Genomic DNA, 72,089 nt, shown 5'->3' with positions numbered 1-72,089 from the left:
AATCATGCAAATATGTTATACATCCTATTTCTTAATCCATGTAATGGAAAGAAAATGGAAATGAATGTATCCAGAAGATACCGTGACTGATCAAGTCTTTTTCCAATTGCTACAGTCTTCTGAAGATAGACCTCTAGACCACAGCAATGTCATTACCTCAGGTCCCGACATTCCGGCTACATTAACTTGTGCCGTAGTTTGCTCAGCTGACATCTGGGCCGCCAGGGCAACAAGCTGCAGGCTGCACCTGGCCCCACATTCCCCGCCTGATGAAAGCCTGCTGGTGCCAACACTGAGCTCTGGTTTGTCCTGCAACTTGCCCTACCCAGCAGGTATAAACTTAACAGAGGGATCTGCCCAGCCCTGAAAGGCTAGTGATAGAAGGTAAAGAAACTCCATGCCCCCTGGGCTGCTGGCAAATATGAATCCTGGAGGGAACCACCGTTGTTCAGGGACAAGTAAACCTGGGGGTGGGGAGGAATTCTGTAGCACAAAGAGAGAGAAACCCTACTATGATGACTTAGAAGAGTGAAAGACTCCTAAATGTATCCTCATGCAGGAAAATATTTCTGAGAACGGGCAATCTACATGGGCAGGGCTTTTTTTTGGTCTGTTTTGTAGGCTGGTATGTCCCTGGTGCCCAAAATAGGACATGGCACACAGTAGGTGCTCAGTAAATATTTGTGAAATGAATGAATGAATGAATGGATCAAGGTTAGTTCCTTAGAAACCTGTGGAATTATGAAGTTGAAGAGGGTCCAGGCCAGCCAAGCTGCCCAAGGAGGTTAATGCCAAGGCCAGCTGGCCCACTAAGCAAGGGCATGCTTCTCCCTAGAGGCGATGGGAGGACCAGAGGAGGCACGAGGACCTCCACTCAGCCTTTGCCAGCTCAGAAGCCTGGTTTTTCTTACTATACAAAACTGATAAACTCCAAGGCCAAGGTAATCCCTAGAAAAAAGAGAAAGACTTCTGTCCCAGGGGCCACTAGCATGGCCCGCTGGCATACTTTCCTGGATCTGCCCTCTCCTCTCTGATCTTCTGAGGTCTGCAGGCCCCTCTGACATTCCTGATTCCTCTCTCCTCCTAGGCTGTCTCTAGGACACACGTGGAGTTTACATTAGGGCTGGTAAGTGTGGAATCAGGACAAGGCACACTAACAGGGGCACTTGGGCAAGACTTACATTATCATATATGGCTTCTTGGAGTGCAAGCTGGTGCAGACTCTCTAGAAAAGACAAAAGCAACAATTATATATACCAACAACCTTTGCCCCCATGATCCCATTTTCAGTAATCTATCCTTAGAAATGATAAGAGAAGGCAATCACAAGACACCTGTTTGAAAAAAGGATGTTTTTCAAAGCATTAATTATAACAATGAAAACTGGGAAGCCACATAAACATCCCAGGATAGGAGAATGATTAGATAAATAAAAGTACATCCCTCAGGAAACCCATCCATGTCCTCAGCAACACTACGGGACCAAGAGATGGCAGGAACCTCAGATTCAACGAAATCAAGCCTATAAGGGATTTTGTAAATTTGCAGGAAGTGTAGGGGTTTGTAGAGATGACTTACATTGAAAAGTGCACAGCATCTTATTCAAAGAATAAGAAAATTCCTGTACTGGTGAATTTTCCAAAGAAAAATTCCTGTACTCAGCTTTTGTCCCTGTGTCTCTCTGGGCTCATCTCCAGGCTCCCGAGCACCCAGCTGTCAGTCATCTAAACCCTCTGCATTCAGCATCCCCCATGGCCTCTCTCCTCTTCCCTATTACATATTTATAAAAAGAGAGACCTAAATCCCATGCATCCCATGCCAAATAAGGAGTCATTGGCACAGGTACCTGTGAGACATGGCAGAAGCAGGCCATAGATCAGAAGGCACAGCTGACCAAAGCTGACCACGATAACATATGTATATATATGTAAATATATGAAAAAAGAATTGGAGCGAATTTGCAGAAATATAAATGTAATTTGATTTCCACTTGGGCCTCTTTTTCTGTAACATCGTCTAAGTTCAGAAAAAAACAGAATAGCCCACCTAAAGGCTTCGGTGGAGGTCCCCTAGAAATATGTCTGTGCTTTATATCTGCAGGGAATCTAATCCCTCTTCTCTGGTCCTCTGAGGTCTGCAAGCCCCTCCAGCACTCCTGACTCCTCCTCTCTCCTTCTGAGCTATCCCTGTCTCCAAAGCCCCTTAGAGAAATATGGACTTGGCAGCCGGTGAATACGGATGGAGTTCTGGAGGCTGCCTTGGGTGGCCCAGATGCTGGACCCTCCAAACCCTCCTGGGAAGGTGGGCGTGTCTCTGAATTGAGGCTGCACCTCTGAGCTCTTCCAGCCTCCTCTCCCGCCCCAGGGCCCAGCCAGCCTGCCTCTGCCCATTCCCCTGTGCTCTGCTGGACTCCATTTCCCACAGCGGGCGTCTCTGAAGCTAGCGAGAAGCCCCAGGCAATGAGGCACCAAGAGAAGTAACCAAGACTTCTGCTTCTGGAAATAGCCTACCAGGCCAAACAGTTAATTTTTTTTTAAGAGTGAGATATTATGAAACAAACAACCTTCTTAAAGGCATCGAAAAGATAACAAGATAGTAAGGAATTACTGAGCAAAGTCATAGAAAACCCAGAACAGTAAACCCCGCTCTCAAAGCTGCTTTTGCCTTGAGGGCACTGGGGGTTCCAGATGAATCTGCTTAGAAACTGAGCCGTGCTCCCAGTGGGCTCGTAGACAAAAGTCACAGCCCAGCACCCACCAAAGCTGGGGGCCCTAATGAGGCCTCCCCCACCTCCTCTACATTAACCCTGAAGGATTACGCTCTCAGAGTACAGGTGAGCCAGCATTAGGCCAATGCTCCGTGGACTTGCAGTTCAGCTTCACGGCATCTGGTTGACTCAGGAGACCTCAAGCTGTGAACTTGGGTTATGGTGGTCCCAGTCTGGTTCTGTCAGCAGGCATTTGTCAGAAGCACAGAAAATTCTTCTTCGGAAGACAATAACATCATCCTAGGCCTCAAATCATTCCTACAAAGAAGGAGCCATCCTATAAGTCCTCCCTCACCAGGAACTCCTGGCAGGTCACCTCCCTAAAAGGAATCGCGGAAATCACCTTGCAAGAATGCTGACATGGCTGACCCCTGGGCAGAAACAAACCTGATCCCTCCCCACACTGCAATGAGCCCTCAGTGTGCCCTTTTCTGGGATGAACCTGGACCCAGGTGCAGATTCTCTACGAAATCAGCTGTGTCCATCCGGGAGGCCTCTTCTTGCTGAGAGAAATCAAAAACCCAAATCAGAACCATTAAAACCCATCACCCTCTTCTCCCACACTTTTCTTTGCAAGGAGCCATGAGGACTTCTAGGCATCAGGTAGCCATGCCCCGCAGATGGTGTCTGATCCCGGGAAATCAGCGCCAGGCTCCTTGACAGGAAATTATCTCCCACAACAGATGCAGGACACATCCCATCCCTTGGCCATTTCCCCTGAGCCTCACTCCTGGTCCTCGCTTGTCCCACCCACATACCTTCCTGTCCCTTCAAGTTAGATTCGGGGCTGACCACCGCCTGACTTGTGGTTGACACTGGACAGGAGGCCACCACTCCATCATCCCTTAGATGAGCTCTCAGCACAATGCCAGGATTTTTACTTGCTTGCTGTGTGTCCTGTGGTTAGTATACATTCCACAGAAACTGAAGCCAAGTCCGTTTTGTCCACGAGGGTGGACAGTGCCTCGCACAGAGTAGGGCTCAGCCACTTTGTGTCCTGAGTGAACGAATGAAATCACAGCATTTCCAGTGAGGCCCAGAGACTCGGGACAGCCAGCTTCAAGGCTTCTCCTCTGCTTTTGCTGCAGAGATGAATTTCCTCTTCCTTCTGGGAGCCCCTCTCCCTACCTCACTTCATTTTCCTCTTCTTTTGTCTCCTCCATTCGTAGAAGATTTTTAAGGTGCCTGGATCATCGGGTGTTTTTAGAGGACCTTTTATAGGAAAGGGCTGGTCGACTCTCTTCTCCGTTCTAAAAACACTCCCAAAGTTACTTACCGGCAGGTCCTCAAACTACCGTCATTGTCACTATCAAAAGTGATCAGTGCCCCACTGCCCAAGCACAAGACCCCAGACTCAGCACAAAAAGAATTAACAGTCCATGCCTGCCTGGAAGCTGGACCAGTGAGCACTCTGATGATGTTACGGATACGTAAACAAATTTGAACAGCTGCACCTTCTGAGGGAAAGAATGCTATTTGCCTGGGGTGGGTAGGAGAGAGTTTGTTCTGTGCCTATGGCAGCAGGTGAGGTCCCGAGAGCCTGAGGTGGACCATTCCAAGGCTTGGAGAAGAGGGTGAAGTAACTGCACACAACAAGCAGGGGGATTTGGATTTTTTCATTGGGGGAAAGGGATGAGGGGGGTGAGCAGAGTGAGGCACGAGAGGGTGGGCAAAACAAATAGAGTCAGCAAGAGTATGAGGCTGGCCGCTAATCTGGGGCCCAGGGAACATTCCAGTGGCAAACGGCCAGAGAGAATGTGTCAAAGCAGGGATGTCTCGGGCATCCTGGAGAAAGTGGGTGGACATGTTAGCCATCCCCAGAACATTCCCAGTTCCTCCAGAAAGTCAAAATACCACCCCCGAATATTTTATGTGATTGAGTTTTGATTTCGTCTTATGCCCAGGGTGATCTGGTAAACAGAGAGAGCAGATGTACAGAAGGCAGAAATCAGGAGGCCAAGATAACCCCGCGGTCACAAGCCCCCCGGCCTCCAAAGAAAACAGGCAAAGTGGGGGTGCCTCGGAGCTCCCTAGACCTGAGATCTCAGCGGGGCTGGCAACCTCAGAAAATAAATGCCTCTGGGGACCATCACCACAGCGCTGGGGGTGACGTCACCACGCAAAAGTGGAGCTTGAATTGCGTCTTGACTGGAAAGGGAGGGTGTGTGGCGTGTCCAGGAGCAACTGAGGAGCTTGGCTGAGCACAAACAAGGGGATTGTGCAGACAACTAGTGGAGGAAGGTGCAGGAGGAGCAGGGGCGGGCTGCGGAGTCTCTGAAGCGAAGTTAAAGAGTTTGGACTTTTAATCTGTTGGCAATAGGGAGCCACTGCACGTTTATTGAGCAAAGGAGCACCCAGGTCAAAGAGCGCTCGAGACAACCCCCCCCCCGAGGATGGTGTTTGAGAGGCCCTCGGGAGCACATAGAGGCCGAGGGACCAGTTAGGAAACTGCAGGAGTTCAGGCTCGCGGGAGGAGGACCTGGACAGGAGCAGGGACTGTGGGTGCGAAGGAAGGACTGAAACTTACAATGGCTGGAGAACTGACAAGAACCAGTGAGCAGCTGGCTGGGGGCGGGGACGGGAGAGGAGAAGGACAGACATGGAATCAGACAGGACATGGATGACGTTGGTGCCAGGGAAAAGGGGGGGGAGCACCAAGGGACCCCAGAGAGAGGCCGGTGGGGCTCAGAGCGCCCCAGCTGGGAAACGCGCCGGATGAGCTCATTTTGGAGGGATAGAGTGTGAGGCAGGAGAACTTCTTGACTTTCAACCGCTTTTGTCAAATACAAACTTCCGCACAGTCTCTTCCTCTGTCTTCTCAAGCGTATGGAGGCTTCGCGTCTGCCGTGTGCTAAGAGAGGGATCTGTGTCTCATGGGACAGACACATGCCACCCCAAAATGCCCACTTGGCAGCCACTCACACCCCCCAGTTTACAGCACCTAGACATGGGCCTGAGCAAGGCAGCTCTGACCTGCCGCGGGTCCTCTCGCTCGCCTCCCCTGGGAGTCAGGCCAGGGCACCACCATCCTGCCGTCCTCTTGACCCTGCTCAGAATCTACTCAGCTGCCCAACCACCCGTTTACTCTTTCTCTTATACTATCTAGAACCCCACGTACAAAAGAAGCCCCTAACACATTTGAAGTATCCCATAGCCAAATGTGTGAAATTCTTTGAGACACTTAGAATACCCCACCTACCTGTTTACCATCCTCTTCACTAGTTTCATGATTCTTTACCTTTACTTGCAAAGTTTGAACTTGTAACTTTTTACGTATTGTAATTGAAGGTTTTGGGGTACTTTTTCTCTACATCTATTCCTTCCTCACGCCAGTTTGCGCCACTGCTTGGCTAGTTTCCAAATACTTTGCTGCATTCATCCTCTCCAAGGCCATCGTTCCCCTGGATAGAGTGATTATTTGGCCTAAAACCCTATACACCATATCCCGTCTTTCTCTAACCCCAAAGTGAACTCTGCACCACGAATGCTAGAGTCTTGCAACATCTTTTTTTTATTTTAACTCTCCTCTCCTCCCCCTGAGCTCTGATCTGGCCACGCTGCGATGATTACTGGCAATCTCGTTTTCCCTGGGACCTGCCCCTGTCACACTTGGAGGATTCGAGCTGGGACACCAGGGCATGATTTCCTCTTCTCCAATCCAGACTGCAGTAGCAGGTGAGCCCTGCAGGGGATGCCTGGTTTTCCTCCAGGGCTAGACTCTGTCTTCCTGAATCGGAGTTTTTTCTACCTGTAGCTTGCTGAGAAGGAAAGGAAACTCTGTAGTACTTTTGGAAGTCTTCTCTGCTCACCAGAAAGAGCCAGATATCCACGCGGGTTGCCAATCAACCCTCCTATGGGGCTAGTTGACCCTCGAACATCAGGACCATCTTCTGCCATCCTGGAAACCCCGTTCCTCCCAACAGGGTGGCTCTCTTGAGCATGGGAACAAACTGTCACCCCACCCAAGTCCCCACTCCCTGCTCTCCTCCAGGGCGTGAGTGACACCCTCATCCTAGCCTCCTGGCGTCCTGCATCTCGGACAGTCTGTGGAGCAGGCACGTGTGACCCTTTGGTCAGGACATCCATATTTGATTGCTGTGATTTTAACACAGGGGGCATCATGGCAGCTGAGGGCTGTCACAGAAGAGGGGGCAGGTCAGGGCGATCGCGGGGCTGTGGCCTAAACCTCCAGGGCTAGAATTCAGAAAGCCAAGGAGTGGAGATGAAGCAAGGTATAGGAAAAAGCAACCTAAAATCTTGCTCTCCACAATGCAGCTCCCAGGACTGGTAGCCCCGGTCTCTCCCGAGATCTTGTTGGAAATGCAGAGGCTTACATCACAGGCCTACTGAATCTTACCTGTGCTCCTGCGATGAGTTCTCGTGCATCTTCTGCACACTGTGTGCTCTTGGCTTCAGTGGACCTCACGGTGGCCCCCAACTGGGCCTCCTGTGGGGCCAGCTTGACTGGCTGCTATCATTCCAGGGCCTGGCTCCTCCCTCCGGGACCCCAGCGCCCCTCACAGAACACCCAACTGTAGCACCTCCTATCTGCAGCTTGGGCGTGCTCTGGCGGGGCCTCCAGACTGAGAAACATGCGGCCGCAACCCAAGCAGCAGAAGCCGCAGTGACGAGTTGGGGTCACCACTCTCCACTGTGCTTCCCGGTCCCCCTTGGTGAAGTTCGAGACTTTCAGACTCCCGGGTCCCTCGATCACTGAGCCTACTACTTTTGGGAAACACCTTACAGTGCTCTCCTTTGGTAGCACCACGTTATGAATCTGAGGTTTTTTTATGGATGGGTCCAAATCCCTTCTCCACCCCACATGCAGTGGCCACACCCTTCCCAGTCTGGACGCGAGTGAGAGGTGCCCATCTGGACGCACCCCTCCATATCCTCCCCTGAGCGGGGCGGGAAAGCAATGAGGCACAGGTGTAGAAGGAAGAACTGGAGGAAGAGGAAGCCAGCAGCCTCCAGCTGAGTCTTGCTTAGAGTTCAGGGTAGAGATGGTCCAGCCTCAGAGAGCACTACCCTCCTGTGGAGAAAACAGTTGGAATTCCCACAAACTCTGTGAGCCCGAGTTTCCTCAAGTGTAGAATAAGGATGCTGGACTCCATGATCCCCAAATGCCCCTCCAGCCTGAATACCTACACTACAAATCCCCAGTGTCATCTTGCTCAGCAGCACTCAATCCGGGTACAGACTTGGGTTGGATCTTTCCAGGCCTTAGGACCTAGTCTCAAGGATAAGTAGAGATAAGATGCAAAAGCTTTAAACATAAAACTCTGATCTAGAACTTAGTATATGACAGAGGTGGCATCTCAAATCAGTGGTGCTGGGACAACTGGATAGACATCTGAGAACAAACAAAATTGAATCCCAACCTCACACAACAGCTGCTTCAGGGACAGGGCTCAGGGAGACCTGTGGTCCTGAGCCCTCTCTACACATCAGGACCACCGGGGGCTCTCAGTGCCACGATGCCTGAAGGGGTTGGGTGCAAGTTGGTGGGGCTTTGATGGGTCTGTCACAGGTGAGGAGCTTCAGCTCACTCTGCCCACTGAGCCCTCACTGCACAGGCTCCACAGGGGCAGCAGCTGCCCACTGTGGGCTCCACTCAGTGACATGTGGACAATCACTGAGCTGCTCTGCCCAGGGAGGGACAGCCGAGGGTCAGAACGGCACACAGCCCGGTCATGAGGGTTGCACGTGGCAGCGAGCAGAAGCTCCCTGGTCACACAGAGATAATAATGGACCATGGTGAGCTGAGTTCTGCACTCATGCAGGCTTCATCCTTCTCCACATTTCAGGCTGGAACATTGAAAGGGGTGTGAAGGGGAGGGAGGAGGAGGAGGAAAGGAAACTAATGGTTATCAGATCTCTTCTTGGGGGCCAGTTCAGACCCCAGCAGCCCCACGCCTGCACTTCACCATGGGGCCTTTTGTGTCCATAGCTTTTGCCAATATAGGTTAGAGACGGGGTCGCTCGGTGGCGCAGTCCCACAAAATACAATTCTAAGGTTTGCTCTTTAAAAATTGTTTTAAATATTTATAGATACTGAGAAATATTTATAATATTAAATGAAAAAATCAGGTTATATGACCAAATTTTGTAGAGAAAAACATGGAAAGTCACCCACACAGAAGTCCAGAGCTCACTCACCATCCAAGCAGAGCTGGCCCCTCCCTTGTCAGGGCTTCTGGGGCCCTCGCCTCCACCTTACAGCCCTTCTTTATTCTCTGCCATCCCTGGACATCATGTGTCTGGTCCTCCCCCAGACTCAGCTTCCACAGCCTTCCAATTAACACAGCATTGGCACAAGTGGGCATTCAATAAATGTTTGCAAATGATGAGTGGATAAATGATGGAAGGAAGGAAGGGAGGCAAGGAAAGGAAGGAAGGAAACAAGGAAGGGGTGAGTTCAGAGGGAAATACACCAAAATGTTGTTAAGGGTTATTATTATTCAGATAACTTATTTTATCTTCTTTATAATTATCTGTCTTCCAAAATGTCACCAATGAAAAAATCGCTTTTGTAATAAATCGACTTTTTATCAAAATTCTGCTGCTTAAATCCATCTGAAATGTTTTCTCATAACTTAAAGTCCTGTTTTTAACTAGTGAATCCAAAAGACACTGAACTAGATCGTGTCCACTACAGCGGTCACATCTTCTACAGCCAATATTGGGACACAATCTAACAGGTTCCCAAATGCTCATAAAAGAAACGGAACCGAATATTTGGAATTGGGGTGCTCCACAAATCTGAGCAACAACCCCACATCTAAGGGACAGGCACCCCACAGCTAAGGAAAAGAAGGCAGCATCACTGGGGTTGTGGGATCCTTTCAGACAATGGGCCCATTTCACCTCAAAGCTGGCCCCTCTGAAGTGCCCTAATAAGGATGGAAAGAGGGAGATGTCAAAGGAGAAACACACCCTACCCAGGTCCGATATTCCTTCCAGCCCAACTTTGCTTCCCCGAGGCTGAACTCATTCTGCTTCTAAGAAATGGACCTTGTCTTCCCAGAAGAGGAGCTGGATTATCCAGGTAAAGGAAGGCCCCTCGGCAGTGTCCTCTCCCCGCCCCATCCTCCCTTCTCCCCTCTGCCCAGGGGCAACATCCGTGGACCCCACTCTCCTTAAGCACCAGTCACCACTAACACCTTGCCCCAGGGAAAGAAAATTGCCTCAGGGGATCCCTACCCACCCCCAGCACTCTCCGCCTCTAGAATCCCACAGAACTGTATCTCTGGCAGAGCCTCGAGGCAGAGGGGCCTGGTTAGGATCTGGTCCCCCAAGCTTGGACCCAGCCCCAGCACTGGGTGGAGATGCAGCACTGTGCATAGCACCCAGGGCTTCAGACGTGGGCAAGTCTATTACCAAAGCCTTGGTCTCCTCGCTTGTAAAGCAGAAATGATAAGAGAAGCTACTTTGGAGTGTTGCCATGCACATTAACACGTTAGTGCCGTGCCCTGGTGGTGGCATAAGAGCTAGAGATATTGACGCATCCAGTCCACAATGCCGGATGTGGGGGGTGCTGTTATTATCCCCCTTTTACCGGTGAGCAGAGGGGTTCGCAGAGGTGAAGAGCTGTGCCCGAGGTCCCACAGTGGTAAATGTAGAACCAGGATTTGAGTCTGGCTTCAGAGCCTGAGCTCCTAACACAGTACCTGGAACCTGGAAGTATTAAAAGCACAACAAATAGTAGCGGATGCTCTACTGTCACAGAAGCCTTAGTAAACCAGAGGATGGCCATGATGGGGCTCCCTGTGCAAACCTCTTCTCCCTCCTACTCTAACAGGTTTAAAAGATGGAAGCGTACCTGTCACCTCTGTCACTCAACAGGCCCTGGCATCGTGCCTGTGGCTCCCTGAACACCTGCTGGATGTGCCAGACAATGACATCCCATTTATCGAGCACCCACTGTGTGTACGTTATCTCCTCGGATTCTCCCACACACACCCCGCCTGTGGGCAGCTGAGAATTTGTGTCTGAGCCAAACGGACCCAGCCAGGAAGTGGCCTAGGTGGGCGTCTCCACGCCAGCCTGCCTCACCTCGCCGCCTCCCCACTAGCGAGGGGTGAACGGTGGACAAAGGGAGACTGATTCTCGAGGCTGGGTAACGTGCCCCTGGGGCAGCTTTCAAACGAAAAGGAGATTATTCCATTTCATTAGTTACTTTATGTGGTGCTGATACAACTCTTTTCTTCCCTTTCTATTCCAGAACGTTTCCAGTAATTATCCATGGATAGTGATTCCAAGTAAAGAGAGAAAAGTACACCAACGCTCACTGAGAGCTTGAGGGAACTGGGCGGGTGAGCGGGAGCATCAGAAAACGGCGGTTGATGCCCAGGCCAGTTGAATCAACAATGGTCTCAAAATCTTACAACGTGAGAAACAGAATCATTACAGAGAAAAACAACGCGATCTCAGAACAGTGGCAATCTCAAAGCACGTGCCTACTTCGTCTTTTATAAGAAAAAAGCGGAGACGTGGAAAATTCCCCCAGATTGGCAAACGGTCCGTCCTCACCTCACAGGCACCCAGAGCGGGCTCTTCATCGCGTGTGTTTGTTTACCCGCCCACCCTTGGTTCTAATGTTGTACAATGCTGCTGATGAGATCAGATCTAAAATTGAGACCAAATGCACTATTTTCCTCAAATAAAAAAAAAATAAAAATAAAGCCAGAGTAGGGTCCCAGTTGAGCTGACCTGCTCCCGATGTTTGCTGGGCCTGGGTCGGGATTTTAGTGGAGGCCCCGCTCTTGCCATCCTCATCTTGTCCACATTACGAGAGGCCTCAAACACGCCTGTGGACACCACAGCCTGCACACCCCCATCCTAGTCACACCTGGCCACTCTTCAGCCGAGGTGCAGACACATGAGTGGCCCTAGGGAGGACGCTCTAGAAGCCAGCTCCGGGACATGTGGGCAGAGAATTCTAGGGTGAGACCCGGAAAGGGAAGGGCACGGGCCCCAGGGGGCATGTCCCTTTTGCCCCACCAATTCCTTTCCCCATCTGGAGGCCACAGCTGGAGCGGGGCCCTCTAGAGCGCAGGGCGCCAGTTGGGACATGTGACCTTCAGTGTCTTTGACCTAGAGCTCAGACCTCTTTTGCCATCCCATGAGCTGCTATGGTCTCAGAAGGAAAGCCTCCCACCTCCTCCCTTCAAGGGAAAGTTCTGCAACTGGCAGGAGACTCGTGGGCCAAGACCTGCCCCTTATAACTAGGTGACGCGCACAGCGACAGAACCTTCCTGGTCCCATTCCTCCAAGTACAAAATGAAGACAATCCCCAGCCTCACCACATTGTTGGCTGGATTCAGAGGGTGTTAAAGTGCTAGGCCAATGTGAGATTTGTTTTCTTACGGGGAGCCAGGGAGGGAGATGGGGTTCCCAGTGGAAACAGCCCTGGGCCTGTAGAAATGACAGCAGAACTCCGAGTCAGTTCCAGGAATGACGCCTACCTACGGACTCCCCAAAGACTGAATAAGAAAGCGGATGCAAAAGCACCTGCCACACAGGAGGGGCTCAAACATTACTAGCAGTGGAGGTGGTGGCAGTGACCATTTCCTGAGTGACCCTGTGCCTGGCACACGCAGCATGCACTTTGCTGGATTATTCCTTTTAATGTTCACAATAACCACAGAAGTAAGCTTACCCCATATTACAGATGAGAAAAGTGAGACCAAGCTCACTTAGCTGGTGAGCAGCGGGCCAGGAGTCGCACGCAGGTCTGGACACAAGAGCTCACTGTGTTCCCATCCACATCAACTTGGCTCATCAAAAACCCATCCCTGGAAAGATGGACCTTGCTGATAAACCAACCAACCAACCCTGGAGGAGACCTGACATGAATTACCAGCACATTTTGAGGCGCTTTACAAGGAGCGTCACATCCAGGTACTTCATGGACCAGAGACTCAGGTAGCAATGCATGGTGTGGCTCAAAACAACCATCCAGAACGCTCGTGTCTATTTGGTTCCCAACAAAAATGCAAAATGAATCGTGTTTCCACAAGCTGTGTGCCACCTACACTGAGTCCATATCAAGCATTCTTGAATCCACTGGTAAATAAAACCAAAAGAATGTTTCAAGATGCTGGCACTGCCAGGCCCAAGGTGAGCAACCCTGGGCAGATCCTTTTTCTGTATTGCTGGGCTGCAGTAGACACCTCCAGGCCCCCACAGCTCACTAGTCCCTCACCCTCAAAGTACAAAAACATTTAATTGCATCAGACAAGACCTAACCCCAACATCCTCAGAAGACCCAGGAAGCTGTCAGTGGTGAGAACTGTAAGCAATACCGGGACCTGCAGATTCATGACGCTGCCCCGGGAAGAGGCGTGCAGGGAGGGCGGGCCGCTGAGGAAGGCTCAGTGAAGGGAGGCAGCGGGGAATCTGCGCAGAGCCCTCTACTACCCTTCTCTCCTACGCCCAGTCATCTTCCTCTTTACTGATGCTCCCTTCCCCCTCCCTCTCCTCCTCCTTCCCCCCTTTCCTTCCCCTTTCCTCCCCTCTCCCCTTCCCCTCCTTCTCCAGGAAATGACAACACCAATGTCTCAATCTCTTGAAATGGCTTTGGTTGCTGAAGTTCCAAGAGCAAGTTTGGGGCGCTGCTGCAGCCTGTCCCCCAGATCCTGCTCTTCTGGGTCATCTCACCCTTATTGCCTCGAAATGGTATCCAAACACATGAATCCCACTGAAGGGGGCAGAGAAGGGACACAAATTAAACACAAGACCTCGTCAGGGGCCTTTGGGGATAACGTGCCAATGTCCTTATAAAACATCATTTTGCGACAACACCCCAACCTCTCCCCTATCCCCACACAGTGTGAGAATAGCCACATAATTAATACTTTTATGATTGAAAACGCAGGCAGTAGAGGGAAAGGCTTCGATATTATGAACTGTCTTTAGTAGCAGGCTTTCTGTAGGTCCTACATGGCACACTGGGGAGACAGGTTTTCTTTGTGTAGAAGGGGCATGGTGGGAACTGACCCCCAACTGAATCCTCAAAAATAAAAGGTAAGCTGCATATCAGCCAACCCTTGGGGGACCCCCGCTGACTCTAGAATATGCTTCAGCAGCAGCTATGGTTGTGGAGAAGGCCAAGAACAGGAGCAGCTACTCAGAGAGTGAGGTGGACCACACCGGCCAGCCTCTCGATAACGTCCGAGGACCCCATGTTAGAATGGAAGCAAAGAGCTTTCCTTTCTGCCGTTTACTCACTCACACCTTTTAACCCAGCCTGGACTGACCCCGTTCCCCTTCCAGAAAGCTTAAGCCAAGCCATGCAAAAGGCAGTAATAAGCCAGCAGTTTCTGACTCAACTGGTTCTCTATTCTTTGGAGACACTCCAAGATTCCCCCAAAACAGTGATGGCTCAATATTTCCCAACCAAACAGGCAGCTTCCAGGAAATGATCAGATGCGCCTACAAATGTACATGGAAAAATACCATGTTCCCCTCTCCCCAGCACCATTTCATCTCTAAGTTTTTTCTAAACCACCAGGCCGGGCACCTCTCCCTGGCCCACCTCCACCCTCCTTCGAGTCTCATGCACGCACCCCCAAGTAATGAAAGGGCACCTTGCTGGCCTCCATCCCAGAAAACATCCCAACTGATGCACACATGATTCACACCGAAAGTGTTTTTTATTTAAGAGCCTGTAGTGCTGAAGCTCCGGAATTTGGAAGGTCGTTGTCGGCAGCCGCTTCTTCCAGGCCCAGCGGTGAGCCCCTGGCAGCCGGAGCCCTGGAGCCTCGTGTTTATGCATAAGGCAGAAAATTCCAGCATTTCCGTCGATGATCCAGCTGCGGTCATCAGAAAGGCAAGCGCCAGCGGCAGTTCCAGTTCAAAGGTTCAGAGGGTGCACAGCTGCTGGGTGGCCGGTCCGTTCAGCCACCGCTCTGGCCCTCGAGTATGCTGTGGAGGGGAGAGATAAGGCAGGCCACCCCTCCGACAACCAGGGCGGAGAAACCGAGAAGGAAAGTCAATAAAGTAAGTGAAATCAAGGGAGCGAGGGGCGACATGTGCGCTCCACACTGTGCTCTTCTCAGAGTGGTCTGGCCAAGCATCCTCTCCTTCCTGCAGAGGCCAGCGTGCCTTCCTAACAGGCCAGGGCCGCAGAGCACTCGTGCCAGCGGGGCCTCGGGAACCAGGGGACCCTGCAGCACGGGCAGCCCCTTCTCAGGAAACTGAAGAATCTGAAACCAGGGCTGAGTGGGGAAAGGCTAGGGTTTTCATTCAAAGCAATGGAGCAGACAGTAAACAGGCAAACACACAAACCCTGCAGAATGCTAGAAAAGAAAAGAGGGAATAAAAAAAAACAAAACACCTTTCCAGAGAGAGCAGGCCCAGGACCCCAAGGGCACTGCTAGTAGACTTTAGCAGAAGCATTTTAGTTGCAGCAAATAACCGCAAACCCCAGGGAAACAGAAAAATGAGGCCTCGATCAACCTGAGAAGTCAGCCCAAGGCCCTGCTCCCGGGAGCCACCAGATGTCCTGCACACAAGCTCTGAGATCAGCCACCGCCCACCCCCTCTCCTACCCCTGTGGGAGGGGCCTCCTGCAGTAACCTCCTGCGTCCAGGTGGGCTTCTAGTCCAGCCCGGCCTAGACCAACATCAAATACAGTTCCTGACGGCGTGCTGTTACAGCCAACCAAATTGCCATCCATTTAAATTACCACAGTGATGGTTTCAAATTACATTTCTAAGACCAACAACGTAGAACTGTGACAGGGCAGAGAAACACACAAAGGACGTTACTAAGCAAAGCCTGCCTCGTGCTTTCTTTTCCCTTCAGAGGAGAAATTATTTCAGATGTACATACACACACACACATGCACACACTCGTCCACGCACACACACATGCACACACACACACAGGTATACGTTTTTCCCTGATATTCAAAATTCTTTGTGAACTAGCCACGCCTGATTCTGCTGAACCCTTAAAAAAAAAAGAGGCGGGGAGGGGGCCGGCCCAGTGGCACAGTAGTTAAGTTCACGTGCTCCGCTTCAGGGGCCCAGGGTTCAATGGTTCGGATCCGGGGCGAGGACCTATACACTGCTCTTTAAGCCATGCTATGGCCGTGACCCATACACAAAATAGAGGAAGACTGGCACAGATGTTAGCTCAGCGACAATCTTCCTCAAGCAAAAAGAGGAAGATTGGCAACAGATGTTAGCTCAGGGCCAATCTTCCTCAGCAAAAAAAAAAGAGAGAGCGAGAGAAGGAGCCACAAACATGTGTATACTTCTGCTAAGGGCTGAGCAGCTCTGAGCACTTTCACTTTGAACTTTCACACAACCATCACCAACCAAAGACCAGAACTTGACCAAGCCCAAAAGACCACCCAACAGTCAGACATCTAGAACGTCACAGATCCAAGAAAGCAGAATGTCAGAAATTCTCAATATACAGCTGAATATCTTTTGGGCTTTTTTTCAGTTCTTGATAACTTCTGATCTCTTTTACTTTTGTCAATAGTTGCTTTAAATTATTATTTTTAAAATCAACATGTTTCCACCCTTTGCCCCTTAGCAAGGCAAAGCCCTCTTGAGGAGGGAGAAAGGGTGACATGTTAAAGGGGCGTCCAGAGGGTGGTCGAGGTGACTCTCCTGTGGTGACACTCTGAGCGGACGTTCGACACACACAACTGTGCCAGAGTTTCACAAATAACATTTGTTTTGGTTTCAACACCTCGGACGAGATAGCTTCCAGATCCTTCACACCCCAGGCTTCAGCTGACAGACCTTCCACAGGATGCCAATACACTGGAAAACAGGTTTTACCTAAAAGGAAAGGAAGAACAAGTCAGTGTCCTCCAGCAGAGCCCCAAACCCACTGTGGCCCCTCACTAACAGTCTCCATTATTCAGGCCACGCTGTCACACAGCATGGCAGCTGAGCTCCCTCTCCGTGCCTCTCACGCAGTGCCTCCCGCTCTCAATGCTCATCTCTATTCCTGCCACACAAGCCATCTTTTCAGTCCTCGAAAACTCCACACTCCTCAACCACAGGACCTTTGGACGTGCTGTCTGGAAGACACATTCCACTCCCTCAGGTAACTTTTTCTCTTCCCTCAGCTCCCAGCTCAGGATCCTTTCCTAGCTCCCCACACAAACGTCTGGTACACAACCTCTTTTCTCCTTGTATCTCTCCTTCCTAGCACTTTTTTACTCCAGGGCTTGGCAAACTTTTCCTGTATAAGTCCAGAGAGTAAATAGTTTTGACTTTGCGGGTCCTATAATTTCTGTGGCAACTACTCAACGCTGCCACTGGACATGCTTGGTGTGCCTACATTCCAATAAAACTTCATTTGTGGACACTGAGATTTGAATTGCATCTAGTTTTTACATGTCATGAAATATTCTTCTTTTGATTCTTTTTCAGCCATCAAAAATGTAAAATGGGGCAAGAAAAGACTCCGAATAGCTAAAGCAATCCTGAGAAAAAAGAACAAAGCAGGAGGCATCACAATCTCTGACTTCAAAACATACTACAAAGCAATAGTAATCAAAACAGCATGGTACTGGTACAAAAACAGACACACAGATCAATGGAACACAACTGAAACCCCAGAAATAAAACCTCACATCTACGGGCAGCTAATCTTCGGGAAAAAAGCAAAGAACATACAATGGAGAAAGGAAAGTCTCTTCAATAAATGGTGCTGGGAAAACTGGACAGCCACAGGCAAAAGAATGAAAGTGGACCATCTGCTTTCATCATACACAAAAATTAACTCAAAATGGATCAAAGACCTGAAGGTGAGACCTGAAACTATAAAACTCCTGGAAATGTAGGCAGTACACTATTCGTCATTGGTCATAAACGGATCTTCTCAAATTCCATGTCTAACTTGGACAAGGGAAACTAAAGAAAAACAAGTGGGACTTCATCAGACTAAAGAGCTTCTGCAAGGCAAATGAAACCAGGATCAAAATGAAAAGACAATCCACCAGCTGGGAGAAAATATTTGCAAACCATATATCCGACAAGGGGTTAATCTCCATAATATATAAAGAACTCACACATCTGAACAACAAAACAACAAATAACCCGATCAAAAAACGGGCAGAGGAAATGAACAGACATTTTTCCAAGGAAGATATACAGATAGCCAATAGGCACATGAAAAGATGTCCAATATCACTAATCATCAGGGAAATGCAAATCAAAACTACACTAAGATATCACCTTACACCTGTGAGAATGGCTATAATCACTGAGACAAAAAGTAAATGCTGGAGAGGATGTGGAGAAAAGGGAACCCTCATTCACTGCTGGTGGGACCACAACCTGGTGCAGCCTCTATGGAAACAGTATGGAGAGTCCTCAAAAAATTAAAAATAGAAATACCTTATGATCCACGTATCCCACTTCTGGGTATTTATCCAAAGAACTTGAAATCAACAATCCAAAGAGGCTTACGCACCCCTATATTCATTGCAGCATTATTCATCACAGCCAAGACATGGAAGCATCCCATGTCCATCAACAGATGATTGGATGAAGAAGATGTGGTATATATATACAATGGAATACTACTCAGCCATAAAAAAAGACAAAATCGTCCCATTTGCAACAAGATGGATGGACCTGGAGGGTATTATGCTAAGCGAAATAAGCCAGACAGGGAAAGACAAACAGTGCATGACCTCTCTCACATGTGGAATATAAACTAACACACAAAGAGAGAGAACAGTTTGGTGGTTACCAGGGGGAAAGGGGTTGGGGGGTGGGCACAAGGGGTGAAGGGGCGCATTTATATGGTGACTGACGAATAATAATGTACAACCGGAATCTCACAATGTTATAAACTTTTATGACATCAATTAAAAAAAATGTAAAAATCATTTTTGGTCTGTGAGCCACACAAAAACAGGGAGTGGGCCAGACTTGGCCCCCCGGCCGTAGTTCACTGACCCTTGACTCACATAACCTGGTTTATGGTTATGACCCCAGGTTGACGTCATTATCTGACCCATGTCTGTCTCTTGCTTAGACTGGGAGCTCCCTGCAAGCAAGACCCTCGTCTGAGCTTGCTCCCCTTTAAACCCCAGCACCAAGCACGGTATCAGATGATGTAAGGGTGCAAGAAATATTTGTGCAATGAGTGAAAGAAAATTTAAAAACTAAATCTACTCAAGACATCATTCAAAGGGACTTAGAAAAAGAGGGAAAATCTGGGAGGTCACCATCATCTATTCATGTTTGATCGTGGGTATTATATAATCATACATGTAAAAACAGTGGGGATTTAACAGAATTTATAAAATAATGAACTTGTTTTCCTAATGTTCTAGGATCCCAAATATAAATATAAATTATCAGGTAACTATTTACTAAAAGACATGGACATTGTTTTTTTAGGAAATACACACTTAAGTATTTGCAGGAAAGTGACATGACATATGTAACTTATCCACAAATGGTTCAGAGAAAAAAAAAATCTGTATGCACACACCCAGAGCCATCATAAGGCAAATGAAGCAAAATGTTAAAATGGGAAATTCCGGGAAAGGGTACAGGGTGTTCCCCATACTATTTTTGCTTTTGCAACTTCTTTAAGTTTGAAATTATTTCCAAATAAAAACTTTTTTAAAGAAAACAACAGATATGGGTAACCTCATACTGGCCACTAGGGTCCCCTACTCAACAGCCTAGAGGAAGAAAAATATAAATCCCATAGCCATGTCCAAGCTGTGCGGCTGGCTTTTTTAGAGCCCTCTGCTCCGGGCTGGGGAGTGGGGGGCAAGCCTCCACTGACTGACATCCACAGAGCCCAGCCACTCAGCCCCACTCTACAAATGTAACCTGGGGACCTCAAACGTTCAGACTCGCACCGGGCCTGACTCCACGGTCAGGCCTTCCACGGCCTCCCGCGGCAGGTTCACTGCTGAGGATGAGGGGCGGAGCCTGGGGACAGAGTGGAGAAGGTTTCAAAGAGGAAACCAAGAATCAGACCACAGAGAAGGGACCCTATTCCCCATAACTACACCAGAGCAGACGTGCACATGAAAAAAAGCAGACTACAGCCAGCCTGCTGAGCCTGGAAAGAGCAGACCGTCAGAATTCACAGAGACGTAAACTTCATATACCACCAACGTGCTGAGAATTCACCTTCCCAGGCGTCCCAATATTGGCCGTTCTGGTGACACCGCATCTTACGGACTCCCCGAGAGCACACCCAGGGATCCTCTGCAGGTTCCCTGCTGCACCCCATCCCTCGTGCGCAGCTATTCACACCCGTGCGCTTATAGGAATAAACACCCACACATATACATACACAGAGGGCGGGGGGAAACGGAGCAGAAGGAGGGGTGTCACCCCCAACCATCAAGCACAATCATCAGGTCCCTTCCTCAGCAGAACTACGCCTCCAGGGCTGCTACGGGAAGAAAGAAAACAACAGATCTTTTGAGCACCTCCACGGGGGAGCGGTGGCTCTGGGCACCTGCGAACGCCCACGGAGGTCACCAGCTTGGCCTCTCCAGAAAGAGGTGAGCCCATCTCAAGTCTGAGTGGTGTAGCTGGTGGGCCCTTCAGACTTTCTGGTGCGCCTGTGACTCAGGATGCTCCAGGGACCATGGACATGGGGACCGGGGTGAGGAGGCTGGCTGTACAGTCCCAAAGTCCCAGCTCTCTTCACTTCATCTCCCTGTTTCCCTGAGGCCGTGCAGCTCTGAGGTTCTCCCCTGAGGAGGGCCTGGGGGGCCGGGGCTCACAGCCACGGCTCACCTTTTCATCCCTGCGCTTGCTGGAACTTGCACCTGTTGCACATGCTGGTACTTCTGGAATGCCCTCACTCCACCCTGCCCCTAATCCACTTTGGGCTCACTTCCTGGTCCTTCCAAACCCACCACAAGCTTCACCTCCTCCGGGGAGAGCTTCCTGCCCGAGAGGTGCCCCTCCTGGCTAACCACAGCACCTGTGCTTTCCTCCCTGGGATTACAGGTCGTCTCATAAGCGTCAGCATCCCGGCTGTCTCCTCGTCTCAGCGCCAGCTCCTGGAGAGCAGGGCCAGGCTGCTCATCCTGCACTCACAGACAGCAGAATTAGCAGGCTCATGAGCTAGACACATGTAGGGGTGACAGCAGAGATTTCAAGAGGCTCTCCTGGCCCTTTTCTCTCCCCCAGAACAGCCAAACTGCTAATGACATTCCGGTTTCATCATTCAGTGAAACCAGAAGAACATCAACGCTGACCCTGCCCCTCCCCCAGAGACACCGTGAGAAGTGAAGACAGTTGAGGTGCTGTCACCCAGGCTCACTCCTTTCAGATTTCCAGCTGTTCTGCTACAAGCATCCAGAGAAGGAGACAGCCAGGTCCCAACCGGTCCCTGTCCCGTGTTTTACAAGAACCTTGTCTGTCGGCACAAAAAGCCCTCAGCACGGGAGCGCCTGTCTCAGCACCTGTTGCCACACCTGTTCAGGCCCCCGGCAGCCGACCTCCCCACGCAGCAGGCAAGGACACCTCTGGAAGAGGGCACAGTGACCACGGGACAAATGACGGAGAAGCCGAGGGAGGAAGCCAGGCCACGTCGGTGAGTGCGCCTGAGACAGACAAACGTGAGGACCACACCACCACATGCCAGGGGCCTCAGCAGTCCTACGCTTTCATCCCAGGACACCAAACACGGAAAAGAACAACTGAAAAACGTGGCTCGTTTTTCCCATAGCATGGCCAGTTAGGACTATTTGTGCTGTTTTCCTTTTTTATTTTTTTCTTTTGCCTGATTCTGACACAGCACTATAAACTGCGTGTGTATGTAGTCAGGAAACTGAATAACTCAGATTCGTTTACTAGTAAATTTTCACTGCTACACAAATTCCTGATCCCATAGGCTCTTCCTCAGAGACATAAAACTCAAGTAGTTTGAAGGTGCACGATACCTTAGACGAGAACTGCCCCCAGAATGCCAATACTGCTTTTCAAAGAAACAAAAATGCCTCATGAGATGACGATTTTTAATACATAAGCTCAACATTCGGCAAGGAAGAGGGCCGGCAGAGCTTTATTCAAACTGGTATGGACATGATCTCTGTTTCAGGTCCAGGTAGGATACCCAGCATCCTCAGGGGAGCCTGCAGGTCACCAGGTCCCCTCTGATTCCTTCCAGGCCTCAGAAGCTCACAATATGCACTGCCTCCACAGCCGTCCATGTGCGGATGCTGCTGACAGCTTCGCTCCTCATCCTCAGGAGACGAGAAGCAGGGGATGGGCAGAAGGGCCTTCCGAGCCCAACCATTCAAGAAGTCACCACCCTGAGTGTGCTCAGCAACTGCCATATGCTATCCATGGAGACCCTGAGCCCCAGGCCTCAGTCTAGGATAAACAAGTCAAGTCTGTTTTCTCCTACTCCCAGCTTAGCCTCCAGGGGCCTCCCGCCACGCACAGCCACTGAATGCCCTCTGTTCCAAAGACAAGACGTCAGGCACAGCCCCCAGCATTGCAGCAGAAATCCCATTGGTTTCTAATTATATTCCCACAGGAAGCTCTACCCTCAAGAGGGTGGGAGGCAGGCATTTCTAGAACACATGTCTGCACCCCCACGGACCGCATCTTTTCCTCTGCTTCTTAAAGCAGAGGAACGGAGCCCTCCCTGCAACAGGGAGGCAGGACTGGTGGGACCAGCGTGTTCTCCCAGCAACGCACCTGTGGGCTGCGCTCGTCACAGCTGCTGGTGCGCCCACCAGACAAAGGAGGAAGAGTGGCGTCTGCCTCACCTTGGAGGATGCCCGGAAGGCCCAAAACATTAGCCACAACTGCACGCTAAGCTAACCAAGATCAGAACACACGCAACCGGGATTCGAACGCCTTCTGAAATACGGAACCATTTCCAAACCCCAGGGTTCTCTGCACTCCATTCAGCCACCATTTCTCTCTTCTAATTAGCCTTTTTAAGTACAGAGCTGGAAACTCATTTCCACAGACGTCTTCCCTCCTCACATCTGGCCCTAAACACTGCAGGTCTTACCTCATGGATGATAACACCGCCGCTGCATGGAAGCCTAGGAGGGCTGTCCACAGAGGCCTCACCCTGCCCGCCTTCCCTCCGTTTCCTGCCCGGCTGACACACACAGGCTCTAAGCCATGAGATGGTCGGAGAACTGCACGTGTAATAACAGGAGCCAAGTTACTGCCTCACTGCCCTGGCGCCAAAAACGCCGTTTTCCTCTTCGCACTCGCTCAGAAAACAACCAAGGTCACGATGCAGCTGCGTCCAATTTAAATGTAGTCTGTTTCCCAGAGGGAACCCAAAATTTCGTTGCGCTATGTCTGAACAGGAAAGGCAAGTACCTGTGAACGGATTATCACAGGCAGACACAGAAGTTCTCAAAAACACTGAACTCAACATAAAATTGGCCTCCAAATTCTTGTTCTTTCAAACACATTGACCTGAACAATTGTTTGTGATATGTTTTTCAGGTGGACAAACGTTCCAAAACACCATGTGTAACATGATCCTATTTCTGTGAAAAAGAAAACTCCACAAATGTGTACTCAGACACACTCTAGTGGTTAGCGGTAAGCAGTGAGCTTATAGGTAACTTTATTTTCCCTTTTTTGTATCTGTAATTTCTATACTATACATGACACCTGTTATAACGAAAGTTATTACTCGTTCTCTCTAAGTGGTCAGTCATCTTTGGGCCTGAGGACTAGAGTGGCCTTGTGTCCAGCAACTCACCTCCAAGTCCACTCACATCCTGGTATTACAGTCATGCATCGCTTAATGACAGGGATATGCTCTGAGAAATGCGTCGTTAGGCGATTCCGTCGTTGTGTGAACACCACAGAGTGTACTTACACAAACCTAGATGGTATGGTATACAGCCTACTGCACACCTAGGCTATATGGTACAGCCTATTGCTCCTAGGCTACAAACCTGTACAGCACGTTACTGTACTGAATACTGTGGGCAATTGTAACACAGTGGTAAGTATCTGTGTATCTAAACATAGAAAAGGTACAGTAAAAATATGGTATAAAAGATAAACAATGGTACACTTGTATAGGGCACTTACCATGAATGGAGCTTGCAGGACTGAAAGGTGCTCTGGGTGAGTCAGTGGGTGAGTGGCGAGTGAATGTGAAGGCCTAGGGCATTACTGGACACTACTGTAGACTTTATAAACACTCTACACTTAGGCTATGCTAAATTTTTAAAAAATATTTTCTTTTTTCAATAATAAATTAACCTTAGCTTACTATAACTTTTTTGCTTTGTAAACTTTTTAATTTTTTTAACTTTTTGGCTCTTTTGTAATAACACTTAGCTTATAACACAAACACATTGTACAGCTATTCAAAAATATTTTCTTTTGGACCAGCTCCGGTGGCCTAGTGGTTAAGTTCAGCATGCTACGCTTCGGCAGCCCAGTGTTCGGTTGCTAGGCGTGGACCCACACTGCTCTGTTAGCAGCCACGCTGTGCTGGTGGCCCACATACTAAAAAACAGAGGAAGATTGGCACAGATGTTAGCTCTGAGCAAATCTTCCTCTGCAAAAAAAATATACATTTTTTTCTTTCTTTCTTTATATCCTTATTCTATAAGCTTTTTTCTATTTTTTAGTTTGTTTTTTTTGTTAAAAACTAAGACACAAACACATATTAGCCTAGGCCTCCACAGGGTCAGGATCATCAATATCACTGTCTTCCTCCTCCACATCTTGCCCCACTAGAAGGTCTTCAGGGGCAATAACATGCATGGAGTTGTCGTCTCATATGACGATAATGCCTTCTTCTAGAATACCTCCTGAAGGACCTGCCTGAGGCTCTTCTTAAGGAAGTGTCACTCTTTTCAGAAATATGTCCATGGTGGTTTGCTTGGTTTGTTTGTTTTTTCAATCATAGATTTGCCTGTAAGCAGATAAGGCACCATGACCATTCCTCTCTATGAATGAAAACCTTTCGGTGTTGGGGGTCCATGTATTCAAACATTTTAAGGAACTTGTTGAGGTCTGCAAAAGCTTCTGCTAAACCCTTCACTATGAAAATTCTTGGGGGTTCTTCTTTTTCTTCTTCTGCAGTTTCCTTTTCTCTTGCCTCTTCAGCTATGCGTTCCTGTTTCAGATCCAACAACTCTTCATTAGTCAGTTTCTCAGGAACCACTTCTAGAGCTCCTCAATGTCATCCTCACCCACACCCAAGTTAAAGTTGTTTGCCATCTCAACCACAGCCTTGTTGATTTTTGCAACATCCTCGTCCTTGGCAAATCCTTGGAAGTCATTGATGAACCTCTTAAGTGTCTTCTTCCAGATGCCATTCATACACTCCTTGGTGACATCACCTCAAGCCCAAGCAAGGGTCTTGATGCAGTTGTAAATGTTGTAATCCTTCCAGAATTGAATCAGCATCTTCCAGTATCTTCCTCAGTTGCTGTAATAGCCTGTCTTCCTCAGGTAGTAGGCCTTAAAAGCTGCTATAACTCCTTGATCCATTGCTTGGATCAAAGAGGTGGTGTTTAGAGGGAGAAACACCACTTTGATATTGGGATGAAGATCACCAATAGAAGGAGAATGTCTGGGAGCATTATCAACAATAAGCAAAATCTTAAAAGGTATGTTATTCTCCAAACAGTACTTTTTCATTTCACTGGCATAGCAACTCAGGAGGGCATCCTGGAAGAGGAGCTGAGTCATCCCTGACTTCTTATTGCTCCTGTAGTGCACTGGCAGGTGTGCTTACTGACATGCTTAAAGGCCCTGGGGTTCTGTGTCAGATCACAAAGGGTTTCAATTTGTAGCCTGCAACACTGCCCCCAAGCAAGACTGTTACCCTGTCCTTAAAAGCCTTGAAACGTGGCATTGACTTAGCCTCCTTATGGATGATTCATTTCCAGAATAGGGAGGTTTCATCCATATTGAATATTTGCTCTGGCAAGTAATTTTCCGCCACAATCAGCTTATCTAGAGTTTTCAAAAATTCTTCAGCTGCCTTCACATCAGCCCTCACAGATTCACCACTCACTTTCACATTATGTAAGGCATAACGATTCTTGGAATTGTTTAAACCACGCAGGGATAGCAGTAAATTCAACATCATAGTCAGGTCCAGCCTTTTCTTTCAACACTGCAAACTTTTTGCTTTAGCCATGATTGTCAGAGTGGTAAGAGGGATTACGCTTCTGTGTCTGGTCTTTAATCCAGGTCATCAGAAGTTTCTCCATGTCTGATATAGGCCCTTCTCGAATTTTTGTTAGTCTCACTGACTTCAATGAAGCAGATCCTTTAACAGCTTCCATCACTTTAGTCTTGTTCTTCAAGATCATAGCTATGGTGGAATGGGACACGCTTGATTCGTGAGGAACAACCATCACTGATTTTCCACCTTCGTAGTCCTTAATCACTTTTAATTTCATTTCCAGGCCAATCACTCAATGTGGCCTCTTAGTGGCAACATTAGCAGTGGATTTTGTATGCTTAGGGGCCACGATGAACAAAACAACGTGAGGTTAAATCAAGCACAAGAGGAAATGATGCAATTAAGATACACAGTAAACACCAGATGTATAAGCTGTTGCTGCATAACATGGCATATTGTTTTACAGTAAACTTTTTTTTTTTGAGGAAGATTGGTTCTGAGCTAACATCTGTTGCCAATCTTCCTCTTTTTGTTGAGGAAGATTAGCCCTGAGCTAACATCTGTGCCCATCTTCCTCTACTTTGTATACGGGACGCTGCCACAGATGGCTTGATGAGCAGTGCATAGGTCCATGCCCAGGATTTGAACCTACGAACCCCGGGCCATCAAAGTGGAGCGTGCAAACTTAACTACTACGTCACCGGGCCAGCCCCCCAGTAAACTTTTTTTATAAGTAAAAAGAGCACACGCTAAAATAATGATAAAAAGTATAGTATAGTAATTACATAAACCAGTAACATAGTCACTTATTAGCATTATCAAGTATTATGTATTGTACATAATTGTATGTGCTATACTTTTATACAACGGTCTGCACAGCAGGTTTGTTTACACCAGCATCACCACAAACAGGTGAATAATGCATTGCACTACAACATTACGACAGCTACAATGTCACTAGGCAATAGAAATTTTTCAGCTCCATTATAATCTTATGGGACCACCGTCGTATATGCAGTCCATTGTTGACCGAAACGTGGTTATGCGGCACACGACTGTATTCCAACCACAAACAACACAGACTTCTAACGTGAAGTCCAATTCTTCACAACAAACCGCGAGGCCTGAGAGTGCCTGGCAGTGATCAGGAAAGCCTAGGGGAGGCAGCTGAAGTAGATAAAGCTACAGAATAAATGCTTACACCAGAAAAGAAGGCCAGAAGTGATTGAGCTAAATATTCAATGGAAGAAGTCAGAAAAAAGAACAGAACACACCCAAAGAAAGCTTAAGGAAGAGAAGCAGAAATCAACCGAAATCGAAAATGAGAGCCAGCCCTGATGGCCTAATGGTTAAAGTTTGGCGCCCTGGTTCGGCAGCCCAGGTTTATCTCCCAGTCGCAGAACCACGCCACCCGTCTGTCAGTAGCCATGCTGTGGTGGTGGCTGACACAGAAGAACTAGAAGGACTTACAACTAGGACACACAACCATGCACTGGGCTTTGGGGAGGGGAAAAAAAGAGGAAGATTGGCAACAGATGTTAGCTCAGGGTGAAACTTACCCTGCAAAAAGAAACAAAAAAGAAATTGAAATGATAATATAATAGAGAGGATCAAAGAAGCCAAAAATTGGTTCTTTATGTAGATGAATAAAATTAAACTTCCAGCAGGATTGATCAAGAAAAAGGAGAAAAGACAAACATAATCAATATTAAGAATGAAAAGGGGACCACGACTACACATTACAAAGATTAAAAAGATGATAATAAGAGAATGTTGTGAACAACTTTAGGAGAATACATTTAAAAACTTAGATGAAATGGACAAACCCCCGAAAAACATAACCCATCGAAATTGACCCAAGAAGAAATAAAGACTACATAGTGCCATAACTATTCAAAGAATTGAGCATCAACACTTTTTTAAAACCTTTGTATAAAGAAAGCATCAGGGCCAAGACAGTTTTAGCACATTCTAAACATTTAGGAAACAAATAATTCTAATCTGATACAAACTATTCCAGAGAAAAGGAAAATAAGGAACACCCCTCAGCTGGTTATGATGGTTTATGAGGCTAATAAAACTTTTACCAAAGCCTGATAAGGGTATTACAAAATAGGAAAATGACAAACCAGTCTCGGACATTAAGAGAAACAAGAAAGTCCTAAACAAAATATCAGCAAAGTAAATACAGCAATCAGCAATGTGCATAAAAAGATAACACACCAGATCATTTGATCTCAGAAATGCAATTTGGTTTAATATTAGAAATATCAATGAATATAATTTCACCACCATAACAGATTAAAGGAAAAAATATGATCCTCTCAATAGAGCTAGAAAAAAACATTTAATAAAATTCAACATCAGCAAACTAGGAAGAGAGAAACTTTCTGGAAAAAATAAAATCTATAAACCCCATAGCAAGCACTACTCTCAGTGGTCAGTACTGAAAGCATACCTTTTAATATTAAGAATGAGACAGGACGCCTACTATCATCACTTCCACTAACAATGACTTAGAGGCCAAGGGTACAAAAAGGCTAAAAAAAGAGAGAAAATGTTTAAGGACTGGGGGCCATGAGGGTGGGGAGACTCTTACTAGTCTCAGACGATACATCTATACAGAAAACCCAAAAGAATCCTCATTTATACTACTAGAATTAATAAGAGTTTAGTGAGGTTGCTGGATTTAAAAAATCAATATTTTAAAAAATCAAACTGGATTTCTAGACACCATGAACAAAAAGTTAGAAAAGGATATCTTTTTAAAAATATATCAGAGACGAGGTCACGCATCCTGTGACAGCAGTTTGCAGAGGAGCCTGTCTTTGAAGCAGTCCCCAAAGTGACAGCAGAGAGGGGCCAGCAGCCCTGGAAGCAGAAAGCCAGGCACGGAGACTGATCCTGCCAGACACGGGGGTTCATTACGGGGGATGATCTGGGTGAATTTGCCGGGTCCTGAGTTTCTGCCTAGAATAAGGGTAGAGGAGAAACACCAAGGCGCCTGAGGGACCTGAAGCGCTTCCTGTGTTAAAAATGACCACGTGTGGAAGGGGTCCAAGCTATTGTCGGGTCACACGGAGATGGAGCGCTGTTATTGCAGGGGCCAATGAAAATGCTCCAGACCGCGCTTCGAGACCCGGTTTCTCACCCGCTTTTGCCCTTGCAACAGACCAGGCAGTAAACTCAGACTTGCAAAAAACAAAAGTAGTATCTGTTCCTTTAACACCTACCAGGTGGTTCCATGTAGATGTTTGCCTTTGGCGATGAGTTTCATAGCCAGCAGCAAAGCCAACACGGCACTGATTGTCAGCCTGGAAAAGGAACTTGCTCCACTGTTTGAAGGATTGAGACAAGCTGTGGAAGTTTCTTAATCTGACAATGATTTCCATCTGCACTTTATCTTCATTATAGCAGACCCAATATCAATCCAGCAGTCTTTAGACCACAATAATACCTGTACCATGTACTCACGGAAGGGCCCCTTTTTCCACCTTACACTCAAGAAAGAGCCTATAAATAGAATTTCCAGACAGACTATAATATTTCTTTGTTTAGGGTCTTTACTTATTTGGTGAGATCTAAGGCGACCGCACAAATGGCTCAGTCTATCACAGCTCCATGGAGTCAGTTCAGTCACCAAATATGGACAAGATCCTATTCAGCGGCCCAGAATCAAAACAGTACGTGGATCCACTTCAGCCATCAAGTGCTCTCTACTACACAACACTCCCAGGCCTGCAGGACCCAGACGACACTTTTTATTGTGACTAATAATGAGGACAGAGTTTTCTTCACATTATGTTTTATTTCTGTGCATTGAATGTGAGACATAAAATGGCTTAGCAATAAAATCAATACAATCACTTTCTTATGTATATATTATTCTGCAGTATGGATGAATATTACTAATTGTTCTGCTTCTTCTCAAAGGTTGTTGCTCTTTATCTAAAATGCAAATTACAGCTAAAGGCTTGTTCCCCCACTCTATCTATAATCGATCTGTGTTCTAATGTTTGTATGTTCTTTATGAAATTTAGGTGTGATTTATTAACAAACTCTGTTTCCAATAGTGGTATGTATGCAAACAGAATAATACATTCATTTTTTTCAGACATGAGTATAAATAAAATAGCATTTTGTGTGTGTGTGTGTGAGGAAGATCAGCCCTGAGCTAACATCCATGCTAATCCTCCTCTTTTTGCTGGGGAAGACCGGCTCTGAGCTAACATCTATTGCCAATCCTCCTCCTTTTTTTTTATCCCCCAAAGCCCCAGTAGATAGTTGTATGTCATAGTTGCACATCCTTCTAGTTGCTGTATGTGGGACGCGGCCTCAGCATGGCCAGAGACGCAGTGCATCAGTGCACACCCAGGATCCGAACCCAGGCCGCCAGTAGCGGAGCATGCACACTTAACCACTAAGCCACAGGGCTGGCCCTAAAATAGCATTTTTTAAAATTAATATATATATCTCAAAATGTAAAACACTTGGGAATATATCTAACAAAAATTTATAATACATTTATGGAGAAATTTTTGAAAGTACTGAAAGATGTTTTTAAAAATACCTAAATAAATGGAAAGTCATTCCATGTTCATGGATTGGAAGAATCAACATAAAGGGGTTGATTCTCTCTAAATCGATCTACGGAGTCTATGCAGTTCTAATCAAAATCCCAAACACTGTTTTGTTGAGTCTAACACCTGATTTACACAGAAGGGTCAAGGGCTAAGAACAGCCAAGGCTGTGCTGAAAAAGAATAAGTCAGGAGAGGTATGGAAGACTTGCCTTCCCTAGTATAGAAAAGCTACATGTGATGGTTAACCTTATGTGTCAACTTGACCAGGTCACACAGAGCCCAGATATTTGGTCAAACATTATTCTGGGTGGTCTGGGAGGGTGTTTTGGATGATATTAACAATTGTCTGTAAACTGAGCAAGCAGATTGCTCTCCCCAGTGTGGGTGGGCCTCATCCAATCAGTTGAAGGCCTGAAAGGAACATAAAGACTGTCCCTCACACTAATAAGAGAGAGTTCCTCCTGCCTGACTGCCATTGAGCTCAGACATTGTTTTTTTTCCTTGCGTTCAGACTCAAACCGAAACCTTAGCTCTTCTTGGATCGTCATCCAATCCGTTGGAAGCTTGAACAGAGCAAAAGGTGGGATAAGGGAGAATTCACTCTCTCTCTCACAGACTCTTTTCGAGCTGGGACATTGGTCTTCTCCTGCCCTTAGACTGGAACTTACGCCATTGGCTCTCCTGATTCTCAGGCCTTCAGACTTGGACCTTTATAATAAATCTCTTACTGTATACAGGTCTATATCTATTGGTTCTGTTTCTCTGGAGAACCGTGGAGGAGAAAGCGCGGGATTGGATCCAGCCTGGATTTGTGTCTCCTCTTTGTTACTAATAACTGGGACCCTGGGCAAGCAACTTCCCCTCTGTGGGCTCTGAGCCCTCATCTCTAAACTACGCTCACCCCCAGCTCTTACATTGAGAATCTCACATATGCAAAGTACATCCCAAGAGGATCCCAAAACCCACACTACAATCCTGAAGTCACAAAGTTACTCTGACCTTCCTTTAGGAAACACACCTGTCTTTGGAGCTCACCGGTAAATTTCATCCAAGGAATAATCCCCTCTACCACCCCACGCTCTTGGCTATTGACTCCAGTGAGGCTGAAAGAGAAGTTTCCACTTGCGTGCAGGGTGTGTGGCACACGCGGTTGCTCGGACCAGACCCCCACAGCCAGTGCACGACAAGCTCATTGTCTTAAATCCAGCCCTCCTTTTCCTCCTGTAAAGCTCACTTCTCAGTATGAGCATGTGGGAAAAGCAGGGAATACTCGTTTCTCTGTAAGTATTTCTCTGCTGGCTTTCTGGGTGCTGAGTGCTCTAGGAAGGGATTAGAGCAGTTCCCTCATAAGCAGTACGCCCTAAGGTCAAACACTTAGCGAACGATCAAGAATACACGCCTGACCTCATGGTGTTTTCAAAGATGAACGGTCCCACCACCCCAAGCCCGAGAGCCCAGAAGGAAGCCACCGTCACCCCGCACCTGTATTTGATGTCAAACACTGTGGAGTCCTCATCCTCATCATCCTCCTCATTCAGCGGGGCCATCTCCACTCGCTCGGCTGGAGTGGTGATGATGTCATACTTGCGGGTCTTCTTCAACCTCTTTCCCGACCTGGAAGGGGAGAAGCACATTCCTGAGAACTCCACGATCCTCACGAGGGAAACCACGCTGCTGCCTCCAGCCAGGCTCCCAGGAGACCTGCGAATACCCCAGCTCCCCCACCTCCAGCCATGGGACCTCGGGCGGGTTGCTGACCTCCCTGACCCTCGTGGTCCTCACCCACAAAGAGAAGATGATTACCCCTGCTCTGAGCACTGAAAACCTCAGTAATCAAGATAAATAATACCCAAATGCAACATTATAAAAAGGCAAAATTAATGCAAAGAAAATCCACGAGGAGCAAAAGATCAAAATGTTCAAGAAGCACAGGACCTAGCCCTGCAGTTGCACAGGCACGACACACCTGCCCCCTCCTCCCCTTGCCCCTCACCCTCCACCCAGCCCTGCTGTGTCTGCGGGTCTCTGCTCCAAGCCTGGCCTTGAGGGCGCTGCGGTGTGGGCCGGCCAGGTGGGATTAGGATCAGGGCTCGGGCACACTCTACCTGTGTGATCATGGGCAAGTCAGTTAATCCCCCCAAGCCTCAGTCTCCTCATAAATGAAATGGGATAAGAATAGTATTTGTCCCTCACAGGTGAGGGAGGATTAAATGAGATGATGCATTTTACAAGCCTACACACGGGGCTCTCGGCAAAAATCACTGTTAGTAAAAATAATAAACAGAAGTACTACAGTCTCTCTCGTATGACAAGGAGTTGTAAAAATCAGTCAACATTGTATCCATCATGAGGATCTACGAGGATAGCGAATTACAACACTAAGCTTTTACCTCTGGGATGGTAGAGGATCACTGTGGGGTGGGCCCCAGGGAAAGTGCTGAGACAGGCCACTTCGGCCTCTGGCATCAGTCCCTCTGCATGAAGGATGCAATACTTGTCGGGCCTGGCTGAAAGTTTATGATGCCATCAGGAATACTACTATCATCATGACTACTGATGCTCTTTGCATTTATTTCTGCACTATCTTGAACTTTTCCCCAAATGTCTTGTATTCTCTAGTGTCCCTCCTTTTTAAGTATATCTGAGAACCAGTCAACCCTAAAAACTAGGGCACTGTTTTTCATAACTAGGGCACTGAAGAATCACATTCTCTAAACATTCTTCCTGCAGACTGCAAGCCGTTCCCGGATGGAGACCACATCGAGGACACAAGCGAGATCTCTTTGTCCTCTGCACACAGAAACTCTCCAATAAGTTTGCAGAATAATGAAAACAGAAGTTCACCTTCAGGTTTCCTAACGATTTCTTAGCAACAGCCACTTGCTCTCATCTTACCTAGTATGATTTACCAGAAACGTGATCTATGAAAGTGTCATTTACATAAAAAATATATATATTTATCTGCATCTTTGGCGTAAAGCAACCTCTACAACCTCTAGTACCTGCTCCTCGTGGTTCTTTGGGTGGAGACTTTGGAAGACAGGGAGAAACCACCTATAAAACCGATGATCTCCAAGCCTCGATGTGTCCCTCCTGCTTTCATCACAGGTACACACACACATACACACACACACACACACACACACACACACTAAGAGGCACGGGGCATGTGACTGCTTGGATTTCGAACACAGGAGGAAGCGCGGTGCAGACGCCAAGCCTGGTGGTCAGAGGTGGGAGGAGCACAGCCAGTCGCCTCCCGAGTGGCCCTGGGACAACGGTATTTTGGAAGCAGGCTTTGTGCAGGAGTGTAAATGCTCACCTTATAAACACTGTTGGTCCCACATGCTCACCATCAACAGCTTCTTCTTTTTCTCCACCTCCCCCGAAAGGAGTAAAATAAATCTTTGCATTCTGCCCTAGATGACACAGTCCCTGACCAATTCCATCTCCAATGCCGGACGGGGGAAATTTAAGGCCAGAAACAGCTCCATCTGCCACAAGCAACCCAAGACAAAGGCATAAGGAAACCACCCATCCTCAAGCTCTGGAGACTAGAAGCAAACTCCCCATCCATGCAGACTCACACCCCACACCTTTCTCAGGAAAACGGCCCCATAGCTCCACCCAGATGATTCGGAGGGAGCACCTGGCTTTGCAAAGGAGTGGGGTGTGCCCCTCTGTTGACCCTGCCACGTGCCCGGGCCGCCCATTCCCAACACACCTCTGAACAAGCATCTGCAGCGTCACAAAAGGAGCCGTCCCGTGAACCCAGGACTTGAGGAAGGCCCTGTGGACGACTGGAGAGACCAACGCCCGGACGGTTTCACACTGACGAGTCAAAGCCCTGTTTGTAACTCTTTTTCAGATATCATGAAGCCCAGAAAATGCAAAATCTGATTCGAAAACCTCGTCTTGCACTTGGAACTTGAAACCTCATTTAGTCATTGGCCCTGGGGCAGGACCGACTGCTGACCTTGGAAGAAGGTTCTGGAGGCTCTGACTTCAGCCCTGCTTCATGGGAGTGGATCCTGATGACCCATAAAATCACCTTTCTTCTTCCTGATTCAGAGTCTTCCTGCCTCAGAGTCTTGTGATGAGAAAATTAACATACTGAGCTCAAAATAAGACCCATGAAGAGTTACCCACGGGAGAAGCTGGAAAACAACCCCAGCATCTAGAACGTCATGGCCCACATGCTTTAATGCTGGCCATTCCAACCACGTCACCTCAGAAAATAATTGTCAGCCCTGAGATTACACCAAAGGTGTGATGTTTAATTTTATGTGTAAACTTGACTGGGCCAGGGGTGCCCAGATGTTTGGTCAAACATTATTTCTGGGTGTGTCTGTGAGGGTATTTCTGGAAGAGATTAACATTTGAATCAGTAGACTGAGTAAAACAGATAATCCTCCCCAATGTGGGTGAGCCTCATCTAATCAGTTGAAGGTCTGAATACAACGAATAAAGACTGATCCTCTCATGAATAAGAGAGTTCCTCCTGTCTGACTGCCTTTGAGCTGGGACATCCTTTTCCTTTGTTTTTTTCCTGTCTTCAGACTCAAACTGAAACATTAGCTCTTCCTGGATCTCAAGCCTTCCAGCCTGGGAACTGGAACTTACACCATTGGCTCTCTTAGGTCTCCAGCTTGCCCACTCACCCTGCAAATCTGGGGACTTGTCAGCCTCCACAATCACATGAGCCAATTATTTATAATAAATATATATATATATCTCTTCTTGGTTCCGTTTCTCTGGAGAACCCTGACTAATCCAAAAGGCCATTAGCAAGAGTCCTCATGCATGCTTCAAAAGCCAGTTTTGACATAATGAGCCAGAAAAATTACATTTCAAACAATCAACTCTCTGCGACACAACACCCTTCACAAAAGAAGAGTAATTTCTGCTGTTTCGCTGTTGGGCGTGTTAATAAGGGAAAACCAAGACACGTTGAGAAGTTTAAAGAGACTCAGACTGGTGCCTGGCAGAGGCCCACTGGCTGCGTTGACGAGCTTCTCCGTCGGCTGGCAGGTGGGCGGAGGGAAACCAGGCAATGCAGGATTGGCGTCGGGTGGGGTGGGATGGCAGGGGGGTCTTCACATAGTTCTCAAGTTAAAAGGCGAACCCTTCCTTTACCAGCTGTGCAAGTCAGAAGCAGGAAAACGTATGAACAGAGTCGATCAGCGTTTCCCACAGACCCTCAGGTGCCTGGGCCTAACAGTCCTGGGGTCAGAGAATGTGCCCTCCTGTCTCAGAGAAGGAGAACGTGAGATGGCGGAAAACCAGACACAGCCCAAAGCCTAGATAACCTTGCCACGTCCTGCTCTCTCTTCTCTGAGTGTGGACATTCGAACGCGTCTTTTCAAGTTAGTAACAGTCCACAATGAGCTCTTCCAGGGTGCTGGCTAGGCAATTTACACATATGATGGCATCTAAAACACACAAATCACCCTAGAAGGCACTGCTGTCACCTCTGTTTCACAGCTGAGGAAATAGGCTCAGAGAGGCGGACGTCCCCACAGCCATGTGGCTAGTAAGTGGCAGAGCCGGGGTCTGAAGGCGGGCAGCCCCATGACTAGATGGCTGGCCATCTGCACCTCCTCCCACATGGTTAAGTCAAAGTGCTACTTGACTACTCATGGTCTGAAATGCGCCATGAGGGGAGAGCGCATGGGGCTTAAGAGCTTAGATTGTGGAGTCAACTCAGAAAACTCGAAGGGCACAGTGAGTGCATATTGTTCCTGATTTGCTCAAAAGAGAGCCAAGGGCTGCCCCAGCGCCACCCTCCCTGGCAGGTCACCTTGAACCCCCTCGTGCTTGCCAAGAAGCAAGGTGCCTGCCCCACCTTGCTACTTCCCACTCGCACCCAACTGCAAACCCACTCCACGCCCCCACCAGACTTCACCTCCACTTGACTTTAGCACCAAGAAACTCTTGTTATACTTTCCAGAACTTGTCACTTAATACATGTTCCTATGTCAAGCTGATCTGGGCACACATCTAACAAACTCCTTCTAAATCGCGACTCCTTTGGGACATGTGTTGGTTTGGGGCAGGCCAGCATCCTTCTCCTCCCTCCTTTGGGCATCTGTAGCTCAGTGGCCTCGGTGAATCCCCCGCCCACACGGTCCCTGTGGTTGAGAAGGCCTGACCACTGACCGCAGCCCCAGCTCCAGGAGTGAACATGGAGCCAATCAGTGTGTTGCAACCACCAGGCCATGGCAATGGGGTGGAGTTTGGGAGGGCACGTGACCAATCAGGGCCAGTGACCCTTTGCCAGGAAGGCAGGAAAAGGGGCAGTACATGCCCTGCCCACGCACACTGGCCTTGAGACCCAGATGAAGAAAGGCATCTTACTACCTTCTAGAAATGGAAAATAAAGCCAACATGGCAGAGAACAGATCAGACAGAGAGAGACCAAGTTCCAAATCCACTATGGAGTCAGCCCTCCCCGATAACTACAAAGCTACTCTCTTTTTCACCAAAGCCAGTCTGAGCCGGGTTTTCCATCACACAACCTAAAGAATCCTAAGTCCACAGGGTCTCGAAGGAACAAAGGCAGGCCCAGGGTGAAGAGAAACCACCACTACAAGAATAAACACCATCTTGGGATTTTTCCACATTTTAATAGTAAACCTTCCATATATAATTTTCTCATTTCCTCAAACCCTTTAAAACCCTAGGACTCTTCCCTGCTCTAGAAACAAAGAATTATACACACAGAGTGTCTCAGCGGAAATATCATAAATATTTTTGCTTGGGGCTACCTGTGAACAGGTTTTCCAAGAAGACAACCATCGGCGTGACTCCCTTCACGGGGCGTTTAAGAGCACACTGGCTTGAGGCAAAGACCACATGGCCACGAAGAATCTGAAGTCACCTCAGTCTCTCCAAGGGACAGTGGGTCAGCCTCGGGGACAGAGCCCTCACCTCACAGACACACGCAGCTTGAGGAAGAAGCACCTGGTTCTAGAAAGAGCACAAGTTTAGAGTCAGGCTTGGGTTCAATCCCAGTGTATCTACAGAAACACAGAACAAGAACCTGTTTCCTCAGCCCTACAGGGGGCGGGTGCGGGACTGAGCAGGGGAACAGCTGTGAAAACTGTCGGGCATAGAGGAGATTCAGGAATCAAAGGAGGGAAAAGATATTGCTGGCCCATCCTCAACAGCATGGCACCCTTGCCGTAATTTTTCTTTTCTGGAACAAGTTCCCATTATACCAGGTGGCCTCAACGAAGAAATGGCAGATGGTGATTTTAAGTGAATGTCCATGTTGTGCCTCCCAGGAACAGGCAAGACCAGAGAAGTTCTAGAGGAGACAAAGGATCCTTCCCCTGGAGCCAAAACACACATTTCCAACAAGACAGAAGAGAAGTTCAAATTCTTCTACTCTGAAATATAATCTTCAAACCCGAGGGTTTGTTTACTCAAAGGCCCTTTCAACAGCTGGTCAGAAGCAGGTTTCCCAATGAGCGCTGGCAGGCGCTGTTTGTGCAAACACAAGGCTGGGGGAGCGGAGCACTGGAGCTCGGCCCACCGACTGGGAGAGAGGCCTTCCTTCCTGCCCTCCCCCACGAAGAGAAACAAAAGAAAACAAACGCTTGAGGGTTAGTTGTTGTCAGAAGTTCAACTCTGGGGTAGTGCAGTCAGATCCACGGTCCATGCACCCAGACATTGAGATCTAGATCTCAGCTCAGCGATTCCTTGGACTGTGTGCCTCAGGGCAGGTCGCTCACCCTGAACCTTAATCTCATATCCATTTCTACTGCTTGCCAGGTACGGTGAGGGTTCCAATGATAGATTCTCATGGTGCCTCCTTGCCCTATCCACTCCATGGGGCCACAGTTTTCCCATTTTCCCCACAAGGCCGTCCCAGGACACCCCAGGCAGGCCAGCTTCCCCCCTTCTTCAGGCTCCTGTCATCTCCATTCATAGGCACCACCTCCACTGCAGGGCACCATCTACGCGTGACTCAAACACGTGGGCCTTCCTGCACCATCACTCCACTGGGGTGACAGTAACAGCAGCCACCACCATGCGGCAACCCGGGTGCCAGGCACTGACACACTGTCTCATCGCAGCCTCAAGCCAGCGAGGCATCATGGAGTCAGGGAAACAGAAGCCCAGAGGCACTGCGTGACCTGCCCTGTAAGCAGGACTCAGATCCCCAGTCCACCACACTCCAGAACCCGAGCACTTCACTCCAATAAGAGGGCAGGAAACTCACCGGAGACGTCGGGTCCCCCCATACCCGGGGAGTGGGCGCTCAGTGGACACCTCTCAGGAAGCTACAAGTGCAGTCACAAGATCCTTTGGTTGCCGGCTACAACCAAAGCCACCCACAGATCATGTCAACAGAAGGAGGGCATGCCATGCTTCTGACTAGAAAGTTCCAACCTCATCAAGATGTCATACCTCCTGAATTAATCTACAAGTTTCACGAAATCCAATAAAATACTGACAGATTTTTTTGGGGAGAATCTAGACTAGCTGATTCCAAAGTTCAGAGAAGGAAAAAAAAAAATGGCAGCAAGAATAGCCAGGAAAATTCCAGGAAAGAGGAGTGTGAAGGAAAACTGATCCTAATTAGTGTTTACCTAAGGCTGGTGCTTGAGAGGGAGATGGGGGGTGACTGCTAACGGGTTCAGGGTTTCTTTCTGGTGTGATGAAAGTCTGAAATTGATTGGGGTGATGGTGCACAACTCTGTGAATATACTAAAAACCGTGAATTGGACACTTTAAATGAGTGAATTGTATGGTCTGTGAATTATATCTTATAAAGCTGAAAGATATACATACTCATACAGATATGTGTATCTATTACATTCATTTGTGTACTTATAAAATCTCTGTGGAAAGATTCACAGGAAATTGACAGCTTCAAAGAAGGAAGCTGGGCGGCCAAGGGATAGGAGTCAGAAGGAAATTGTTCACCATATACTCTGGCCCCTCATGAATTTCAAACCATGTGAATATATGACCTATTTTTAAAACAAATAAATAAATAAAATTCAAAGTAAGTAACTAAAATAAATTTTTAAAATGGACTAAGGTGTGTCAGACCTGCCTCTCCCTGGAGCCGGTGCCGGGGCCCCTCCGTCCGCCCAGAGGCCGCACGTCGCCTCCTTGGGGTGGTTTTGCTCATCTGGTGACTTCAGGAGCCAAACCCAGCAGCTCAAACTTTTCCTCCACCTTGGCTGTCTTCATTTTAAGCCCACTAAAGTCGTTCAGTAGCTCAAGGACCAGCTTTCTGCTGGAACCACACTACCTGTCACAAAGAGCACGTTACCTTTGATATTTAGAAAAATTAATAAAGAAAAGGAAATGAGGAGGAGGAGAAAGAATCAAGCAGCTGCCACGAGTTAGACGGGAGTGCCAAGCAGGCGTTCAGGCCTCAAGGCCCAGCGGAAGCTCCTGGTGCTCTGGGGACAGAGGCCTTCCCCATTTCTAACCTCTGACCTCTACCCTGCACCGTCTCCCTCAGCACGAAAGACATATCTGAGCCTTCCCTAACAAACCAAGTAAACCTGAAGAGAGAAAGAACACGACTCCAGAACCCACTTTCCAGCCCCAGCCTCCACCCTATTCTGTAGGGATCAAGTGCCCGAGAGGCCATGAAGACAGCGCTGTGTCCTCCAGAGAACAGGCGATGACCTCGGATTAGCCCTGGGCTCAGGTGGCAAAGCCACCAACACCAACCACCAAGGCAGGTGGCCAGTGATACGATTCCCGAGTACCAGCCTTCTTCCCCTTCCTGCCCTGGGCGCAGTCCCTGCGTCCAACCAACACCTTCCTTTTACAGCAGTTCAAACAAGCCACTGAGAAGGCAAACACCAGTGTGATACGAATCTCATCCCGCCCCGCTCCAGACGGGGGAGTAGAGGCACCCAGCTACACGAGACAAAAGCACTCTCCTCTCGTGCAGCACGAGCTTCAGGCTCTCAGTGGCCCAGCTCTAACACGGCTCCAGCCAAGCCCTCCTCAACACAGGCGTTCCAGAGCCTTCCAGATGCAGCCGGCAGCATCTCTACGCCTCACCCCTGTCCACGGGCTGCCCCTCCCCATCGCACCAGGGCCACTCTGTTCCAGGACAGCAGCCAGTCAAGCGCAATGACTCCCAGCACCACGTCAAGAACTCAAACACCCCAGAGCCCCGTGGGCACAGAAAAACAGTGAAGCGGGCCTGGTGTGACACAAACATTAGAACAAACACAATGACAAATAGTGATCAACGCTCTGCCTCTGAGTCAAGAAGACACATGGAGTGGCACTCACAAACCCAGCCGCGATGGAACAGCCGCTCCCCAGCTCCCGCCCATTACTGTCACGTGGAACAGAGGCCCTGTGTTTCCAGGTATTCCCATCTGCCAGGAAAAGCAGATCTAGACTTTATGTGAAGACTCCCGATTTTTAAGTGTTGTCAACCACCTCAGTTGTTAAAAACACTGTGCAGATCAAAACAAAACAAAAAAAACATGTCTCTGGGCCATCAGTTTGCAACCTCTGACTCAGTTTCTGGGCCCCGGGTGATTTGGTCACGGGTGCCGAGCATGAGTGATATTGAATAATTCAGCTAAAATCATGAGCCCAGAGGGAGGGAATGATGTCCACACTCAGCCGAGGTGTGGACTCCTTATATCTGTTCACCTACAGTTCACTCACGATTACGGGGTACCGGCTGCCATGTAGATAACCTAGCTGCTTCCCTCTCCTCTTGGGCACCATCCCCTCGGGATTAAACAAAGCGTACCTTTGTTGATTGACACCAATGCCTGCATCCAGCACACAAGACACAGTGTGCCCCGGGGGGCTTACACTTCATATAGGATCATGGGACGTGTGCCAGATAACCCCAAAGAGCTCAATTTCGTCTTAGGGTTTTCTTCTTAACACTATAGCATTTTGTCACTGTCTGCTCCCCACCCTTGATTCTCTTTCTCTCTCAATCCCGGAGGGATAGATCCAACTCTTATCCTTTCAAGACAAAATTAGTACACCCTGGGTTTGACCTTTTTGAGGAGCCACACGAAATATGGCAACAGCGAATGCCCCCAAGACCTGTTCCTCCAGCTCCCAAGTGTGTTTGCCAAGGGTTGGGTTCACTTCACTTTCATATGAGATGCCAGGTAAGGGAAGCGAGGCTTAAAGTGACGAAAGAAGCCTCTAGAGCAGCTCCATTGGTTCAAGGGCAGCAGCAAGATGACCAAGAGGGATTGTTCGGTGGACCCAGGGGACCTCACCACAGCCTGGAAGCTCTGGGGTCATTGTGCTTTGGGACACACGTCATAAGTGACCCTTTTAATATCTACTTGGCCCTGCCACGTGGTGGGGAGGCGTGGGAATGTCAGTCCTTGCCACCACCACCGCCACTTGAGGGACAGTCACTTCTCAGCAGAAGCTCCCAACCGCTCCACCTCAAGCCCAGATGTCCAGCTCGTGGCCGGCATCTCCGTGAGCAAGTTTCACCTGTACATCATCCTCTTTCTCACCAAGCCTTCTCCCCCGCCTGACCAGCCCCTTCACCACGCCCCCTTCTCCCCGCCCATCAGGGCATCTCAGCATTTTCCTCTGCTTTCGCCTCTTCATCCACTTGGGCCTTCAGCCCTCCCAACTGGTCCTTCCAGCACCTTCCACAGCTCTCCAAGCCATCCTGCACCCCCACTGCAGCCACGTCACTATTCACCCATTCACTCAGCAAATACTTATTAAGCACCTAAAATGGGTCAGCATTTCTAAAGCAGCCCTCTGATTATTTCACTCCTGTATTCCAATCCTCCATTTGCTCCTCTGACCCACTACAACTCCCCAAATCCTCCAGCTGGAATTCCTGTCTGCAACAGGGGAAGGGTGGGAAATGCTGGATTGGAAATCAGATTCCTGCCCTTCCCCAGCTGCGTGGCCTTGAGTGAGACTCTGATCACTCTGTGCCTTGATTTACTCATCTGTAAAATGGGGACTCCGACAGTGCATCCATCATAAGAACAAGGAAATACATAAAAAACACTTAGCACAGAGCCTGGTACACAGTAAGGGCTTAATAAATACTAATTGCTATTATTATTGTCATCATCATGATCACTTTCACAAACCTTACCCACAGAAAAACCTCCTTGGCCATCTGGTCCTGGAAGAACCTCTTCTTCCACCCAGAAGTCCTAATCCTCTGCCTCCTCCGCACGTGCCTTCCCAGGCCATTCTGTCTCGCCCAAAGCCCCTGGGGCCGTCCTTTTGCAGTTTATGCTTTTGTTTGCAAGTGTTGTGTTTGACACATCACTCCTCTATTGGATTGCTTCTTATCTGCCAGGCAGAACCATCTCCCAGATTGAAGCGGAAGCTCCCTAGCCTCTAGTGTGTTCCCCACAGCCCCCTCTATGTTCACAGCAGGTCTCATAAAATACACCGGGAAGATTGCTCTATCCATTCAGCCATGTTTTCTCCTGAGTCCCTGGCTGGGTTTTGGGGAGACTCAGCTAGACCAGGCCAAAATCCAGCCTACCACGTCCTGGAGGCCCAGAAAGGGCCAAGCTGAGCAACAGAACCCCTGGGCATAAGTCCTACTTTCCCTACAAACTCACTGGGTGACCTTACCAAACCCTTTCTGCTTCTGAGCCTCAGTTTCCTCATCTGTACAATGGGTGGAGGGAGAGAGGTCAGGGGAGCTCTCAATGCAAAGAAACCCGACATCCAAGAGGTCACAAGGCCCTGTGGCCTCTCCCAGGCCTAAGGAGCCCTGCCCATGCTCTGTGCCCAGGCCCCTCCTCTCCTCCATACCTGCCAGTGAGAGTGGATTTCCTCCTCAATGCACCCCAGGAAAACAAATATCAAGTCTAGATTCACGGCAAATCACCCTTAGATTAAGTACAGATTTTTAAAGTGAAACCATGACAACACGATTCTAAATTCATGATCCTAGAAATTCCCTTTGCAAATGGTCAGGACCAAACACCAGCTATAAAACTAAAATACTGGACACAACTCATGAAGCCTTCTCTGCTTAAATCTGGGAGAGCCTCCCTCCCGTGACACTCTCCCTACAGGACACTATGCAGACACTGACACTGGAGACCCCCACCCCTGGATGTGCCTGGTGTCTCAAGAAGGATCTGCGTTTGCAAAGCCCAAATGCAATGCGTACATGGGCATGAGAGTTTACAGGTAAAGCCAGATAAGCCAGAGAGCTCAGGGTTAAATTAAAGAGGGATTTCCCTCCCTTCCCAATTTGATGGAAGGAATCGGTGGCAGGTGCCAGGTGCTCATGAGGCACCTCCTTCACTTGGGGAAATCAGTAGTGGGGGGAGGTCCTACGTGGAGTCCTAGGTGTCCACAGAGGCTCACGCAGGCTAAGGAGTCACCAATTTCTTTTTTTTTTTTTTTTCGGAGGAAGATGGGCCCTGTGCTAACATCTGTTGCTGATCTTCCTCTTTTTTTTCTTTTTTCTCCCCAAAGCCACAGTACATAGTTGTGTATCATAGTTGTAGAGTTGTAGCTCTTCTATAGGGGACACCGCCTCAGTATGGCTTGATGAGTGGTGAGCAGGTCCGCGCCCAGGATCCGAACCTGTGAACCCTGGGCCGCCAAAGCGGAACACATGAACTTAACCACTACACCGCTGGGCCGGCCCCACCAATTTCATTTTTAAAAGGCTCAGAAGCAGAGGCACCTGCCTGATTGTTTTGGCCATATGGCTGTATCCTCATTTACAGGCAGCAGCAAGACCAAAAGGCTGGGTGTAAATTACATCTGTTTTCAGGGTGTTATTTTTAAATACAATAAGACACTTGGCTGCTTAAAGGTGAGCCAGGGATCTGGTGACTCAATCTCATCTAAACACCCCCATAGCCCTCAGAAGCAGATGCCCAGAAAGGCTCAGTGACCTGCTCACATCAGACAACCAGCAGGCCTCGAAGTCGGGGCTCGCAGAGTTCTCAATCTCGCACTACTCACAGCTTGGGCTGCACCATTCTTTTTGGGGGGTTGTCCTGTGCACTGCAGGATGTCCAGCAGCATCTCTGACCTCTAATCGCACGATGACAGTAGCATCCCCCTCCCCAATCAAAAGTGTCTCCAGACATTGCCACACGACCCCAAAGGGGGCAAAATCCTCCCCACGTGAGAACCACTTGAAGGACCTTATTCCTCCCATGTGCCATGACTTCTTGATTAACTTGGTGGAGAAGTGAATCAAGGGCATACTCTCTACCCTCTTTAAAAAAAAATCTGGATTTTTGCCGTATTAGATTTCTTTAACGCTCTTTCTTCACCGTGGGATATAAAATTAAACAAGAGGGGATTGGATGAAGGTGCTCAAAAGGTGCTAACTTCCCATTATAAGACAAATAAGTCCTGGGGATGTAACATAGAGCATGGCGACTATAGCTAACACTGCTGTGTGGTATATATGAAAGTTGCTAAGAGAGGAGATCCCATCACAAGGAAAAGATATTTTTTTCTTTTTCTTTTTCTTTGTATCTATATGAGATGATGGATGTTAACTAAACCTACTGCACTAATCATTTCACAATACATGTAAGCCAAGTCGTTATGCTGTACACCTTAAACTAAATACCGTGTTGTATGCCAATTACATCTCAATAAAACTAAAAAAAAGAAAAAAGAAAATCCAATTAAAAAATTAAAGTTAAATTAAATTAAGATGACTATGTTTCACTTCTATAGCTTTTCCCCCAATTCGAAACCTTGGTCAAACAATCAAACATGACCTCCTGGGTGCCAAAGAAGCTCTACGATCTCAAAGTCATAAAAAGGGACTGCACTTCTAACCATGGCTCTGTCCAAAGTGCCAATTTTTTAAAATAGTATTGATAAACTCATGAGTAATAGCTAAAAACATTTCAGAATGGTCACTTTCCTCAAATCCTGCAAGTATTAAGCTTTTGTATTTTTTCTTAATTTTGACTCTTATTACAAATGTCAATATACAGAAGATGGGAAATTTGGGAAATCCAGCTAAGCAGGAAAGCTCCGGTTCCTTTTCAAAGACCTGGCTTAGTAAATAAACTAAGCTTCTGTGGTTCCAGCATCTTGGGGACATGGCGGCGTGCACCTTTGCCAAGGATCCAAGTGTGACAGCTGGGCAATGTCAGATCACCTAGAATTCACCTTCCTCCCCATCCCCCAGGACGCACCAAAACAAACCTTCCTTTCAGATAAGAGGTTTTTACAGGGCTTTTGAAATAAGAATTGGCTGGGCATGCAGCCAACAGAGACCTGGGAGAAATGTGGCCTGGGCAGTAGAGCTGGGAGACCCGCCAAGATGGGGAAAGGATCCCCAAAGGAAAGGAAAGTCGTGGTTTCAGGTGGTAATCACCCTGCCTTGTCTCCACCCTATTCATAAGACACCAGAAAGTAAAGTCGGATCCCCTCAGATCTCAAAGGGTAAAGGTAGACCTAAGGGAGTGTGTGGGGCAAAAGTTACTGAGAACAGCAGCCGCTGGCTTATGCGGGTTCTGCCTGAATCCATGCAACACAGCGGACGCTTCCCAACATCAAAAAACTGGAGGAATCACAGCTTTCTACTTCCTCGACACAGCCTCTTTGTTGATTTCCTGCCAGCTCTCACAAACATGACAAGTAACAGACCCAGGGGCAACGGCCCCGAGACACACACACACACACACACACACACACACACACACACACGAAGGTATCCTCGCCAGAGGGCACTCTGCCTCCAAACTGCCTTTCCCTCCTTCCAATTTTGTCTCCAGTCTTAAAATCATTTTCCTTAATGATTAAAATACATGTAAAAGGTATAAATCATTCTGCAGACGGGGCACCCTGATTGATTAATGAGTATGGGAAGAGACAGCTGCTCAACCTCAGTAGAAAGTGGAGAAATGCAAAACAAAACAATGAGACACCAAATTACACCCACCTGATTGGAAAACATTTGCAAGTCGGATAATACTAAGGGTCGGATATGCTGGGAGGATCTGAGGACCCCCAGGCACTGCAAGTGGGAGGGTAAACTGGTATATACTCAAGGAAATCAAGTCTGAATCTGATTTCTGGGGCCCAGAAATCCCTCTCCTACGTGTACACCCCAGACGGTCTTGTCGAGGTCCTCAGGAAGACACGTCCAAGGATACAGCAAGGAGCTGAGTGTACAGACAGGGAGAGAAATAGTGAACATGTGTCCATTGTAAGGAAATTCATACAATGTAGAACTATATCATGAATAATAAATACACACATAATAAAAAAATAAAGAATCACCCATAGTCACACATGCACAAAAATACATACATAGATTTCTTTGTGCGTTCATATAAACATATATAATTTATTAATTTAAATGAGCTCGTACTACACATGCTGTTTGATAACCTGTTCCACTCAACAATACACAGCCAGTACTATATCAATGTGATCATTTTTATCAGCTGCACAGTATTCCCCTGTAAAGATTACCATAATTTATTTAACCAATGCCCAATTGTTGGATATTTAGGTTATTTAAACCTTTTCATTATCAAACAGAACTGCTCTGAACTTCCCTGCCCAAGCATCTTTGCTTCCTCTTTTAATTAATAAAATTAGAAGCAAAGATGATAAAATTAGAAGCAAAGAATATGTATCAGTGGGAAAAATGTGTGTACCTTAGGAATGGAATTGCTTGGTTAAAGTTATATATATTTTTCACTATGATACACATTCTTTGCTTCTAATTTTAACAGTTTCCTTGGATCCACATTTTTCCTGTTGTCTGCCAAAGTGACTGCTTCAGGGAAAACAGACAAATGGGCTAGGATTGCTGCTTCATAAGCAATAATACTAACTACACTCTTCCTCCCTTATCTGTATTGTTAAGAAAAGGGAGGGCCACCATCCGAATCAATTCCTCCCTCACAGGTTTCTGGCATGAGCCTTGCCTCAAATCACCGAGGACCTTCTGAGAAGCATCAGCGATGTAAAATACCAGGAGTTCAACATTCATTTGCTAAAAACATCTTTATTAGATGTCAGCTTGGAGTCTACTGTGCTTGGAGCCACAGTAGGTGTTAGAGAGACACAAAAGATGAAGGGCCAGCCCTGCTCTTCAGAGTCCAGCCCAGTCAGGCAGAGGGACACATTCAGAGTCACTCTTGACTCCTGAGTAGAAAATTCAAAACTCGAGTATGTTCTGGGAGCACTGGGGGGCCCTGGCTGGGAGGCTTCTCAGAGGAGGCGACACAGGCAGGCAAACATCAATGAGCTGGCCGTGTAGTGTTGGTGGTGGAGGGAACTCCGTGCAGAGGGTCAGAGAGAGACAAGAAACGCAGGCCCGAGGCCACACGACACCTCTGGAGAAGCCCTGGAAGTGCAGCAGGGCTGGAGCAGCAGGCAGAGCTGAGATGGGGGCTCTCGACGGAGGGGGGGCCAGGTCATGAAGAGCCAGCTTTGCCACATGCTAAGGAGCTGTGCATGGGGAGATGGGTGGGCAGAAAACGGAGGAGACCAGAAGGAGGATGGATGGGAGTGCTGGCAGCAGGAGCACCAGCCTGAAGGATACTGCTGTGATTCAGGAGACAAGGTAGAGAGGCGCTGGCAGGTGGGGAAGATTTCGTGGGGAAAGGGGTGTGGGCACAGGTGAGACAGCCTGGGGGGGTGGGGGTGATGGTCAGGATGTGGTGACTGCATGCTAAGGAGCTGGGAGGGGGAGCAGGTAAGGAAGACACCCAGTCAGCACAGCAGGCATTCAGGGGATCTGATAAACCGAGCTGCAGAGAACATGAAAAGGGTGAAAGGTCACAGCACAGTCCACCCAGCAGCGAGATGGGGCGCTGGTCCTGCCTCGGCCACAGACTTGCAGAGTGTTCCAGAATCTCACAGATGACTTACTTCACTCCCTAGGATGCAACTTTCTCATCTGCAAAGGAGCATGTGGAGACCGTGTACCATCAATGCCCTTCCCAGCTGTAAATGCTATAAGTTCCTGTCTACATCAGAAACCGGGGTGGCAGCTGTCTGCCTGCAAAGTCACCCCAACAAGGCAGCCTTCCCGGGCAGAGGAGGCAGGTCACGTCCATAACCCACTTCTCCCACAAATCAGACAGAACCTTCTTCCCACACTCTGCACACAAGGCAACAAGGACCCATCTTTCCCAGGCCTGCGAGCTGGCGCTCCCACTCAGACACGCGGCCCAGGGCCCGCACATCTGGCCATATGCTGCTTGCTTTTCTCCCCCATTCCTGGATAATACGGAGCAGACTGGCAAAATTGCTCAAATACCTTCTTAAAAAGAACACCGCCTTGTGGGCTCGGCGGCCTATTTTGAGCGAACGGTTTCAAACCTCCAGGCTCAGAGCTGCTCTAGGCATCAACCTTCACCCCAATTGAAGAGGTCAGTAAAGAACTACGGTGCATCCACTGAACGCCAGGCCAGCATCGGGGACGGAGACACTAGGATGGACTGGACATCACTGCCCTCCAGGGCTGTCTGCTGAGTGGTAAGCCGGGCACTAAGCCCAGTCACCCAGCACGGCAGGAAAAGGGTTGTATGGAGGATGCACAAGTAGGGCTGGGGGAGGCCAGAAAAGGAAGCAACAGCCTCACTTGGACATCCAGGAAAACTGCACATAGGAAGGAGCATGAGAGCTGGGCCTGGTGGCTGTGTGCAGTCATGGCAGGTTGGCAGCAGGACCTGGCCCAGGAGTGAAAAAGCACAAGCCAGCACCATGGAGTGTAAAGAAAGGAGCAAGTGACAGAGAGGAGGCTTGGAAGGGCTGGCTGATGGCCACAAGGTACACTGGGGCAGTCTGTCAGGGCCCTGAATGCCATACCACGTAGTGGCTACAGGGAGCCACTGAAGGTTGTAAGCAGAGGAGCGAGGGCAGTGGGAAGGATGGGAGGGGAGAGGGGAGCAATTCAATGCCCGGAGCAAATCAAGGGGACCAGCACAGCGAAGAATGACGTGGCCTGAGCCAGGCCAGGGGATGGTGGGGTGAATGTGGGACCACAGTTCCTCCTCCTCTATTTTCTCATGACCACTGACATTGAATCCCACAGGCCCACAAGGAAACACTTTGACTCAGAGTCACACAGCAACAACAGCAAACCTCAATAGAGGGCTCCCAACCCTGCCTTTCCAGGTCTGGTTTCTGCTGGTGTGCTGAAAACGCTCCCCGGGGAGAGCAAGCCCGTGGCCCCAAACCTCCAAGAGCTGATCAAACACCAAAGCACAGTGTGTACACTTGGAAGGGGAGGGAATGGGCAGTGAATAACTGACACACACACACCCAGATTTCCCGGCGGCAGGCCTGAGTAACAGGACACATTTAGTTCATTTCCTGCACAAACGGAATTTCCCAGGCATTAGGGGAAAACGTCCTCCTTGGGTCCCCTATAGCCCCCTCCATCCCATTACTCCAGGAAACTGGGTCATCCTTCCTAATTTCCCAGAAACTTTCTTCCCCGACTTGAGCAACATACAAAAGCCTCTCCACAATCCCTCAGGCCCCTAGGAACCTTCACTGGGGCAGCTCAGGCAGGCAGGGGCACAGGAGAGATGTCCGTGTACCCCGCTAACAAAAAGTCACTGAGGCCGCGGAGGGTCACCAAGCATCCTGAGGCCCAGCTCCAATCCTGGGCCCAAAGCGCACCTCAAACAGGCATTCTGGGGGCATTCCCGCATGCCAGCACAACCGAGGAAAGGAAAACAGGCAGGTGGAGTGTGAGGGAGCCTCAGACATAAGGGAGGGACGGGTAGCAAGGTGGGAAAGGTCAGACAGACCTGGATTTGAATTCTGACTCCACCACTGAGTTTACTCGGATAAGCCACCCTACCTCTCTGGAAATTTTTTCCTCATCTGTGAAACGGGTATAAAAATAAATTCCGTGTAAGGTTATCAGAATTCGGAGCGCTACTGTGACTGTTAAGCATTAGCAGAGTTCAGAGGAATCCAATATTTATTATATATCGTTAAAAGGGGAGAAAATTCCTAAAATGTTACCAGGGAAAACCGGACGAGTGCACCCCCGCGGGGCAGGGCAGGGAGCCGCCGCTTGGCTAGCTGGAGCGCGCCAAGGCGCCGAGGCCGGAGCTGAGCCGCGCGCCCAGAGCATCTGTGCGCGCAGGTGGGGCGGGCGCGCGGCGACTGCAGGTTGGCGGTGCAGGGTGGCCCGCGCGGGAAGAAAGGGGGCGGCTGGACCCACCTGAAGACGCGCAGCAGCAGGCAGGCGATGAGGAGGGCGGTGAAGGCGCACGACACGATCACGGCCGCCTTCAGGGTGGGCAGGTCGTGGAGCAGGCTGGAGATGCGGGTCACCAGGGCGTCGCCGCTGCTGTTGGAGCTGCCGCCGCCCGCCGTCCAGGTGGCGTTCCCGGGCTCCGGGCCGGGCGGCGGCCGCGGCTGGCGCTCGGGTTTGGGCTGCGGCGCCGCGGCGGACTCGGCTCTGCTGGCGCGGGCGGCGGGCGCGGCCAGGAGCGCGAGCAGCAGCAGCGGCAGGAGCGGCGCCGGCGGCGGCGCGGCGCGCATGGTGCGGTCGGGCGGCGCCGGGCCGGGAAGGGCGCGCGCAGCGGAGCCCCGCGTCCCGCACCAGCGCCGAGGCCTGCACGAGGGCTCCCGCGGCGGAGGCGGCTGCGCGTGCCTGGCAGGAAGCTGCGGCGCCCGGAAGAGCCCGCGCCGCCGCCGCCACCAACACGTTGCACCGAGTCATTCGACGGGCCGCGGCCCCACGTGGGCGGGGCAGGCCACCAGGCCCGGGTGCGGGCGGCCCCGATTTTCCTGAGACTTGGGACCGCTGGGAGAAGTAATAACAGCCAGGCTCCCTCTTCTGCAGGCACTGTGCTGCACATTTCACGTTTTATTTCATTTAATCCTAAAACCCCTTAGGAGACAGGTATTTGCTATCCTCCTTTAATAGTTGATTTAGGACCTAGAGAGCCAGTTCACAGCAACTCAGATTGTCAGACTAAGAATCAAAGACTGTGGGACCTGGAGATGGGGAAACTGAGGCCTCTAGAGTGAACTGGGTTGCCAGATGCCCTAGGCATTGCATATATTTCAATATTTCTCCAATTTCCCTCTTTCTCTCAAAAGGAGTTTCTTATCTCATGGCTTCAAGTTTTTCAGACAATTTGCACCTCTACTTATGAACTAGATTGAGATGTGCATTTCTGCACTCATACCTTTGCTGTGGAACAGCAGTGGGGGAATTAACAGTCTCCCTTCCAGGCTGAAGTTTCAGACCACAGGGAGTAATTGGCTTGCTGTCTCTGGTTTGTAAGCTAAATGATGCTTGTGGAGAAAGACAATTACAGAGGTTCTAGTGGGAGGCCCAAAGGTGGGAACTGATGGAGGGCACAGAGGGCTTTCCTGGAGCACTAAAAACTACACTGAGGGCCTCAGGTTCCACCTTTCACCCTGAGGATGGATCCTGACAGAAAACTCTCCAGTGGTGGTAATCAGGTAAACACATATGACAAGGAACCAATGACCTTAAACAGCTCACTCTTGGTCCTGGTACAGAAAGAGACAAATAAATAAAGATAGTACAGTGTATTAGTTAGCTATTGCTGCCTAAAAATTACCCCAAAACTCATTGGCTTAAAACAACACACATATATTATCTCACAGTTTCTGTAAGTCAAGAATCTGGGCATAGCTTAGCTGAGTCCTCTGCCTGAGGGTCTCTCACAAAGGTGCAATCAAGGTGTCAGCTGGGGCTGGGGTCTCATCTGAAGGCTTGACTGGGGAAGGATCTATTTCAGAGCTCAATCAGTAGTTGTTGGCCATATTCAGCTCTTCGTGGACTGTTGGACTGAGAGCCTCAGTTCCCCAGTGATGTTGGCCAGAAGCTGCCCTCAGTTCCTTACCATGTGAAACTTTCCAGCGTGGCAGCTTGTCTCATCAAAATGTGCAAGTCGAGAAGTCACTAATCTAGCAAGACAGAAGTCACTATCTTATGAAACCTAACCACAGAGGTGACATCCCAACACCTTTGCTATATTCTATTGGTTAGAAGCAAGTCACAGATCTCGTCCACACTCAAGGGGAGGGGATTACACAGGGGTGTGAATATCAGGAAGCAGGGATTGTTGGGGCCATCTAAGAAGCTGCCTGCCACTGTATGTGATACATTTTGATTTAGGAGGATGATCGATAATCAAGTTATCAGAAGTCATCACCCAGGAAGTATCATTTGAAATGCACATTGAATATTACAGCATGCCCCAGGGGTGACAGATTTGGACAGATTACATGATTTAGATCTCTTCCAACTCTAAAATACCACTTGATGGTATGTCAAAAATGTTGTATTGGTAGAGAGCCAGCATTATCAGATGATCATGATAGAATTCATAAGAGAAATTCCTTAAAGAACTGCCTCTGACGTCCGTGATTGTTCAGCGCTGCCCTCTAAGGCACAAACCTCAGACGTCACAGGCTCACATTTTCGTCCTTGACAGAAATTCCTGCCTGGTAGAGCAAAGAGGCCCTGGGTGTGGAGCCTCTCAGCCAGGATGAGAGGTCTGACCACTGAGTGGCCCTGGCCAAGGACTTAACCACCGAATCCAAGTTTTTTAAATGTCTAAAATGAGGACAATAATACTTAGCTCAATGAGGTCACTGGAAGCATTCATAAGAAGGGAGAAAATATTAGTATCCTTACCCTTCTTTTGCCACAATTCATGGACTGACGTAGATTTGTTTGATTGTTTAACATCGACTTAACACCAAGAATATAGAGAGCATAAGTATTAGATTTTTTTAGTAAAGTGAAACTATAGAATCTTTCCTTCTTCCTGATTATTTGCTGTGAAAATCATCACAACAAAGGACTTACTTATAAATTGCCCTAAATTAGAGTTCCTTAAAGATTTTGATTCAACCAAGCATAAGCAATGACATTTTTAGCATGGAACACTGGCAACACTGGCAACAGAGACAGGCAACAGAAACCAACTCTGGCTGATTTCAGAAAAAGGGAGTTTATCAGAAGCATGCTGGGTTGCTTCCAGACTCAAGTGTAAGCTATGGCAGAAGTTCTGAAAGTGTGGTCTGTGGACTCCTGGGGTCCCTGAGATCTTTTCAGGGAAACTCCAAAGACAAAACTAATTCCATAATAATACTAAGACGTCATTTGACTTTTTCACTGTGTTAACATTCGCACTGATGGTGCAATAGCAACAGTGATAAAAACTGATGGTGCCTTAGCATGAATTAAGACAAACTGTACTCATAGTCATTGTATTCTTCACAACCATGCACAATAGGGAAAAAAAGAGCCAGTTTTACTTTAGAATATCCTTGATATAGCCATGAAATTATTAAATCTTGACCCTTGAGAACAGATAGCTTTAATATTATATGTGATGAAATGGGAAGTATGAATAAATCACTTCAGCTGCACATTGAAGCATGGTGATTGTCTTAAGAAAAAGCAAATGTGCAATTCTTAGAGTTGCAAACTGAACTACCCACTTTTTTCATGGAACACCATTTTTATTCAAAAAAGTACCTGAAAGACTTCAGACCTGGTCTTGGCAGGCATTTTCTCAAAAAGGAGCAATGTGAGCCTGTCACTTCAAGGATAACAACTGACAGTATTGTAGCCAATAATAAAATTCAAACCTTCAAGGAAAAGTTTGAATTTTTAGAAAACTTGTCAGTTAGGATGCTTTCTGCTATAAGCTGGACTGCTTCCCAATACTTCAAGACTTTTCTGATGAGCTTGCTGGCAATACTAAAAAGTGTGGAGTTTCGATGTTGTATAATGAAATCTGTCAAAATTTGGAAGATCTGCATAAATCAGCAAACCAGTTTTTCCAAATGACCAATGCACAATGTTACAAAATCATGTATGGGTAAAAGATTTATTCAAAGAGCAAGATAGACCAATGGATTTTGATGAAACAGAGTGCAAAAGTTCATTAATATGGTTCCAGATTTCACATTACAACTAATCTTTAAGAAACTACTAGTTGCAAGAGCATATAACACTTGTAAATATCTATGCACCCAACATAGAAGCATCTAAATATATAAAGCAATTATTAACAGACATAAAAGGAGAAATAGTCAGTAACACAATAATAGTGGGGACTTTAACACTCCACTTACTTCAATGGGTAGATCATCCAAACAGAAGATCAATAAGGAAACACTGGCCTTAAATGGCACATTAGACTAGATGAACTTAGTAGATATATACAGAACATTCCATCCAAAAACTTCAGAATACACTCTTTTCAAACGTACATGGAACATAGATCACATATTAGGCCACAAAATAAGTCTCAATAAATTTAAGAAGATTGAAATAATACCAAACATCTTTTCTGACCACAATGGTATGAAACTAGAAATCAACTACAGGAAGAAAACTAGAAAAGCCAGAAATATGTGGAGATTAAACAAAGTTCTACTGAACAACTATTGGGTCAATGAAGAAATCAAAGGAAGAATCAAAAAATACCTGGAGACAAATGAAAATACGACATGCCAAAATTTACGGGATACAGCAAAAGTGGTACTAAGGGGGATGTTTATAGCAATACAGGCCTACCTCAACAAACAAGAAAAATCTCAAATAAAGAATCTAACAGTGCACCTAAAGGAACTAGAAAAAGAAGAACAAAGTCCATAATCAGTAGAAGAAGGAAATAATAAAAATCAGAGCAGAAATAAATGAAATAGAGACTTAAAAAAAAGAAAAAAAATCAATGAAACTAAGAGCTGGTTCTTTGAAAAGATAAACAAAATTGACAAAGCTTTAGCTAGACTCACCAAGAAAAAATAGACAAGGCTCAAATAAATAAAATCAGGAAAAAAAGAGGAGAAATTATAATGGACACCTCAGAAATACCAAAGACTGTAAGAGAATACTATGGAAAGCTATACGCCAACAAACTGGATAATCTAGAAGAAATGGATAAATTCTTAGAATTACATTTATGATAAAAACTCTCAATAAAATGGGTATAGAAGAAAAGTACCTCAACATAATAAAGGCCATATATGACAAACCCACAGCTAATATCATATTCAATGCAGAAAAACTGAAAGCTATCCCTTTAAGAACAGGAACCAGACAAGGATGCCCACTTTCACCACTCTTATTTCACATGGTATTGGAAGTCCTAGCCAGAGCAATCAAGCAACAAACAGAAATAAAAGGGATCCAAATTAGAAAGGAAGAAGTGAAACTGTCACTTTTTGCAGATGACATGATTTTATATATAGAAAACCCTAAAGAATCCACCAAAAAACTATTAGAAATAAATGACTACAATAAAGTTGCAGGATACAAAATCAACATATAAAGATCAGGTGCGTTTCTATACACTAACAACAAATTAGCAGAAAGAGAAATTAAGAATAAAATCCCATTTACAATTGCAACAAAAAGAATAAAATACCTAGGAATAAACTTAACCAAAGAGGTGAAAGATCTGTACACTGAAAACTACAAAACATTGTTGAAAGAAATTGAAGACGACACAAAGAAATGGAAAGATATTCCATATTCTTGGATTGGAAGAATTAACATAGTTAAAAATGTCCATACTTCCTAAAGCAATCTACAGATTCAATGCAATCTCTATCAAAGTTCCAATGACATTTTTCACAGAAATAGAACAAAGAATCCTAAAACTTATACGGAACAACAAAAGATCCTGAAGAGCCAAAGGAATCCTGAGAAAAAAGAACAAAGCTGGAGGTATCACACTCCCTGATTTCAAAATATACTACAAAGCTATAGTAACCAAAACAGCATGGTACCGGCACAAAAACAGACACACAGATCAATGGAATAGAATCGAGAGCCCAGAAATAAACCCACACATCTATGGACAGCTAATCTTTGACAAAGGAGCCACGAACATACAATGAAGAAAGGAAAGTCTCTTCAATAAAAGATGTTGGGGAAACTCGACAGCCACATGCAAAAGAATGAAAGTAGACCATTATCTTACACCATACACAAAAATTAACTCAAAATGGATTAAAGACTTGAATGAAAGACCTAAAACCACAAAACTTCTAGAAGAAAACACAGGCAGTACACTCTACAACATCTGTCTTAGCAGCATATTTTCAAATACCGCATCTGACCAGGCAAGGGAAACAAAAGAAAAAATAAGTAAATGGGACTACATTAAACTAAAAACCTTCTGCAAGGAAAAGGAAACCATGAACAAAATGAAAAGACAACCTAACAATTGGGAGAAGATGTTTGCAAACATATATCTGATAAGGGGTTAATATCCAAAATATATAAAGAACTCATACATCTCAACAACAAAAAACAAACAACCCAATTAAAAAATGGGCAAAAGATCTGAACAGCCATTTTTCCAAAGATATACAGATGGCTAACAGGTACATGAAAAGATGTTCAACATCACTAATTATTAGGGAAATGCAAATCAAAACTACAACGTGATATCACCTCATGCCTGTCAGAATGGCTATAAGTAATAAGACAAGAATTAACAAGGGTTGGAGAGGATGTGAAGAAACAGGAACTCTCGTACATTGCTGGTGGGAATGCAAACTGGTGCAGCCACTATGGGAAACAGTATGGAGATTCCTCAAAAAATTAAAAGTAGAACTACCATATGATCCAGCTATTCCACTGCTGGGTATTTATCCAAAGAACATGAAAACATGAATGCATAAAGGTACATGCACCCTTGTGTTCACTGCAGCGTTATTCACAATAGCCAAGATTTGGAAACAAAGTAAGTGCCCATCAAGGGACGAATGGATAAAGAAGATGTGGTATATATACACAATGGAATACTATTCAGCTATAAAAAATAGATGAAATCTTGCCATTTGCGACAACATGGATGGAGCTTGAGGGTATTATGCTAAGTGAAATGTCAGACGGAGAAAGTCAAATACCACATGATCTCAGTCATAAATAGAAGATAAAATCAACAACAAACAAGCACATAGATACAGAGATTAGATTGGTGGTTACCAGAGGGGAAGGGGGGAGGGAAGAGGGAAAAAGGGGTGACTGGGCGCATGTCTGTGGTGATGGTTGGTAACTAGTCTTTGGGTGGTGAACATGATGTAGTCTACACAGAAATCGAAATATAATGATGTACACCTGAAATTTATATAATGTGTTAAACCACTGTTACTTCAATAAAAAATTTTTTTTAATTTAAAAACTGTAAAAAAAAACAAAAACTACTAGTTGCAAGTTTTGGTGGTGGTAAAACTTCCAAAGGATAATATCCATACTATCTGAAAAAGCTATTAAAATTCTCCTCCTTTTTCCAACTACATATATGGGTGAGGCTGAATTTTCTTCATATTCAACCAAAATAACAAATTGCAACAGACTGAATGCAAAAATAGATACGAGAATCCAGCTATTTTCCATTAAGCCAAACATTAAAAAATATTTTCAAAAACAATCTTAAACAATTGTTAACAAATGTTAAACTCTTCTAATTTTTTGAGAAAATATAATTATTTTTCATAGCAATATGTTATTGATGTTAACTTTAATATATTTATTATTTTTGTTTTTAAATGAATTAATAAACATTTTAAAGGTTTCCCCACTTTAAATATCTATTGCAGTAAATATCAATAGATATAACCCACATAAACAGAAGCTCTTCGGGGCCAGCCCCGTGGCTTAGCGGTTGAGTGCACGCGCTCCACTACTGACGACCCGGGTTCGGATCCCGGGCACGCACCAACACACTGCTTGTCTGGCCATGCTGAGGCGGCGTCCCACATACAGCAACTAGAAGGATGTGCAACTATGACATACAACTATCTACTGGGGCTTTGGGCAGAAAAAAGGGGAAAAAAGGAGAAGGATTGGCAATAGATGTTAGCTCAGGGCCGGTCTTCCTCAGCAAAAAGAGGAGGACTGGCATGGATATTAGCGCAGGGCTGATCTTCCTCACAAAACAAAACAAAACAAAACAAAAACAAAAAACAGAAGCTCTTCGAGGCCTTCATCTTTCTTAAGACTGGAAATTAAAAAGAGAGCAAAAATTTCCTGACACCAAAAAGTTGTTTGAGAAATGCTGAGCTTAGAGAATCAAGCTTGGGGAAAAAAGAAGCAGATCAATGATGATGCTTTCTGCTATGAGAAACAGAAAACCCACCTTGAACTGATTTAAACAAAAAGGAAATCTTTTCTCTCACATAAAGGAAGTCCCAGGTGGGGAGGCTCCAGGGCTGGCTGATTCAGCAGCTACATGATGTCAAGGACCCCGGATCTTGCCATCTCTCTGCTCTGCTGCCCACAGCATTGGCTTCAACCTTAAGAGGGTGGCCTCCTGGTCACAAGATCACTGCAGTGGCAATCAATGTGGCATGCCTTCATGCTCACCTTCAGCAGGTGAGAGAGAAAAAATCTTCCAACCATGCAATATAAACTCTGCTCTCAGTCTGATTGGTCCATCTTGAGTTATAGCCGACCAAGAGAACATCCTACTGATTGGACTGGACCTGCCTTGGATCTAGGGTTAGGGCAGCCCCCTCAGGAAAATTAAAGGAGAGGAAAGGTTTTGTTAGAGAGGAGGATGGTAAGAAATGGATGCTGCATAGACTATAACTCCCATTCCAACAGACAGGAAATAGGGAACTGAGTCTGGCTAGATTTCTAGAACCAAAGCCAAAATCAGACACCAGGAAGGATATAGTTAGGAAGCTACTAACCAGCGGCGTTGTCCAGCAGATGTTCTGCAGGCTCCACCACCACCACTACCTCCTCTATCACTGGACCATAGATGCCACTGTCATCACGGCTGCTGGAAGAGTGACTTCTATACTGCCTTTGAATTGCACGACTTGCTTGAAATTCAAAGCCATGGGCTGGGGCATCTGATTGGCTGACATAGTCATTGTCCTAGCTGTTCCAGGAGAGAGAAAGGACTACCCCACTCCCTTCAGCTTCCATATGAGAGGTGGGGTCCTCCTCCAGCAAGGCTCACACCATGGAGGTAGTCCACCAAAATAAGAAGGACATCTGGATACAGTGTAGCCAAAAATGACAAATGGCCACTTCAAACGCAGATAAAAATTCTTCAGAAATAATTCAGATCAAACAAAGATAGATAGATGATAGACAGATAGATAGATAGAGGAGATACTTATATACACATATTATATATATATGCATATTTATTTATTTATACATAGCAAACACAAGAGCAGTAATTTAATCCCAAAACACCATTTACTAGCTGTGTGACCTTGCTTAAACCTCCTCTGCCCTCAGTTTCCTCACCTGTAAAATAGGGATAATAGAACTTGCCTCATGAGAGTATTTCAAGGACTAAATGACTTAATACCTGTAACCTGCTTAACACAATATCTAAGAAATGGTAATGCTCAGGAAATGTTAATTATTAAGAGCAATGAAGAAGGAACATTGAAATGGCAGAAAATATTTAACGGTAAATTGTTTTTCCAAACTTCAAGGCTCATCAATACCCAAAGGAGAGAGATTCCGACTTCCTGCTTGGGACACCTCTGGGGGCGGTAGCTGAGGAGCAAAACCGCTACCTTCGTTAATAGTGTCGAGACCACCTTTCAATTCAGAGCAGGAACAACCATTGGACATCTCTCCCCCATTTGCTGGTTTTACATAGGTCAGCCCAGAGGAAATGGTTCTCAGGCAAGTAACCTAACCCTTCGGAAGGCAGACGCCCTCAGTTCTCTGGGACTAACAGCTGACTTAAAACGGAAGGACACCAGAGAAAAAAGATTGGAAGGAAATACACCAACATGTTAATAGCAACTATCCTTAAGTGTGTGGACATGGGTATTTGCATTTTCTTCTTTTCCTTATCAGAATTTTCTAGTCTCTATAATAAATACTTACTTTTGTATTTTATTTTGTGTTAATAGTATTAATTTGGTAATTTTTTTACATGCAGTATATATTTTAATCTGAACTGTTTTGTTGCCTAAAACTGATAATGACATGAATCAACTTCTTTTTAATATAACTTTAGGAAAAAAGTTTATGAAGATGCCAGATATCAGACTTCAGAGCATGTGTAAGGAAAATGTGAAAGGCAGACTCAGGAACCTCAGGGCTGGCACTCGCCCTTCCTGCTGCACCTTACACCCCAACACTCTCTAGTGAAAATAATGTTTAAGGATAGACTTAATGGGGGTAAAGAAATTCCAGATAATAATGGCCACTCTTCATTGAGCTTTACATGTGTAATCACACTTAACTTTCCAACCCCAGGGGAACTAGGCGTCAGCATCCTTATTTTACAGATCAGGAAACTTAGGCTCATCTCAGTTTCTAGTTCAGGGACTTAAGAGGGACACATGTGTTGGGCAGTAGGAGAAAGGTCTGGCCTGGTGAGGGGTTCCCTACAGGCCTTGGGGAGTTATTTCTACTCCAGTTTGGAGAAGCAGCTGACCAACCATCATCCTGAAGGGCACCCACGGCAGAGAAGTGGAGGGGAGGCACAACGCAACTCAGCCAGAAGCCCAGGACAGCAACCCCACGGTGTCCCGGGCAATCTTTCATTTTTCCTTAGTGTGTCAGCAGAGCTCTGTCATCTGCAAGGCTTCTCACCACAGCAACAGAGATTTTTTGTGCTCCTGTTATGGGCTGGGCACTGTAGGGAGGGAAGAAGCGTGTGACACGTGGCCTCTGGCCTTAATGAAAGCCATTCTGATTTGCAGACAAGACCTATTGGCCACTAATCTAATCACCAGTAAATAACGTTTCCAGACCCAAGAGAAAAGGGTCAGGGAGAGCAGGTAATCAGGTTTGAGAGTACTACAGAATCACTGCTAGAGGAGTGCGGACAGGGAACTAACATTTATTGAGTACCCACTGTGCACCAGACTCACCTCGCATATGTCGTCCCCTTAGTCCTCACAGCAGCCCTTTGTGGTCTGTGTTCTCTCTGGGGGGTCCAACGATTGTCTGAGGTCATACCAGTACCAAGGGACAGAGCCAGATCCCAAGCCTCGTCTGACTCCTAAGGTGGAGACTCTCTCCAGACGGCCCACGGCTCTGTTAGGAATGCCCTATTCTCCACTGCTGAAGCCTCCACAATGCTGTGAGCATCAGAGCACATTCAGAAGAGCAGTGCTGGCTTAGAGGGAGAACCCTCCAGAAGCTCGTTCAAAACCCCTTTTACACAGACCCCAGTCACAAAACATAAGCCCGGAATACCAGTGAAATGTCATGTTCAAATCAAATCCTAAAATGGGCTCCTTTATAAACAATTTTTATCATCCACATAATAAAAGGAATTGTATTTCTCTCATTTTTAAGTCCTTGCACAATCTCCTCCCACTTCTCCTGGGTTGACTGGGAAGCTTGGAATAACCATACTGGGGGGATGGCGGGGGATGCCCCAGGTTCACAGTCATTGTGTTACAATTCTCTACAACCAAGTGGCCAGGGAGAGGCAGAGGGAGCCATGTAGAAATGGTTCAGGGCACGTAAGATGGCTCTCCTTTCCCTTTCCACGTGCAGGTAAGTTAGTGTCCTGTAATCGGGAGGGCACATCCACTGAGGACAGATAACTGCCTGTGTGCTGGAGCTCTGGCACTGTGAAACAGCCTATGAGGGAAACAGAGGAAGAATAAGAGGGCAGATTCAGCAGCCTAACTCAGGAGGGTGACCAGCCCCCCACATGCGTGGATCTGGGAGGGTTCCCGGGATGCAGGACTTAACCCATTTCAAAACCAGGCTAGTCCCGGACAAACCAGGAAGAGCTGGTCACTTACCCAACCTCTCCGTGCTCAGGTAATGAGGCCTCTGTCTCTTGTCCTTCCTCGGCCCACATGCACGCCCCACCCCGTGTGATCCCCAGCGGGTCGGTTGGCTTTAGTAACAGCTACCATTCATCGAGTGTTTACGCAGTGTCAGGCACTTGACACATTTGTCTCATTTAATCCTCAGCACAGACCTATGGAGAAAATCCAATTATCACCTCCTTTCACAGATGAAGAAACTGAGGCTTAGAGAGATTAAGTTACTTGTATACAAATATTTTCAAAAAACCAGCTTCTGCCCACCTTTGAGTTTAGAAAGGGTCTCCATACCCTGCTTTCTGAAGTTTATCAGAGAGAGAGACAGAGGGAAGGAGAGAGGAAATTAGAAAGTTAGGAAGTTGGAAAGGAAGGAAGGAAGGGAGGGAGGGAGGGAGGGAGGAAGTAAAGAATGCAAGGAAGAGAGGGAGGGAGAGAGAGTGGAGGGAGAGAGAAAGAAAGGAAGAGAGAGGGAGAGAGGGAAGGAGGATAAGAGAGAAGGACGAGGGAGAGAAGGGAGACTGGAACGTCCTCCCAGGAGAACGGGCTGCCTCTCAGCAACCAGCCCTTCAGAAGGATGCTCCCCATCCTCATCTTGCTCCCGCTCAGCTCTCCTGTGGAGCTGACAGCGCACCAGCTGCAGCTCATTTTACTCCCTGCTAGAAATGAGGGTATTATCATATGATATTCACGCCTATTTTTATCAATAATTCATCTTTTTTTGCATAAAAGTAAAATAGCCTGAAGCTGGAACATTTAAAAGGAACGTTGGTGCCTTATTCATAAAATAATAATGTGCTGGTTTGCCAGACGGTTTGTGAAAGTCCCGAAGCTAAAATACACCAAGTTCTAGGTCTATTTTTAGCCTGGAAAAGGCCTTCCGATGGCTTTCTCAGTTCACACTTGATGAGGGCAGGGTTATGCTTTCTCTGAAACTGGGCTTTCCCAAATCAGTTACATTCGCACAGGGAAATCTAAAAGATAACTTGGCAAATAAGCATATTTATGAAATCCAAGCTCCTAGTACACACATGCTTTTTTTAACTCCACAAATACAAATTATAAACAAAAGGATACTGGAGTTTATGGTCAACCACGGCTATGGGAAACGGGGCCACAGACTGTTGACGCTTATAGGAGTCTTTTTCCCAAGCCTGACAGGAGGATTTCTTTTGCAGAAGGATAGCAATTCCAGAGTTGGAAAGGCTTAGACAAAACTGTTAGACAACAAGATTTGAGCCTCCATCTTATTATGGGTTATTACCTCCTTCCCCCACCAATATCACACACTAGTTTTTTACAAGATCTTTATTTCGTCACCTGTGATGATTTTTAAAATACTATGACTGCTCTTGTCCAGTTATCTCCTAAAGGACACACAGCAAACTCACAATGTTGGTTGCATACGACGTAGGGTGACCAACCAGTTTGCTAGGGACTGAGGTCTTCCTGGGACATAGGACTTTTAGTGCTAAACCAGACAGTCCTGGGAAAACCAGGACCCGTTGGTTATCCTACCTGTGCCCAGGGACTCTGGATCTCCGGGATAGGGGCAGAGGGGAAAATGGTGACTAGCCTTTCACACACTTGGAATGTTGAACCATGTTAGTTTATTATCTTTTCAAAAAACAGGTTAAAGACATTCTATCAATATCAGGTGAGAGGACTATTTATTTAAATTAGTAGATCTCTAAGAATGGCAAGCAATAGTTTATTAGACCTATGCAAAATTAACATCATGACATTTAAGTTCTGCTTGTGCATTATTTCATTCATTCCTAAAAATATACTCCAAAGGACTTTACAATTATTCACCAAAAGAACTCAAAATTTTGCAAAGTTCTTTAACATTAATTCTCACGATACAGAAGATAATTGAGGCTCCTACAGTCGTTCCATTTGAAAGATTAGGAAATGGAGGCCTAATGAGGTTATCTTGTCCAGGGTTGGACGTGAGCACATGCTAGGGCCTTCTCTCCCCCGGGGCAGCCTCTCCTTTGCTGGCCTACTTTACATCTGGTTAGTATTGTCAAACCATGGAAACAGCCGGCTGTTGCCAAAAAGAAATATTTCTATCAAAGTTTCTCAAGTGTCCCCTAGGAGAGCCTGCCAAAAACCAGTGATGACATAATATTGGCTGAGAGAGCCCTCCCAGCCAATCACGGTGCACCACAAAGTGCCACCCACAGAGAAACTTTTTATGGGATTTCAATAGGACACAAAGTCCTGAGGTGCACAATGTGGGGAGGGCCCAACCTCTGACCCAAGGGCGACCATCTGGCCTCAGCTCCTTTTGCTGTTCGGCATTTGTCTCACACACATCAAAGTCACATTCATTCATTTTCTTCTCAAAATGAAGATTTTGAGAGGCAAAGACCAGCTGGGCAGAACTAAACAGGCTACAGACTTCTTTCTCCAGAAAAGCTGAGGGGGGGCGGGGAGCAGTTCACCCTCCCGATGGCTGTGTGTAAAATAAATAGTGATTGTGAGGCAGACTCCAGCCTGCTTGGTGAAAACACACCAGCTGTTGTCTCTGCATGTTTCAGGGTCTGCGGTTCCAAGCAAGAGTCACCCCCATGTCCAGAGACATCCCCTCCACGCCTGTCCTGCTGCGATTCCCACAACTGTCATCACCAGCCTCTCAGTGAAGGCCGGAATTAGGTATCACATTTGTGAGAATTCACGTTTCAATTCCCAGGCAGAGCTCTTTCAGGGACGGGACAGAAGACAGGTAAGTTTTGAGATGGCCCCAGGTGGCACCTTCTCCCATCCCCACAGTGTGAATTCCAAACTTTTACCCCTCTGTGGATGCCTGTTAGTCCCATCTGGACTAACTGGACTCTGGACCCGTCTATCTCACAAACAACCTTGTCACCTGCTTCCCAAGAAGCACTGCTCTGCATCCCTACCCATCTTTCCTTGCTCCCCTCTGATCTCAGGGATACGCCCCCCGACTCAAGACCATCCCTCCACCTTTTCCTGGATCCTGTCTTCTCCATTTCCTCTAAGACTTTGCTCCACAAATTGCCTCCACTGTCGCCTGTATCTTAATCCTCTACTAGATACTTCTCATTCTGGTCTCTCATCTGTTTCAAAAAAATCCCCTCAACTTTGTATGTTTCCCTCCCGGACCCCAATATCTCTAGCTGCTCCCTCCCGGAAGCTCCAGGTGGCATTTGATGATGCTGAACTCTCAGAACTCTCTGCTCCCTGGAAGGCCGGGACCTCTTTCTCTCCAGGCTTCTCATCTTCCCTCTGACCTTTGTCTCCCTCTTCAGAGCTGGCTTCTCTGCCGTTAGCTCAGTCCCCAGGGTTTCCACCTGAGTCCTCTTCTCACTCTGTCCCCCTCCTTGGGTCTTCAACTACGGCCCCAGCTTTAAATGACTTTCTCAATTTGCCCCTTGATCATCCTGAAGAGCTTCTGACTCCAGGAACCTCAAACTCAACATCTCCAAAACTGGATTCTCGTCTTCCCCCCAAACCTATTCTGCTTCCTGAGCTCCCAGTCTCTGTTGACAGAGCCAGAAACCTGGTGGTCCCCCATACCCCTCCCCCTCCTCACTCCCACTTTGCCAAGTCCTTTCTCTTCTCCCTCCAAATGGAGTCCAAATCCACCCACAAATAAGTTATACTGACTCATTCACTTGCTTATTCATCTTCCCAACACATACAGACACACATGAATGTAATATCCATCAAGTCAGGAATTTTGTCTGTTTTGTTCATCGCTGTATCCTCACCAGCCAGAAATGTGCCTGGCACGTAGTCAGTGCTCAATCAATGATGCTCCGCTGAGTGAACGAATAGGCGCTGCATTAGTTTACATCAGGTAATGTGGTGGCTGAGCACACACATTTAAAGTCAGAAGGCAAGAGTTTGAATCTTGACTCCGCCGTTTACTCTCTGTGTGAATTTTTAATTAAATTAACTTAACCTATGTCCTAACTTCCCCATCAGTAATATGGGCATAAAAATAGCAGCTGACTCAACAGTTCATTGTTAGGATTAAATGAGATGATACATGCAAAGAGCTCACCACAGTGCCTGGTACATTTCAAGAAATCAACAGGAATTAGATACTATCATCGTTATTGTCATCATTCTTCCCTGTCCTCAGGTCTCACCTCTGTTATAACATCCTCCCAACTGTTCTCTTAGACTCCACACTCCACCCCTCAGGGCAATCCCTGCCCTACTCTGAGCAGAGTGAGCTCTTTGCCTCTAGAGTCCAGATTCTTTAGTATGGCCCCAGCCTCCCCATCCCCAGTCTCATCTACCCCCACCACCAGGCACCACAACTCTTAACTTTACTAAAATACTTGCTATCCCTCCCCTCTGAGCCTTAGCCTAAGCTATTCCCGAGTTCTTCTCCTAGGAATGCTCTTCCCTATATCCCTCCCCTCCATTTTTTGCCTAAAGAGCCCCTAATCATTCTACAAATAAGACATACGCTCCTTGATGAAGTTTTCCCTATCTCTTCTTCACAACCCCCCACCTTCCCATGCAAACTTACCCCAGCCCACATACAGTCTTCTGTGACAGCTAGGATGGCCAACTGTCCCAGTTTACCCAGGACCGAAGAGTTGCCCAGAATGTGGGACTTTTAGTGCTAAAACCGGAGAGTCCAGGGCAAACAGGGGGCATTTGGTCCCCTAATAGCATTAATCGCATTGTTTTGGAGCTAGTTATCTTTCTGATAAGATTGCACAGCAGAAATTTTGCCTTGTTCAGCTTTGCATCCCCAACACGTAACCTAGTGTCAAGTACATATATGGTCCATATTCAATAAATATTTGCTGAATTCATTCATTGAAATAGCAATTAACTGGCTCAGTGGAAGAGCTAAAGGCCATAGGTCAAACCCTATCCCCCTTCCTGCATGACCTTGAGCAAGTTATTACTTTCATTTACAGATTTATTTGTTTGTACCTAAATGATTTAAGGCAGATTTCTTGGCCTCGCTTAGCCTCTGTTTCCTCCTTGTAAAATGGAGATAATATTTATTTCATAGAGATGTTGTGAAGGTTAAATGCATGTAAAGTGGTTAACATAACTCCTGGCACATCACATTTACTAACCCTAGAGTATTTGCCTAATGGGCAGGGAACTGCTGGAACTCTGGGGTCAGAGGTGCTGGCGAGCGCCATTTTTGGCCTTCCCCCTCCACCTTATGGCTGGAGCAGGAACATAGTCCAGACACTCTAGCCAGCCTGCCAAGGCCACCCCACCGCACCCTGGGCCCCTGACCCACACCAGCTCCACTCGTCCCACCAAGGCAGCCGCAACATAGTATGGCCCAGAATCCATGCGCCCCCCCACCCCGGCCTGCACCCGATCTAGCCATCTCACCAAAGCAGCCCCCATGTGGTGCACCCTGGGACAACCACCTCCCCCTGCCCCCCCAGCCCCGCCACCGACCATGCCTGTTTCAGCAGCTCCAGCCTGCGTGCCAAAGCTCCCCGGCAGACCCAGCCTACACAGGGGATGCTTCTTCAAGACTGGGAGAGGTAGCTGTTTTGCCTAATTAATAGAAACAAACAGAAAGTCAAACAAAATGAAGAGACAAAGGAATATGTACCAAACGAAACAAGATAAAATTCTAATGAAACAGTGATAAATAATTTACCTCATAAAGAGTTCAAACTATCTTCATTTTTTAAAATTCGTAAAAATTAAGAATTAAGGATTAAATGAGATGGTACATGCAAAGAGCACATCACAGTGCCTGGTACATATCAAGAAACTAACAGGCATTAGATACTGTCATTGTTGTTGTCATGATTCTTCCCTTCCTCAGGTCTCACCTGTGTTATAACATCCTCCCAACTGTTAGAACTAATAAATGAATCCAGTAAAGTTGCAAGATACCAAACTAATGTACAGAAATTGGTTGCATTTCTATACACTAATAATGAACTATCAGAAAGAGAAATTAAGAAAACAATCCTATTTACAATTGCATCAAAAAGAATAAAATACCTAAGGATAAACTTAACCAAGGCAGTGAAAGACCTGTACACTGAACACTATAAGACATTGATTAAAGAAATTGAAGACAACACAAATAAATGGAAAGATATACCATGCTCATGGATTGGAAGAATGAATATTGTTAAAATGTCCACTATCCAAAGCAATCTACAGATTCATGCAATCTCCATCAAAATACCAATGGCATTTTTCACAGAACTAGAACAAAGAATCCTAAAATTTGTATAAAACTACAAAAGACCCTGGATAGCCAAAGCAATGTTAAGGAAGAACAAAGCTGGATGTGTCACACTCCCTGATTTCAAACTATACTGCAAAGCTATAGCAACCAAAGCAGTATGGCGCTGGCACAAAAACAGGCACCTAGATCAATGGAATAGAATCGAGATCCCAGAAATGAACCCACGCACGTATGATCAATTAGTCTACTACAAAGGAGGCAAGAATATACAATGGGGAAAAGACAGTCTCTTCAATAAATGATGTTGGGAAAATCGAACAGCCACATGCAAAAGAATGAAACTGGACCACTATCTTACACCATATTAAAAAATAAATTCAAAATGGATTCAAGAATGTAAGACCCGAAACCATTAAACTCCTAAAAGAAAACATAGGCAGTCAGCTGTTTGACATCATTTTTTTGGACTGTCTCCTTAGGCAAGGGCAACAAAAGCAAAAATAAACAAACACATCAAACTAAAAAGCTTTTGCACAGCAAAGGGAACCATCAACAAAAGGAAAAGGCAACCTACCAAATGGGAGAAGATACTGGCAAATCATACACCTGATAATGGGTTAATATCCAAAATATATAAAGAAGTTACACAACTTAATATCAAAAAAAACAAAAAACCTAATTAAAAAATGGGCAGAGAACTTGAACAGACGTTTTTCCAAAGAAGACATACAAATGGCAAACAGGCACATGAAAAAATGTTCAACAACCATTAATCATCAGGGAAATGCAAATCAAAACCACAATGAGATATCACCTCACACTCGCCAGAATGGCTATTATCAAAAAGACAAAAAATAACAAATGTTGGCAAGATGTGGAGAAAAGGGAACCCTTGTGTACTGTTGGTGGAAATGTATATTGGTGCAACCACTATGGAAAACAGTATGGAGGTTCCTCAAAAAATTAAAAATAGAACTACCTACGATCCAGCAATACCACTTCTGGGTATTTCTCCAAAAAAAGTGCATACACTAATTTGAAGAGATATATGAACCCCTGTGTTCATTGCATTATTTACAACAGTCAAGATATGGAAGCAACCTAAGCATCCATCCACAGGTGAATGGATAAAGAAGATGTGGTATACATACACAATGGAATATTACTCAGCCATAAAAAAGAATGAAATCTTGCCATTTGTGACCATGGGGAGGCACCTAGAGGGTATTATACTAAGCAAAATAAGTCAGACAGAGAAAAACAAATACCCTTTGACTTCACTTATATGTGAAATCTAAAGAAACAAACAAACAAAACAAAATAGAAACAGACTCATAGATACAAGAAACAAACTGGTGGTTACCAGAGAGGGGAGGGGTTGAGAGGTGGGTGAAATAGGCGAAGGGAATTAAGAGCTACAAACTTCCACTTACAAAACAAATAAGTCATGGAGATGTAATGTACAGCATAGAGAATATAGTTATTAATATTGTAATAACATTGTATGTGACAGATGCTAACTAGACTTGTGGTGATCATTTCTTAATGTATATAAATATTGAATCACTATGATGTACACCTGAAACGAATAGGATATTGTTTGTCAGTTATATCTCAATTAAAGAAAAAGTGGTCAACCACCTTGGTGACACATTAGAATCCCCTAAGGAACTTTTACAAAGACTGATGCCCAACACCCAACCAATTAATTCAAATCTCCAGTGATGGATCCACGCATCAGCTCCTTTAAAGGGCTCCCCTGGCAATTCTAATAGGCAACCAGGTTGAGAACCTCTGCCACAGGGCACTGGGTTAGTTGCTCTTTAACTCTTAATTGCTGCCTTGGGTCCTTCCAAGCAGTGATCCCTAATCTAGCTGTTGTCAACAGCAAGTGCTTAACTTCCTTTGTATCCCCACCTTTGTCTTCAGGGCAAGACCTGGAGAATTCTCAGCTAAACTGAGGAGCAGGGTTCACCTCTCTTCTTAACCATTTCTGGCTGGTACTCCCGTTCCTAACAGCCCTTACACATTATACCTTCACACCTTGATATTCTCTCAGGAATCTGGAGAAATGAAAAAGAAGTCGCTTCATCTGTGTCTTCCCTAAGGGCACAGATGGTTTCATTTTCTAGCCAGTGTTTCTCAAACTGGGGTCCACAGACATCTTCTCAGGGATCCACTGGTTCTGCATGAGAACTTTCTTGTTTGCATTTTCAACTTGCTGATAATATAAAATCTGACTATTGTACATGATCTGGTCACCCCTTTATAAGAGACCTACTGCAAGATTTGCGTGGTCTTGTTTGTTTTATAAAGTAAAGGCAGTGCACATATACAGATTTTGAAGTAGTTCAAACAGAGGGACCAAGGGGGGAAACTGAGTCCTCCCATGGCAGAAAACAGACTCGAAGTGACCAGCAAGTAGCCGTTAGTGTCAAATTAGCTGCAGAAACAGATGCATTTTGAGCGTCCTGTCTATGCATAACAGTTTGCAGCAGTCTATTAGGAGTAGATAGTAAATAAAGATATTTTTTCCCATTCCAAAAACAATAAGAAGAGAAACCTCATTTAAAGTAGATTTTAATAATGCTAACCATATCTCTATGTGAACGTGAGGGATCTACAGATTTACTAAGTAACACCTCATTAAAGTCAGCAATTGGGAATTACTTACTGCCCAAAATGTGGTCATATAGTGTCTGATGGTTCAGCGTTAGCACTAGCCTCAGTGGTCTAGTGGTTAAGAGTCAGTGCTCTCACTGTCGGCCTGGGTTCATTTCCCAGTCAGCGAACCACACCACCTATCTGTGGGTTGTCATACTGTGGCAGCTGCATGTTGCTGTGATACTGAAAGCTATGCCACTGGTATTTCAAATACCAGCAGGGTCACTCCTAGTGGAAAGACCTGGCCACCCACTTCCAAAAAATTGGCCATGAAAACTTCTATGAATAGCAGTGGAGTATTGTCTGATATAGCACCAGAAGGTGAGAGGATGGCGCAAAAAGACTGGACAGGGTTCCCCAGTGCTGTACATAGGGTCTCTAGGAGTTAGAATCGACTCCAGGGCACTAACAACAAAGTCCAGCATTAACAAATACAGCCTTGATGTTATTAATACCATCAATATTTGTGGCTCGCTCTTATGAGAAGAGACAGACATCAGTATTATTAAAGTGAAAATACAGAAACAGATTATAGAACTAGACCTGAGGCTACATCTTTCCATTATTGAGCCAACAATAGTGATTTATTTTTAGTAGAGCTTCATCATAAATCCCATCAAAATAATGTTGTTTATTTAGATGTTGTGCCCATGTATTTTTTTTTTTTTTGCTTTGAATTTATAAATTTGTTTTTGGTTTTATAGGTGCATAAGAGCAATAAGCCTAAACAGTTTATACCGAGTTTTATTTTATACCTGATTAAGAGATAAAAATAATTCTAGTTATTGTTATCTGCCTCAATTATCTTTTCCCTCCTGGTGTGGAACACTTGTCCTGGCTATAGATCAGAATCAGCTGGGGCACAGTCAGAAAATCAGGCTCCCAGGTCCTGCCTGGGTCAACCAGAGGTTAGAGACAGGAGTTTGGAGTAGAGAACACTTCCCTGGGCTCCAGGTCTGCTTTGTCACGAGAGGTAGAGGCTACTTTGTCACTTAATGGCCATGTCCTTTCACCACCACCTCCCCTCTCCTCCTACCCACACCAGGCCTCAGTTTCCTCATCTCCCTGAGGACTATGGTCCC

At 46.7% G+C, this 72,089-nt stretch overlaps 1 protein-coding gene and 1 pseudogene across 1 annotated transcript; one reads left to right on the top strand and one right to left on the bottom strand.

The window, feature by feature from the left end:
• Nucleotides 1-14,413: 14,413 nt before the first annotated feature.
• On the bottom strand, nucleotides 14,414-50,980 carry FAM174B (family with sequence similarity 174 member B). Its single transcript, XM_058542386.1, has 3 exons — nucleotides 50,608-50,980; nucleotides 31,935-32,066; nucleotides 14,414-16,569 (listed from the first exon to the last, which is right to left on the bottom strand). Exons 1-3 carry the CDS (start codon nucleotides 50,928-50,930, stop codon nucleotides 16,566-16,568), a joined length of 459 nt encoding a protein of 152 aa, XP_058398369.1. The 5' UTR covers nucleotides 50,931-50,980; the 3' UTR covers nucleotides 14,414-16,565.
• Nucleotides 20,369-29,244, top strand: LOC131405247 (ragulator complex protein LAMTOR3-like; annotated as a pseudogene).
• Nucleotides 50,981-72,089: the final 21,109 nt, after the last annotated feature.

Source organism: Diceros bicornis, chromosome 5 (assembly GCF_020826845.1).
Source record: "Diceros bicornis minor isolate mBicDic1 chromosome 5, mDicBic1.mat.cur, whole genome shotgun sequence".
In the NCBI taxonomy this organism is placed as follows: domain Eukaryota; kingdom Metazoa; phylum Chordata; class Mammalia; order Perissodactyla; family Rhinocerotidae; genus Diceros; species Diceros bicornis.
Note: the sequence above shows the minus strand (reverse complement) of the source record. Positions and strands in the feature narration are given on the sequence as shown.

What these genes read in the sequence shown, in the direction of transcription:
- FAM174B (XM_058542386.1), bottom strand. Translation starts at nt 50,930, where the DNA reads ATGCGCGCCGCGCCGCCGCCGGCGCCGCTCCTGCCGCTGCTGCTGCTC. An exon ending in CTGCTGCTGCGCGTCTTCAG is followed by an intron (nt 32,067 to 50,607) that starts GTGGGTCCAGCC and finishes CTCCCCTTCCAG; the next exon opens with GTCGGGAAAGAGGTTGAAGA.